This window comes from Tenrec ecaudatus, chromosome 18 (genome assembly GCF_050624435.1).
Source record: "Tenrec ecaudatus isolate mTenEca1 chromosome 18, mTenEca1.hap1, whole genome shotgun sequence".
In the NCBI taxonomy this organism is placed as follows: domain Eukaryota; kingdom Metazoa; phylum Chordata; class Mammalia; order Afrosoricida; family Tenrecidae; genus Tenrec; species Tenrec ecaudatus.
The window spans coordinates 19,571,131-19,640,837 of NC_134547.1; the positions used below are offsets into that span (position 1 = coordinate 19,571,131).

General features: G+C 56.1%; 2 protein-coding genes and 1 pseudogene across 3 annotated transcripts in view; 1 reads left to right on the forward strand and 2 right to left on the reverse strand.

Moving 5' to 3' along the window:
* Positions 1–11,535: 11,535 nt before the first annotated feature.
* Positions 11,536–49,823, reverse strand: PAK4 (p21 (RAC1) activated kinase 4). Of its 2 annotated transcripts, XM_075536375.1 has the most exons (10): positions 49,685–49,823; positions 18,966–19,045; positions 17,865–18,091; positions 15,536–15,967; positions 14,915–15,364; positions 14,218–14,351; positions 14,007–14,133; positions 13,683–13,808; positions 12,689–12,823; positions 11,536–12,374 (listed from the first exon to the last, which is right to left on the reverse strand). In XM_075536375.1, the coding sequence occupies exons 3-10, from the start codon at positions 18,066–18,068 to the stop codon at positions 12,219–12,221; spliced, it is 1,764 nt and encodes a 587-aa protein (XP_075392490.1). In that variant the 5' UTR covers positions 18,069–18,091; positions 18,966–19,045; positions 49,685–49,823; the 3' UTR covers positions 11,536–12,218. The 2 variants fall into 2 exon arrangements, with proteins under 2 accessions (XP_075392490.1, XP_075392491.1); XM_075536376.1 differs by lacking the exon at positions 12,689–12,823.
* On the forward strand, positions 30,928–31,013 carry LOC142432911 (small nucleolar RNA SNORA31; annotated as a pseudogene).
* A 14,970-nt stretch (positions 49,824–64,793) lies between the features above and the next one.
* ACP7 (acid phosphatase 7, tartrate resistant (putative)) overlaps positions 64,794–69,707 on the reverse strand; it is an 18,056-nt gene continuing 13,142 nt past the window's right edge. The window contains exons 11-12 of the mRNA XM_075537705.1: positions 66,872–67,009; positions 64,794–64,859 (exon numbers count right to left, since the gene is read on the reverse strand). Coding sequence (XP_075393820.1) covers positions 64,794–64,859; positions 66,872–67,009 — 204 coding nt within the window. The remainder of the gene's footprint in view (positions 64,860–66,871; positions 67,010–69,707) is intronic.

Sequence of the window (69,707 nt, forward strand, 5' to 3'; positions counted from 1 at the left end):
GGTTAGAGGTCAGCAGGGTCTGGGGAAAAGGAGGCCTGAGGGTATAGTGGTTACACATTGGGTTGCTAGCTGCTAGGTCAGCAGTTTGAAACCCCCAGCTGCTCCATAGGAGAGGGATGAATCTCTATCCCTGTGAAGAGTTACCACCTGGGAACCCTCAGGCGCAATTCTAGCCTGGCCTGTGAGGTCACTGTGAGTTGGAACAGACTTGATGGCAGTGAGTTTGTTTTGTTTTGGTTTTTTAGGGACAGGAGGGAAGTGGGTTAGGGGTTTACTGCTCAAGGGAAATTTGGGAAAATAGCAGCACATTGCATCTGAACTATGTGGATATAATTCGGTGGTTCTCAGCCTTCCTAATGCCACGACCCTTTAATACATGAGGTAGTTAGTTTATTGTGCCAACCTGGCTGATACACACATGTGGGATTAATTGAAAGGCAGAGGGATAAATGGCTCAGAGAACCTCACCTTTCTAGTTCTCAGGTCTCTTGCTTTGTGATGGTCAGACCAGGGTGCAGCTGTCTTAGCCAGTTCCCTGCTTCAGCTGGCAAGGTTCACTTCCTGTGAGACATCCCTGAGGAGAAGCCGCATGGACCTACTCCAAATGCAGCCCTGGGTGCTGGAGCAGCCGTGTGGAGACCCCTGCCAGTGCTGAGAGGCTTACACACTCACTGATTCAGCTTTCCCCCAGCAGTTGGCATCATTGCGTCTGTTTTGTGAGATGGAGGAGGACTTTGTGGATTGGTGTCGAACATATGGGTTAATGTTGGACTTGTGGGCTTGGACAGCACTGGGTTGGGATGTTTTCTTGATGTGCACTTACCCTTTATATAACACTCTCTCTTATACATGAGTTTCTGTGGATTTGTTTCTCTAAAGTCCCCAGTCTAACACAATACAGTTCCTCATGTTGTGGTGACCCCCAACCATCAAATTATTTTCGTTGCTACTTCATCACTGTAATTGCTATTGTTATGAACAGGTGACCCCTCTGAAAGAGCCGTTCCACCCCCAAAGTAGTCATGACCCATAGGTTGAGAACCGCTGGTCTAGTTGATGCCATGGAATCACGCAGCCCCGCAAGGTTACAAGGGCACATTTTGCATGTAGATTTCCACCACCACAGAAGATAGTTGGCTTTTCTTGTGTTTCAATAATCTCAGTAAGAAACGCACCAAACGGAGTGAGCTAGCTCTCTACTCTGAGTCAGCCTTTTGGTCAGCAAGAGAAGCAAACATCATGGAGTGGGCACTCCATGCCCCCACATGATGGAGGGGCAAAGCCAAGTCCAAGTATCGCCCCAATTCCTGCCAGGAAGCCCCAGAAATTGGGCAGGTCTCAGGCCAGAGAGAAAATTGCTGAAAATAATTTTTCCCTTGATCCCTTCCCCCCACCTGTGTGCACCCACACCTGTGTGTACCCGCACCCCCCACTATAGGTTGATAATTGTAAAGAAGGATTCCATGACTACCCATTGCCCGACTTCTGATTCTGTCAACTACTACATGTTAAGTACTGCAGTGTCCAAAGGAGCCCTGATGCCATAGGGGGCTATGCCTGGGACTGTTCACGGCAAGGTCAGCAGTTCAAATCCCCCAGCTGCTCCATGGGAGAAAGAGGAGGCTTTCTGCTCCCGTAAAGAGTTAACAGTGTAGGACACCCATACGGCAGTTCTGTCCTGTCCTGTAGGGTCCGCTCTGAGTCTGAATCAACTCCACCAGGCAGTGGGCCTGGTTTGGGTTTGTGGTGCACTGGGGCCACAGTGGTGAAAGAATGGACTGAGTTCTTGTCCCCATGGGACTGTGACGGGAAGGAGGACATGACAGCAAAGGACAAGAAGAAGCAGGCTCCCCCCTGCTCAGGTTCTCATGCAGCAGGTCCTGAGACCTTCAGGCCCGGCCGACTGCTGGTCCAGGACCCCCCCAGTCAGGATGGCTCTCTGTCAGGATGGCTCTCCCAGCGGCTGCGAGCGTCCTTGGACCTCCTTCTGTCATCCAGCCCGTCTCCCATCTTGCATCTCTCTAACTGTGTGTGTTGCTGGCAGATGCCTCGTCCCGTCAGTTCTGGTGCCTGGAGGTCCCATGGACCACACGGTCAGGTGATCGCCTCCCCACCGTTAAGCTGGGGTTCCGGTTGCAGCATCCGCTGCTCTTCTGCTTTGTCCTGCTGGCCTCCTTCCCAGGGACTGGTCTCTCCGGACGGCAGGTCCAAAGCACGCGGGACAAAGCCTCCCCCTCCCGGAGCACTCGGGCACGCTTCTTTCCCAGACAGCTCGGCCTGTTCTTTGTGCAGCCCGCGGTCACTTTCAGTAGCCGTCGGCCACCCCATTGCTCCACGGCGTCAGCGATCCGTCCTTTCTTCCAGGCCGACTTCCACGTGCCTCGCATGTGATCATCACATGGTCGTGGCTGGGGGAGATGCGCCCGAGTCCTCAGAGTCTCACCTTTGTCCTTGGACAGACGATCAGGGGGCTTCACGACGTTTGGCACATCTGGGTCATAAGCCTGTCACTTGCCCCGAGGGAGAAAGATGAGGCTTCTTGCTCCCGTCGGGATGTACCACTTGGGAAACCGCCCCCCACCCCCCAGGGGCAGTTCTGTTCTTAGGAGCTGGAAGCCACTTGCTGGCGATGTTTTTGGGGAGCGCATTCTTGGTTCATAAGAGGCGACCTGTCTGTCCCACCCGGCGAGGTAGACTGTCCACTTTCTGTTCTTCAGCCCTGGGGGCACCATGGTCAAGCATTCAACTACTCATGGAGAGGGGTCCATGTCGGCCTGGCAAGCCCCCTGCGGGAGGAAGATGTGGCCGCCTCGTTCTATAAAGACAATCCACTTGGAAAGTCCCCTCGCCAGCCTGTCCACTCCTGAAGGGCCGGGGTGAGTCAGAAGTGACTGAGGACACGCAGGCTTAGTCTTGGTTTGGCTTTGTGATTGTCTGTGGCCACATCCTGGTGCTGTCTTGCTCTGAGCCGGCTTTGTGAATATGTATGAACATGCAAATGTGTTCACTGGGCCACCATTCGCCTCACCCCCTGAGAATGCCAGCCGCACACGGGTGGGGCCCTGGGTGGGTTTGTTTGTCATGTCTCTAGCGCCTGCCTGGCACAGGATGGGCCTGGCACAGAGCTCTGCTGGTGGGGAGGGCCAGTCTGGCCCGGGCAGGAGGATGAGGCTTTGTCTAGCAGGGGAGCTGCTTTGGCCCTGACTCTAGCGCTCACCACACCGATTACACCCCACTCCCCTTGGGAAAAAAATCCAGGCAGGGGTGCCACCCTGTTGGGGGGTGGGAGTGGGAGTGGTGGCACCTGGAGGTTGGGGCACAGATCCTGAGGTGTGAGTCCGTCAGAGCTGCGGGAGTTGGGGAGCCCCAGCCTGGCAGGAAGGGGCGGGAGAAAGGTGGGGTGGTTACAAAATGGAGCTGAATGGCAACAAGGGGGTTGGCGCCCAACCGGGCACAATGGTGGGTCAGGACGAGTGACAGCCCTCGATGAGGCGGAATGGGTTTGAGGGGGAACCAGATCGAACTCACTGCCATCGGGTCCATTACGACTCACAGTGACCCTAGAGGACAGGGCCAGACTGCCCCTGTGAGTTTTTGAGAATGTCACTCTTTACAGGGGTGAGAAAGCCTCATCTTTCTCCTGCTGCCCCGCTGCTGGTTTTGAACTGCGGACCCTGAGGTGTGTAGCACAATTCGTAGTCCACGGTGACTCCGGACCACCAACGCTCACGGTTGAGGGAAAGAGCAAGGAGCAGAAGGGGCCGCTCGATAGGCCGGCGTTGGTGCAGCGTCAAGCGCATGGGCGGCCCTACTCCAGGTCATTTCCTGGTGACAGCGCTGTTACCGTCTTTATTCCTCGGTGAAATGGGAGCGCGACACGGCCTCATAGTGTCCCGCTGCCATCAGGTGCATCCCAGCTCAGAATGACCCTGGATCGGGTTTCGGAGGCTGTCGATCTTTATCGCCTCACAGGGTGGGGTGAACCTCTGACCTTGTGGCCAGCAGTCCAATGCTTACCAGGAGGGTAAGGTTAATCCATTAATAGGTTCATTACAAATCATCATAAACTGTGGCTTAAGATGGAACGTTAACTGGGATTCCGGGCGTCTGGACTCCCGAACTGTGGGAACTCAGTTCCCATCCTCAGCCCAGGCTTGGGGCAGCGCCGGGGGCTCCCTGGGAAGGCTCGAGGGGAACCCCAGCCTTCCTCACCTCTTCCAGCTTCTGGGGGCTCCTGGTATTCTTGGACTGTGGCTGCCTCACTCCTCTGCCCCCTTCTTTCTGGCCCCCTGGGTGGCCCTCAATCTCCTGCTACCTCTCTCTGATAAGGACACTTGCCTTATCAGATTTAGGGCCTCCCTTACTCCATGGGGGCCTCGTGGGGTCAGCGCTGGGCTGCTAAACACAAGGCCAGCAATTCAAAACCACCAGCTGCTCCTCCGGAGGAAGGTGAAGCTTTCTTATTCCCACGAAGATTTACGGTCGCGGAAACCGGAAGGGGCAGTTCTGCTCTGTCCTGCAGGCTCGCTGTGAGTCAGACTGATCCATTTTGGTTCGTTTGGTGTATTAGTCCTGGAGTTGTTCGAACAGAAGCCCCGCATGCCCCACACGTTGTGGCTTTGAGGAGCAGATGTTTAGTTGTTCAGGAGGCTGGAAGTGAGAATTCAGGGCTGCAGCTCTGGAGGAAGGCTCGCTCTCTCTGGCCTCTCGAAAGTTAGGCCCTTATTTCTTTTTGGCTTCCACTCCTAGGCTCCGTAGTGATCTTGTGGCTTATAAGTTCCCGCTTTTTGGTGCCTGCTTGCTATTTAAATATCTCTAAAGAAATTAATTTAAGACACACTCTATGTCAATACAGCCTCATTCATGCAACAAACCCAAGCATGAACAGGATGATAACCATAGACATGAGGCTTAGAATTTTTAAAAATCATTTTATTAGGGGCTCATACAACTCTTATCACAATCCATACATCCATCCATCGCATAAAGCACATCTGTACATTGATTGCCCTCATCATTCTCCAAACATTTGCTCTCACTTAAAGAGCTTAGAATTTACAGCACAGTTCAATCTCGACATTCCACCCTTTGGCCAAACCCCATCACACTATTAAATCAGACTGAAATCGACGCCAAGTCCAGGATCTGATTTCAGGCATCATCTTCACTGAACACGAGTGAAAGGTCGGCGGATTCATCGTCTTCATCGATGTACCTGTGGAATCGAGAGTCCCCGTTATGAGGGTCCAGAGCATCACGGGGAGATACTGCAGACGGAGACGTGGCGGGAAAAGGAGGAACGGAACAAATGATATTGATTAGCGCTAAAAATGTTTGGGCCATCTGGGCAAGGGTCTCTTGCCCTCATGACTCTGGGTGTTGGCTCTGCTCACGCCTCTGGTTCTGGGCAGAGGCCCCTAGGCCCTGGCTGGGCTTAGGTCCTATTGTTGTGCCCACCCAAGTCTGGTCCTTGGGCTTCAGATGGCCCGATTCTTCCCACCGGAGAGGCAACCCCACCTCTTCGGCATTAGAAGGGTTCATCCTCTTGGCCATTTGGGTTTCACTCGCTCCGCTTTGAGGGGCTGTGGGCCGCCCTCTCAGCGCATCTGAAGGGCAGCTCCATACTCCAGATCACACGGGAAGGGCTCTGGCTCCAGGAACCCAAGCCCCCACCCTTTGAGACCCAGCAGGTAGTGACCCAGCTCAGCTCCCCTCTCCCTCCCCACAGCTCTGCCGACACTGCGCTGCTCCAGGGGTGGTTGGGTGGTTTTTTTTGTTGTTGGAGGACATGGGCTATTGGTCCTTTGACTTGTCTCCTGCCTGTAAAATTCTGAGTCAGACGTCTCCTTCCCTCTGTCCTGTGTCTGTCCCCTTCCGCCTGAGCTGTTAGGTTTTCTGTCGTGGTAGGTGGGTAGATCCATCAGGCACAGGCTTCATCCCTTGAACAAAAGCTCGGGTCACCCAGTCCTCAGTGAGTTTCAGGGCGTGTGTTCAGTCAACCATCTTTTCTATGTTTTAAAGTTCTGGTTTCATTTTGCACCATTCATTTTTAAGCCCATTTCTTTTCTCTCGAATTTCCTTGTAAAAAAGAGGAGAGGCCACCCAACCCCTTTAAGCTTTTGCTTAGAGACCGCCTCAGCCGGATACCCAGGTTCATCCCTTACGAGTTCTACCTTCCATCCATCCATCATTTGGACATAATTTAAGCAAGCTTTTTTGGCACGGCATAGAATGCGCCACCCCACCTCCACGATCTGATCACACGTTCATCATTTCCATTCACAGCTCTGCCAGAAGCAGTTTGCTGTCCACCGATCTCACGGCGTTCTGCTGAGGGCCCATCTGTCTTCTCTAAGGTGATGGGGACTCCTTTTATGGCTCTTCTCGCTTCTTCCTGAGCTCTCCACAATGGCCTTTATCGACCATAATTCTACCAAATGTCACTTCAAGGCAAGTTAGGTTTTTACTAGCAGGCACCAGAAGACTCTTCCATCCTCCACCTACCCCCGATCCCAGAACCACTTCCTCACTCGAGGTATTTATTAGAGCAGCCCCCCCCCCACTCCTTTGGTACCAATTCGTGTCTTTGGTATCTTGCACCCCTGGACAGAAATTCCACCAGTGGGTGTTTTCTTTCTGTCATTCTTTCTTCTTAGGTTTGAAAGGAACTCATATGTCACTAAAGAATCCAACTCCACCCTCGCTTTACTGTCTGGCTCTTTAAGCCACACGGACCAAGGTTGGGACCCAGGGGTTTGATCCAAGGTTCACACCTAAGATTCAGACCCAAGTCTTAGATTCAAGGTCTAGCCATGGCTTAGATCCAAGGTTGAGACCCAAAAGTTACCATATATACTCGTGTATAAGCTGAGTTTTTCAGCACAAAAAAATGTGCTGAAAAACTGGGGTTCAGCTTATACACAGGTCAGTGGTACCCCAGTGAGGTGTAACATCTTGCGGGTGATTGCCGTTCCTCCACTGTTCATTCAAAGTCCCACTGACACTGCAGGGCCTTGGATGTTTGTTTACTCACATCTAACCAATCAGAGCTGTCCTATGATGTGGACGGCTCCAATTCGCAGAAGCGCCCGTAGTAATTACTTACTTCAGCAGCTGAACTGCTAAGGATGTGTCTGTGGCTGCGCTCCGTCTCTCCCCTCTGGTCTCTGTGTTCATTCACATCCTGCATGTCCCACCCTAGGCTTATACTCGAGTCAATCAGTTTTTCTGGTTTCCCAGGTAATAATTAGGTGCCTCGGCTTATACTCAGGCCGGCTTATATTCGAGTATATACGGTAGGTCCAAGGTTCATTCCCAAGGCTGATCCAAGGTTGAGATCCACAGCTTAGACTCACAGTTGAGATCGGAGGCGTCAGGTGGGTAAGGAATCTGGAGGGTTTTGAGGCTGTGAGCCTTGACTCTCGTTCTTTTATTTTGCTTCTTTCAAAGAAAACTGTATTCCACGTAGTTGCACAACCCACCCAGTGAAACCCGTGATGGGAACCGAGTAACCGTCACTCCCATAAACGTGCTTCTCTTGTCCCACCCTTCCGATCCTTCTTCCGTTACTTCCTGTCTCCCCCACCCCCCTGCATCTCCCTACCTCTGCCCCCTCATAGTCTTTACAGTCTTATCCTTTGATGTGAACTCTACGTGTTTTTCCTTATAATAACGGTGCCATTAAATATTGGTCTCTACGTGTTTGACTACGTTTGCTAAGCAGACTCTTCTCTGGTCTTGTCCACGTCTTGCGGTGTTTCAGTCACCTTTGTCCTTTATTGACGCATCGTACTTCACTGTATGGCCGACTGTACCAGAGTGTGTTACCCGTGCCTTGACCGCCAGAGTTTGGGGGGGTTTCCGTCTTTTTGCTATTAAGGAAGTTGCTGCAATAAACATAGGCGAGCTAGGTCTGTTCGCGTTGTTAGGTGTTATTTCTTTGGAGTGTATTGAAGGATCGTCTGATAACTGTCATTTGTTTAAGGACTTCCACAGCTGTACAATTCTACAGACCCACCAGCAGTGTAGGAGTGTCCCAGTCTCTCTCCACCCTTTCCAGCATTCATTGATTTTTGCTAAGAGTCGGTGTGAAGTGAAAGCTCGTTGTTTGCATTTGTATTTCTTTTACTGCTGATGAATGTGTATATTTTGTCATGGGCTTGTTGGCTGCCTAGATGTCCTCTTTAGTAAATTGCTCATTTTTGTGCCAATTTTTTGATTGGGTTATTTGTATTTTTCTTAAGATCCTTTGTTTTCTATATTTTTGAAATTAGTCCTTTCTTTGATGTATCATTACCGATAATTCCCTACCCCCTCATCTCACCCCATTTTTGTGTTCTAGCTTAACTTTTTCTTTTTTAATCATTTTATTGGGGGCTCGAACAATTCCTACCACAATCCACACATACATCCAGTGTGTACAGCAGTTTAACTCTTGATGAAACCTTTTGATGTGCATAAATGTTGTCTTTTTAGTAGGCCCCAGTCCTTTCTTTTGTCTTCTAGAGTGTAGGTTATTTTTCATTTATGTTTGGTGGCGCGTTTATGCCTTGCCATAGGCCCTGAAGTTTGCTCTTATTTTCATTGATGAGATTTATGGTTCTGGGGATTACATTTTGGTCTTAATCCATTTTGAGTTTGCTTCTGTACCTGGTGGGAGGGATGGGCTTTCATTCTTTTGCAGGTGAAGATTCATTAAAAAGGCAATCTCTTCCCCACTTAATGTGTTTTAATGCTTTCTCTAAAACTAGGTGTTTATAGGCAATTGGTTATATTTCTGGGTTCTCAATTCTAACCCATTGGTCTTTATCTATCATTGTACCAGTACCTAACTATTTGATTACCATGGCTAAATAATAGTTTTTAAAGTCTGGGAGTGAAATGTCTCCTAGTTAAAACATTTTAAATAGAATTTTATTTATCCTGAGTTTCTTTCCTTTCCAAATAAAGTTGATCTTTGAAGAATTGTGCTGGAATTTGGATCGGAATTGCATTGAAGTTGTGAAAGTCGGTGACTTTAATGAACTTTTTTTTTTTTTTTTTCTGTTTAGGAGGCAAGAGGTCCACATTAGGGTCCCCTCTCTAGGGAAAGGCTCTCTGCACTGGGTCTTTCCGGCTTCTACTCTTAGCTTTCTTGGTGATCCCGTGGGTGGTACCTTCCCTTCCCTCTGTGAGCTGTCTTTACTACATCTGAAATGGGAAGTGGGTCCCTGGGTTCATCTGAGGACCTGGTGGGGATGTTTCCAGGAAGCAGGCCAAGGGTCCGAAGTCTCTAGTGACCACCTGTGGGAACAAACTGCTGGGTAGGTCATCTGTGTTGCCCACCCCGGAGGGCTTTCCACAGGGTCACAGAACAAAGCCCCAGCATGGCTGGAAATCCGGGGAGGACCTTTTTGTCTCGCCCCTTCCCCTAGTTTGTTCATCCTTCTCATTTCACCTCCTCCTTTCTTCTTTTAGCTCGGGAGAAAGACGGGGCTTTCTCCTCCGTCTCTGAACTCACAGGGGGCAGTTCTACCCTGTGCCACAGGGTCCCTGTGAGTGGGAACGAACATGACAGTGACTTTGCTTGTTTCGTTTTCCTTTAGCTGCTAACCGCAAGGTCAGCAGTTTAAACCTACCAGCTACTCTGCGGGAGAACGAGGCTTTCGACTCACAGAATGTGCCCATCCCAAAGGGTCGCTGTGAGTGGGCATCACTCGATGGCAGTGAATTTGGAGGGAGGGGGGTTGTGTTTGTTGGGGGATTGTTTATTTCAGATCTCTTTTATGGTCTTTGCAGAAAGAGGGCTGTGGTTTATACTCAGGTGTGATGGCGTTCACACACCTGGCAGGAGTCCTGGTGCTACCACCGCTAAGGGCTCAGCCACTAATGGAATAGGTGGGCGGGACACATGCTACTGGGGCACTGAGCAGCCCGGACACGCTGCGGGCAGGTCTCCCTTCACCCCCGGGGTCAAAATGGCATGGAACCACACACCTTCTAGATCTTACTGACTTTGACTGCTGTCCTCCTCCTAACCCGGCTGGCTCCAGGGTCACAGATCTTGGCGTTGCTTCCTGTCCTGGCACCCCTCCCAGGTGAAGAAGGAAGTCAGTCGGCTCCTGGGAAGCCCGACTCTCCTGGGCCCTGGGTGCGTGCTCGCTGGCCTCAGTGGGTCTTCTGCAGACGCCGGATCGCAGCCTCACACTCATCTCTCCTCCGGTCGGCTTGGTTCCAGAGAGCCTCTCTTGCCACCTTCCCAGGGGATCACGGCGACTTTGATGGGCCTCCGCATCCCTGCACCCTTTTTGCCATAAGGAAGCCATTCTTGTCAGCAGCTAAACGTCTAAGCGCCCCTGACCCCCCTATCCAAAGGCAGAGTGCTCAGAAACCTTGCCCAAGGAAGTGATGAAGGAGATGGTTTACCCCTCTGTGGGGGTTGAAATGAGCAAGTTTTTAGCTCCCACGGTCAAATCCTGCACGAAGCCCCAAACCCCACTAGCACCCGGGGGCGGTCTCGATGAAGCCGTGGAGGCTGGCTGCGGAGGCGGAGGCAGGTCCAGGCAGGCACTGCTTAGGGGAAGCTCACTGCCAAGCAAATGCTGAACGCTGGTACCACTTTGTTTAGGTAAAAGCAAAACTCCCCATGGGATTTTGACTATTAGCAGATAACAGACGGTGATGTCTTTCATAAAAGCCAAGTGGCATAGGGTAAGCTTCCAAAAGTGGGGGAGGCACCGTACCTCAAACCTAGGACCCCAAGGACTAGGAGTCAGATAGGAAATGGGGGGTGGTTTTGAGTCTAGGGCTGGCATTCTGAAGTAATAATTAAAAAGCAAAACACCCCAAAACTCACTGTCATTGAATCTGTTGTGACAGGGCAGAACTGCCCTGGTGGGCTTCCAAGACCGAATCTCTTCATGGGAGTGAGAAGCCGTGTCTTTCAGCCATGAGCAGGTCAGGGAATTCCCACATTTGCAACTTAGTCAGACCTGGCCCTCCAGAGGGCCTCACTGTTCACCTTGCGGAGTCTGAGCTGGCTCCGGATGGTCGGGGTCAGAAAGGCTGCATTGACATCCGAAGTGTTACAAAACCTAATCACATTCAGGCGATTCTGGCTCAAAGGGATCCTTGAAAGGGCAGTGCTCTCAGACAAGACGGCTGAGGCCATACTCTGAGGAGGGCGGAGCAACAAGACGGAAGGAGTCTAGCCCTGGGGACTCGGAAGGCTGAACTACATCACATGAGCGCGATTGTAGATTCAAACAAGAGGGCTGTAAAAATACACGTTTCTGGGCTCCATCAGAGTTTCTGATTCACTCGGGGGGGGTTGGGCTGGGAATCTGGACGTTCCCAGGCACAGGCCCGCACTTTAGAAACCATTCATTTAGAACCCGTTTGCCACAGTTTTGATCTTCACTGAGGGCAGCGCTCCCCTGGGTTTACAATGGCTGATCTTTCTGGGTCCCGATGGCTGACCTTGGGTCACCTGTCTTCTGATGTGCCTCTCGGTGGACCTGACTTCCCAACCCTCCCCCGACACACCCCACACACCCAAACAAGAAAATGCTTTAATTGTAAAACTAACTTGAGGGAGGATGAGGGCAGAGCTGTGTCGAGGGGCCAGGAACCTGATTCTTCAGATAGTGGCCTGCCCCCCACCGCACCCCCCTGCAGGGCAGGGACGTCCATGCCCAGGCTGGGGCTGGGCTCGAGTGTTACAAAACGGTAATATAAATAGATTTCTAGAAAAGAGGTGGCTGTCCAGACCAGTAGTCATCTTCTGCAGAGGCGAGCGCAGAGGGCGGGGCACTTGACCCCAACTGCCACCCACCCCAAGGGGACACAGGGCAAAGGGAAAAGGCCACTCCTTCAGACATTCATGATTGACCCCGTATGGCTCGGGGGTGGACGTATGAGATGCCCACTCGCTGGGCCATCCCTGCACACATGCACACGCTCCTTCCACGGTATTCTCCCTGCCCCCCGCAGCAGGGTTCCAGTGATGGGGGCCAGCCGGCCTTCCTGGGGAGTGGGGGTGCAGCTGAGGGGGAGTTCCGGGCACATGTTCGCTCACTCGCTCACTTGCTCCTGGTTCTCCTGAAAGGTCAGCCGGGAGCTCAGTAGTAGGTCCTGTGTTCTGGAAGGGCATCCCGGAGGCGAGGGCTGGCCCTGACTGGCCTCCCACAGGGCAGCAGGCTGGCCCTCGGGGCTCTTTGGTTCTAGGCCGGGGCTGGGCCTCATCTGGTGCGGTTCTGGCGCATGAGGGGCACGATGCTGGCGGGCGGCCCGGCCTTGGTCAGAAAGGGGTGCTTCAGCAGCTCAGCAGCCGTGGCCCGCTGGCCGGGATCCCGCACCAGCAGGCGGTCCAGAAAGCCCTTGAGAGACGGTGACACCTGTGGGGGGCAGGGGAGAGGCCTGGGGCTGAGTGCCAGCTCCACCCTCACTCACGTGGGCCTCAGTTTTCTGCTGTCAGATGGGCTGTCAGCCAGCACACCTCCTGCCTCGGGAGAGGGCGAGGCCTGGGCTATCTAGAGTTTGGCGGGGGGTGGGATGGGGTGGCGGGGGAAGAAGCTAGATAGGGCTCATTCCTGCCCTCTGGCCTTCAGCATGAAAACCCTAGTCAGCCAGGCTGGCAGAGCCCACCCTGCTAGCCCCTACAGGAACCTCTCCCAGGGACATGCCCGTCCCGCCTGGCTTCAGGGCCCACCTTGTGCAGGTTCTTCAGCCGGGGTGGTAGGTTGTCCCGAATCATCTTCATGGCTTTGAGAGGTGGCTCATTGAAGTAGGGGGGCTCCCCGTCCACCATCTCGATCACCATCACCCCCAGAGACCAGATGTCCACCTGGGGTGGGAGGGGTGGTCCTGGGCTGGGCCTCTCTCAGCTGCCACCTGGTCCCCGCCCCCCAATGCCAGTCCCCTCACCCAAGGAGCCATCAGAGAGCAGCTCTGTGCTTCTGCCCACCGAGTAGCAGCCCTTGCAGTCTGCTGCCCACACCGGCTACCTCTACTGGGACCCGTGTCTCCCTCCTGTCTCCCGCTCTATCCTCCCTGGAGCCTAGGGGTAGAGAGCTTATCAACAGTTGGGGCACATGACCCAAAATGAGCCCCCCAGGACCTTCTCCCAACACACCCAGAAACAGTGGGCTAACTGAGAAGATGCAGAGAGGAGTCTCCGAGTGGCCAGGCAAGCCCACCCCACTGCCACAGTCCTGAGGACCGGCTGGTATGCCTCGTCCATGGCGCTGGGCTTCCTGCCACGGGCAGCCTGTTCTCACGCCAGCCCCTCCCCATGTGGGCTGGGCACTTGGTCAGCAAGGTGGCTGCCTGCTGGGAGAGCCCTCAGAGTCAGACCACAGCTGACAGGCTCAGGGCTGGCGGGTCAGGGGAGGGCAGCAAGGATGGCGGGGGCTCAGTCCACAGGAGGGCCCCGCCCTGTGACAGGGAGCAGCTCAAACGCTGCCACCGGGCATGTCACCTGGCTTCTTCCCAGATAGGACACTCAATTTCCCCCTAAAATGCCTTCACAGCAGCTGCAGGTGACAATCGCTGGAAGCCTGCCAGGCCAGGCCTGCAGCCACTTCAGCCCACGTCTTGTCCCCATAGCCAAGCACCAGGCCGCCTCAGCAGCAGTCCTCCACCCAGAGCGGGGCTGCCTGGCTCCCCGCTCTCTGCCTATGTGTGCAGGCGGAGTCCAGCCTCACCTCAGGCCCGTAGGGGAGGCGGGAGATGAGCTCCGGGGCCATCCAGTACGGCGTGCCCACCAGCGACTTCCTTCTCGGCACCTCCTTGCTGACCTGGGCGCAGAACCCGAAGTCGGACAGCTTCACCTGGGGCGGGGACAGGGGAAGCAGGGTCAGAGGGCTAGAGGAGGTGAGCCAGGGTGTCCCCACAGCACGGCCCAGAGTGGAGCCTGGATCTGCCACGGGGACACAGAGTGGGTGCTGGGCACACCAGAGCCAGCCCCCCACCCCTCCTCCTCCTCCTCAGTGTTCCAGGTGCCGGCCCTGCAGAGAAGCCGCACTCACGCGGCCGTCGTGGGTCAGCAGAATGGAGTCGCTCTTGATGTCTCGGTGGATGACGCCCTGGGCGTGGAGTACAGACAGGGCTTGCAGCACAGCCAGACACACGGTGGCGATCTGCTCCTCGTTCATCCTGCAACAGGGCACGTGGGCCTGCCACACTGCCCAGATGCTGAGAGGGCGCTCCCCTGCCCCCCAGCCCGGGGCGGGCCCCTACCTGGTGTGGGTGACGATGTCGGTGAGGGCGCCCCCCTCCAGGAACTCCATGACCACCCAGAGCTCGTCGCCCACCAGGTAGCTGTTGTACATCTTCACCACGTTCTCGTGCTGGTAGTCGCGCATGATCACCACCTGGGGGCGGCAAGGAGCCGGCTCAGCCACAGCCCACCCCAGGCTGTCCTCTGCTGCTGCTGTCCAGGCACATGGCACCTCACTCCCCTCTGACCAGTCGTGGGAGAGGGAGGTGACAGCATGGGGCTGAGACATGGAGGACAGGCAGCCCCAGGGGAGGGGCCCTGGATGGCCCACCTCAGTGGCAAAGGGCATTCAAGGCCAGGCCGGCACTGCAACCCGAGGGCCCTGGAAGCAGCGTCAGGGTAGAATGTTGGGTGGGTACAGAGCACACAGCCCGACCCCATTTCAGAAGAGGCATCCAAGAGGGCAGCTGGGTGGACAGGATGGGGCTGGTGTAACAGTCAGGGTTCCTGAGATGGGGAACTAGAGGAGAAGTTTAGGGGAGACACTTGGAGATCTACTGGGCCCAGGGGCAGGGATAGGGCAGAACGTGAACGCCCTGAGACGAGGGGCTGAGGCCATAGACTGCGGGCAGAAGAGTGGAGCTGGGGCCTGGGAGAAGAGGGCGGGTGGAGGGAGGCCCCCTGGGGCAGCCAGCAGGGGTGGAGAGGCGGGCGCACCTCGTTGAAGAGCAGCTCTCGCCTCTGCTGCTTGCGCAGGCCCATCTTCTTGACGGCCACCAGCCGGCCGGAGGTGCGCACGGTGGCGATGCACACCACCCCCGTGGAACCCTCGCCAATCTTGATGAAGTTGTCCAGGTAAGTGCGGGGGTCACCCGGGTCCACCACCAGTTGCAGGGCCGCCCGGAACTGCTCGTGGGAAACCCGCTGGGGCTCCCGCTGGGGTGAGCGAGGGCCCGGGGGACCAGAGGCTGGGGGGGCTGCAGGGATGGATGTGGTGGAGGTCTGAAGGGCCAGTTGGGGCTCAGAGGCGTGGGGGCCCAGCACCCCAGGGCTGGTGGTATCTCGAACTTGGGTGGCGGGCCGGGAGGAGGAGGAGGAGGAGGAGGACTGGGGTCCGGCCAGGCCCCCCGCAGATGGCCCATTAGGGGCCCTGCCATGAGGCTCCCCCTGGAAGAGAAGAAGGGGGGGCTGTTAGTGGAGGACACCCAGGGCTGAGCCAGGAGGGCCTGGCAGTGGGACAGACACATGGTGATCAGGATGAGGTGGACGTGGGGGGTGGGGGGGAGCACGGGTCAGAGCGGACATGGGAGGGTAGGGGAGGGGTGGGAGGTCAGTTACCTGGGCACCTCGGGACTGGTGGTCTGTGTCGGCCCTTGGGTACGTGTTAAAAGGCCGGCCAGCTGCCAGCTTCGCCTCGCTGACATCAGGCCCAGAGAGGGGGCGTTTGTCCCGGGAGGGCTCCTGGGGTCCCCCCGAGCCCTCTCTGGAAGACTTGGGCCTCTTCTCCGGCCCCACCCGCCGCCTGTCACCACTGCTGCCCCCTGCCTCGCTTCGCCCGGTGGTCCGGCCACGGCCACCTGCCTTCTCCGGGCCCCCTCTGGCCGTGGCTGCCGGCTCCTCGGCCACCCCGTTCTGCTGGCGGGCACGGGTGGGGGGCGGCGGGCTGTCTCTCCGCAGGGAGTTGGAGCGCGTCACCGACATGTCCTCGAACTCGTCCAGCAGCAGCGTGAGGGCCCCATCCTTGGCGCCTTTGCTGCCCCGCACGATGCTCTGGGGTCCATCCAGGACAGCAGGGTGGGGGGGGGCAGGGGTGGACACACAGGAGGACATGAGGGACAGGACAACACAGCACAGACGGATGGAGACATGCCATGGAGTGATGAGGGTGCCAGGGGAGCGCGAAGGCCCTCCTCAGCAAGAAGCCAGCCAGGGGGAGTGGGGCGGGTGGGAGGAGGGTGAACCCCCTTGGGGCTCCAACACCGCCCCCCCCCCGCTGTGGCTGGAGGAGAGAGGCCAGCCTAGTCTCTAATCAGTGGGGAGCGGTGGAAATTATAGCTGCCGGGGCCCAGGGCAGGGCCTGGCACTTCCTGCAGGCCAGCAGCAAGGACATTTCATCTTCCCTGAAGGTTGGCTCGGGAGAGGCCAGGAGGGGTGGAGACACGGGGAGTCAGAAAGGCCCAGACCCCAAGGAGGGGGCAGAGCAGGAGTGGGGCAAATGCAGGCGCCAACAGGGGTTAGGCAGAGCCCATCCGTCACGCCCTCCAGGCCGTGCCCACCTCTCCCCCAGTACAAGTCTCCAGGACTGTCCTGCACTCCAACCCCTCAACCTCCACCAGCTCCAACCCGGGCTCCAAGCCTGCCACTGCCACCTCTGGGCCTCTGTACTTGCTTCCCGCCCCCACCCCAGTCACTTCAGTAAGGCCTGTAGGCCGCCTGTACCCTGACCTCCTGCACCTGCTTCCTCTCAGAGCTCTGCCTAGTCCATGGCCTGTCCCTCCCCATGGCCAAGGTCACAAGGGGGGGGACCCACTGTGTCTACTTTCTGGCCCTGTGGGGCATCGGGTATAGGTGAGGAGCTCAGAGGGGGCAAGAGGGGGGCAGGCTGGGCACAGGCCGTGGTGAGCGGGGGCCAGGGAGCGGAAAATGGCTCTCACAGCAAGGCCCCTCCAGCCCAGCAGGCCCCAGTGCCAGGTCTCAGGCCAGGTGGACCCGTGATCAGACTGGAGAGTGAGGAGGAGCCTTGGGGAGGGACTGGGGGTCTGGGGTCTGCAAGGACCAGGAAGTTCCAGGCCATGGGCAGCAAACTCAGGTGCCCAGGCAGGGGGATGGGGGTAAGGGGAACGCTAAGTTTAGAGGTGCCTGAATGGGGTATGACTCGCCCACCCTCACTGAGCACCAGGGTCAGAGGGCACCAGGAGGCGGCAGCCACTTCTCCGAAAGCCCACTGTGAGGTCTCCAGCTATTTTTAGCCGTGGTCAAGTAAGGTCAGTCCTCCCACAGGCCCCACAGACTGTGGGGGGAAAGCTACTAACTGGTGTCCCCTCCCTGCTAGGCAGGCCTGGGAGAGGTGAGTCAGCAGCAGGCCCACCCCTGGGCACCAGGCCAGTGCATGGCCACACCCACCTCCACCCACAGAGAGCCAACTTGGCCCAGACCAAAGTCCTTCCTGGTCTGACTGCCCTGGGGGCCAAGACCCTGTTTTCGGGCTGCTAGCTCAGGCTCGGCACCCACCCAACCTCAGGCCACTGGCACACAGAGGCAGGCAGGGGTGGGCCTCAGAAACAAAATCATATCTCTTGTCATTTTGTACAAGGGTGACAAGAAAAAAAATGTAAAATAAAAAAAACTCCTCAAACCCAGGGCTCTTGCCACGCACCCACCACCTCCTCCACTGAGGGTTGCTCCGTGCACCCCACTGCTCCTGACCACACTGCGCCCTGCACAGCCCTGTGTGCCGCCTCTGCAGGTACTGCACTGCCCTGTGGCCAGGACTCCTGTTCAGTCTCAGGATTAGGGGTTGGTGCCAGGGGTCATGGCAGGGTGGAGGCACGGGACACAGCCTGGGGACAGGCGTGGCACTGTGGTAAGGTCTGTGCTGGCTCTGGGGAGCACCCCAGAGAGGGAGGTTGGTTGTGGGTCCGGGGCCACCTGGGGGTCTGCGGCCTACCTTGGGGGCCCCCGGCTGGATGGAGGTGATGCAGGCGGGGTCGATGAGGGGCTTGGGCCGGCGCGCCGACTCCTCGATCAGGCTCTGCCACTGGCGCGGGAGCCCCGTGAACTTCTGCTCGTGCTGGTCGAAGCCCGTGTGCACGCGGTGCTCGAAGTTGGACGGTGCTGAGATCTCCACCCGCTTCTTCTTCTTCCCAAACATGGCTCCTCCCCTCCCTGTGGGGCCTGCGTGGGACCCCGGGGTCAGAAGCTGGCCTCTCCCCGCTCTTTTCTCATCCTGTCCATTCTCACCCCCTCCAGGGCCATGGTGGTTCTGGGTCCCCCATCTGCCCTGCCAGGCCCCAGTCTCACTTGAAACCACTGGTGGCGCCACCTACTGGGTGGAAACCAGAGTCCACCCTCCCGGCCCCGGCTCTACCTCACTGCCCAGGCCCATCCCTGGGAACCCAAGCAGCTCAGCTCCTCTTTCCACAGCCCCAAGACAGACACACTCATAGTGATCCCATGCAGGACCGGAGGGCCTTTCTTCCGGAATGCCTCTAGGTGGACTGGAACCGCCAACCTTCCAGCTATCTCTGGACTCATCTGTGTGGGGTCCTGTCATGCAGGTCAGCTCCACAGGCCTCGCTGCCCCAGCACTTTAAAAGGGTGCACGGCGCACGGTGCTGGTGCTCCTCATGAATCGGAGCGTTGTCTGCAGTCCCACCACACTCCCCTCACAGACGCCAGGCACAGAGCAAACGCTCAGCTAAAGCCAGCACAGGCAGCAGAGAGGCCGCAGGGAGACACGTGTTACAGGGTCTACCACGGGGACATGGCAGCAGGGGAACCATCTGGCCAGAGCACTGAGCCTTCTGCCAGTTACTGTGTGTGACCAGCCGCCACTAAGTGGCTTTGTGGCTCTGGGTCTCCCTCTACCCATCAGTCAAATGAGACCAAGCTGGCTCACACCTCGTGGGTCAATGGGGATGGGGGACTGCCAGGAGCAGACCTGGGCCGGGCACACAGGAAGTGGCAGGTCTCGAGGTTCCTTCTCCTTGTGGTATCTGGGAAGGAAGGGCCCACCCAGCTGGCCCCACGTGGCCTTGGGGTTACTCACGCGGATCTGGTCTGGTGCTGGAGTGGCTAACAGTGTCTTCGGGCAGGTGAGGGCTCCTCTCTGGGCTTCGGCTTACTCATCTGGGAAATGGGAAGCAAAACTCAGTTCACTCCTTCTGTCCTTCCCCCTGGGCCGAGTGATGCTGGGCACACAGCGGTGCCCTCGTGGGGAGCCTCATGCCATGAGAGGGAGGGGCAGACCTGTCCCCAGAGAAAAAGCCCACAGGGGTGGCAGGGGTGGGGAACAGGGAGGTTCCCAGAAGAGGAGCCGTGGAGTGAGAACTCAGCAGAGGTGGCTGCAGGCTGGGCAGGGGTTCATCTGATTCCTGGAACGGCGCTGCTCAGAGCTGCATGGGCCGCAGGAGCCGGCGCTTCACCCGGCAGGACATGGAAGGGCACAGCCAGAGGAACCGGTTTGGTGGCAGAGGCTTGTGGGAGGTGGGCATGGGCACAACAACCAGCCTGTCTAGACTGGTCTGGGTCTCCTGGCCAGCAGGTGACCAGAGACAAGCTGGGCCAGGCAGCTACAGCTGGCCCTGTTTCCTGGCCTGCTTGGAACGGTGGTGCTCAGACCTGGGGCAGGATAATATTGGCCAGGAGGGTCTCCTGTGCTTGTGCCCCCACCCCTACCCTTGTGTGGGGCCAAGTCCGGACCCCTCCAGGCCTCATCTCCATTCCAGACTCCTGGACATGCCCAGCCCCCTCCCAGACCTCCACCCCACTGGACACCCTGTTTCAGTCCTCCGTCTTTTAGTTCCAGGCCTGTCCACATCCCACACCCTACATTCTCCCCTCCTCCATCTTCTAGATGGCTCTCTCAGTGTGACTCCATGCCCCCCAGCCCTGTTCCTCACCTTGACCTCTCTCTCGCTTGGCCACTTGTGGACCTCAGCCCACTGATGCCCGGGGTGGGGGGGGGCGCGAATCGGTCAGTGCCCACAGCCCTGAGGATCTGCGCTATCCCTGGGACCAAGTCCCAGCACTTCCCAAAGCAGGTGCAGTTCTGGGTCAAGATGGGGCGGGCAGGAGGTAGCCAGCCTGTGCCCTCATGGGTCAGAGCCCTGACTAGCTCCAGGCTCCTCCCCATAGCTCTGTGTGCCCCCGCAGGGGAGTGGGCGGGCTCCTCCGGATATTTATGGGGCTCTGCTTCCCTCTAGGCACTGCATGGCTGGCAGGACAAATGGAGGAACTGACCCTGTTTATAATGACCAGGCGGGAGCCCCACCCTGGGCCCTGCAACACCCGTCCCCCAGGCTCCGGCCCTCTCAGGGCACAGCAGGCCAGCACAGCTGGACTCTGGGGAGCTGTGTGAGGCGGCCAGCCTCTCTTCCAGTGGCTCTTCAGTGAAGGCCGAGGTGAGGGACCCTGTGTCCTGGAGCAGAAGAGACCAGGGAGGGCCTGGAGGAGCAGGACTGATGTGCTCAGTGGGTGCTCAGCAAATGCCACTTGGACACTGCAGGCCCTCTTCACCCCCCTCCCCTCCAAACCCTGCTCATCACAAGCCTTTGCTCTGGGCACTGACCCCACCTGGTCCCTCCCTCCTGGGCGCCACACATGGATGTCCCCTCATCCGAAGGTCTGCCTGCATCCAGTCACGCTCGCTGCTCTCTCTGCCAATGCACTTGGTTGTTTGCTGCCACTGAGGGGATTCCCACAGGACTGCGTTCCGCCGGACGGCCCAGCTGTGACCCATGAAGTAGGCCCCTTCTTCTGGGACACTCAGGTTGAACTGCCGATCTTTTAGCTGATGGTCCAGAGATGACCCGTTTGTGCCACCCGGGACTCTGCACATTATCTCTCTTTCTCACGCACCCACTCGCACATGGAGGCTCTAAAACGTTGTAGGAAAATGGAACTAAAGTGGGGTTTTCCCACGGCCTCTGTGAAGCCCCCGATGTTTAGTCCTTTGGTGCTAGCCTCCCTACTAGACAACCAACTAGACAACTCTTCCAGGGCTGTCTGTCCTCTCTGGCCTGCTGTCATCCGGCGGCCCCCAGGGGGCGCTCAGGGACGCTGTCATTGGCACTCCCTACACTAACCCCCTTGCTCAGGGGCCTTTCCTCTGGAGCCCAGGGGCAGGGGGTGGGGCAGAGCGGTGACCCTAGAAGGAGGTAGAGGCCCAGCCCTCGGGCCTAGGTATGCAGACCCATCTCAAGTGTTTAAAGATAATCATATTTTAATTCCTTCACCTGTGGGATGGGCTGTAGGTTTTCGCTGCTCTCTGACGTCCGCCTGCCCACCCCTCTGTCAGGACATCGGCCACAGTACAGAGCACTGTCTGCTCTGAGTATGACAAAACCAGCTGGGGCGTCCCCAGACCCTGCATAAACCTGTCCTGCAGCAAGCGGTGGCCTGGCTGGCCCCAGGGGCCATGGCCTCTGCCCATTCAGGAAAGGAAGTCCTGTCGGAGGGAAATCAACAAGGTCCCAGCTCAACTGCTGTCTCAGTGGCTCCAGGAAGCCCCCTTCTTGCCTCAGTTTACCCCCTCCCTCCTGGGCTGTGACAGAGGAGGGGCTGGCTTACCTTCCCAGCCCATAGCAGGTGCTCCCTAGCGGGACAGCCCCATCACTCCCGCCCCACCTCCCCCCGGCCTCTGCTCAGCTCCAGCAGCTTCCATGCCCTGCACTCCCTGTTCGCCCCCACCCACGTCTGTCTCCCTGCAGGCCTCGTCCTTGGACCCTTTCCTTCCAGAGTCATGACCCTCGACTGGACCAAAGCTTTAGACCAAAACATGTCCAGCCTCCTCCCTGGGAAACAGGCACTCTACCCACAAATGGCCCATTGCATTCATGCTCTCTCCCCCCTTCCTCCATCCACCTATTCATCCACTCATTTACCTACCACCACCCATCTGCCCATTCCTCTGTCCATATACCCACCACCCATCTACCCATTCCTGCCCACATGCCCACCATCCATCCACCATTCCTGTCGACATGCCCACCACCTATCTACCCGTCTACTTACCCACCATCCACCCACCATTCCTGCCCACATGCCCACCATCCATCCACACATCCATCTGCCTACTTACCCACCATTCACCCACCATTCCTGCCCACATGCCCACCATCCATCCACACATCCATCTGCCTACTTACCCACCATTCACCCACCATTCCTGTCCACATGCCCACCACCCATCACCTACCTTGTCATGCATCTGTTTACTCACTCTCACCCATCCATCTATCTATCCACTCATCCATCCATCCATCCATCCACCAACCCACCCAGGTCATCTGTCCCCTCATCCACCCATCAGCTCACCCAATCATCTACCCACTCATCCATCCATCTAGAGGGCAGGCGAGCGTCAGCAACTGAGGCAGATCCAAAGTGCACCCAGCAAGTGAGATGGTGACAAGTGCTGAGAGGAAAAGGCAGCCGAGCCTGGTTGGCACATTGCTTTTTTGTGGCAGCAGCCCCAGGGCCCAATGCCCTGCCCCAGGGACCGCTCCTCTCCCTCTCTGGGTCTTGCTGCATCCTGAGCATGGAGAACAAGGCCAGGCACCAACCAGGCAATAGCATGAACGAAACACTCAGGACAGGCCCAGTGAACACGTGCAGGACGCGTAAGCAACACCGTGGCAGGAATGACTAGCCTAGACCCTGAGGAGGAGCAGAGAGGGTGGTGGCCCCTCAGGGACAGCCTGGAGTGCCGACCGTGGCCCGACACTGAGCTGGCTGAGTCTCCCAAGCCTGGGGTTGACTCCTCAGTGATAACTCGCTGTGTTTGCCTCCCGAGGCAGGCAGCCCGGCACCAGGAGGTCCCCCTGCCATGGGCCTAAGCTAGGGGTGGCATGTAGTAGAGGCGGCTTCAGTTCACCAAGGGAACAGAGTCAAGCTGTGGCCCCCAAGGGGGAAGCCAGCTGGACCCTCACCCATCTTAGCGACAGCTGAATGGCCAATGAAATGAGCCTCAGGGAGTGCGGACAGAGTCGTTACTGCTCCCAGCACCCAGGCCTCTCTGCACGGTGCCTTTAGCTCACTCTGCCACACCCCTGGTCCCCGGCCTTCTCATGGCCTTGGTCCCTGCTCCAGTTTGCATTTACACTTAACACTGTACACGGTCCTGTGATGGATGGACAGAATCAGGTCGCCGCTAGGTCTGTCCTGGTCCCACCATATACCCAGCACTGGTCAGCACATGCTGGGCTCAGGACACAGGCCCAGTGAGCAATGGATGATTAAGAGTCAGGAGGGAAAGAGTCTTGGGGCTGCTGACCCCAAAGCTGGCAGTTCAAACCCACCGGCCACTCCTCAAGAGAAAGCTGGGGCTGTCAGCTAGGGATCGGTTCTGCTCTGGCCTAGAGGGTCCCGGTGAGCCAGAAGTGACTTGACGGCCCTGGCCGCCACTCAGCCTCTGCCTCGGTGTCCTCAGACTAGAGCTGATGACAGACCCAACATCCCAGGGTCTGATGAGCCAGGCAACAGCATGCAGGAAATACCTAGAACAGGTCCCAGCACAAAGGAGGCCTCGCTGCAGGTCTCTAAGGAGCCTGGTAGCATGGTGGTTAAGCACTGGGCTTCCTACCACAAGATTAGCAGTTCGAAACCACGAACTGCTCTGTGGATGACAGATGAGGCTTTCTACTCCCATCAGGAGTTATAGTCTCAGAAACCCACAGGGGGGCAGGTCCGCTCTGTCCTATAGGGTGGTTATGAAGAGCCCGGAGGGAGCAGACCAGCTGGTGGTGTCACTGCTGCCACAGAGCAGATGCACAAAGAAGCCCAAACTGAACTACCTGCAGCCCCACAGGTTCCCGAGGCTGTGACTGATGAATGGGAGCAGAGAACCCAGCTGGTGCACACACACCAAGAAAGGGGACAGACCTCAGGCATGGCCTCATGGCCACACCAACTGTGCTGGCCTTATTTTCTCCGTCGTCAGGGCTCAGGAGGGGTTCAGGGCCTGGCTCCCCTGCATGTCCCGTGGCGTAACAAAGGGTCTGCCCAGGCAGCTGCTCAGGCCTCTGGAGATCCTGAAGGGCCCATCACTGAGCCAGCCAGGGACCCCCGCTGCATGGGACCCCCACCCCAGGGGTGGAGAGAGACAGACACACAGACACAGACACAGACACAGACACGCATGCGTGTTGCTCCCGAGACAAAATACGAAAAGATGCAGAAAGCATCGGAACAAGATGGAATCTGAAATGACTTAAACTACCGCCTAGCTCTCAACTCACGAGGTCGGGCCCTCTGGCCTCTGAGTGACATGCAGATGCCACAAGTAACGGACCTGTCATCTCACGTCCATCGAGCCGGCCCTCAGCAAGGAGCACTCAAACCCACTGCAGCCCACCTCTGCCTCCAAGAGTTCCCAAGGCGGCCAGTCTTTCTCCCCCAGAGCGGCTGGTAGGTCTGACCCACCGACCTTAGAACTAGTACATATACATGAGTCCCCAACACATGCAGCGGTCGCCAGGTGGTGCTGCCAATGAGCTAGACCGGGATGGCTCAAGGGTGCCCTGGAAGAAAGGTCTGGTGATCTACTTCCCAGCCCCTTAAAACCCCACTCCTGCCATCGGTTCACTCCAGCTCACGGCGGTTCTGTGGGGCACTCTTACCGAAGCAGGCAACCTCCTCTTTGCGGAGCGACTAGCCTGTTGGAACTTCAACTCAATGAGTAGCCAGCCCCGTCTCCCTGGAAACCCAGTGGAGCACACGTGGGGTCTGACACATGAGTCAGCTCAACGAGATGGCACTGGACAGGCCCACCGGGAGATGCCCCTGACGCTCGGGCTGACATCCACACACCCAGGCCCAGACTACCACCGGCACACACCACTGCTCTCCTCGTGCCGCTGACCCCACAGAAAACACCCTGCCTTGAGGAGTCACTGGCCGGGGACCCCTTTATCCACATACCTAGAGCTGCAGGGATGCCCGCCAAGACCTGCAGACAAGTACAAAGGTCCCAGGATGCCAGCTGACAGCAGTACAACTTCCACCATCAGCCAGGGATATGTGTGTCCACACCCTACCTTCACAGAAGGCACCATGACTCACCCAGTGAAACACACCCCAGGCAAGCCCCTCATGTACTTCTGACCACCACCCCCCAAGGACACCCCCAGGAGTATAAAGCCGAGTTTGAGACCCTACATCTCTAAACCCAAACTCAGCAGGCCATCAGATTGCCCGCCAGAACCAGGCACTCACTGAGTGGAGCCAAGTGTCACCCGAGAACACTCCAAGTGGCCTGGTGAGGCTCAGCCTGTAGGGTCCACCCCTATCAGCACACTGACACCAGGAAGTCCCACAAACAGACACCTGCCACCCTACACGCGGAGCACAAGGCCACCCTGGGCCAGCCTCCACCCCCACCCGCGCCCAACTTGCCAACTCTCCACCCACCTGCCCCAGGCCAGCTCACCTCCACCCTTTTCTACCCCATTTCCTGGGCCACCTTCCGGTGGACAGAGCCTTCAAGGTGGCAGGGTGGGAATCTGAGGGCTAGCCGCCCCTGACTCAGGCACCCACCACGGAGCTGGCTGGACTCTGTGTCCCAGCTTCCTGGCAGCAGCTGGTGACTCGGCCTGCCCTGGCAGGCACTGGGCCAGGGCCACAGCCCACAGAGGAGGGAAAGGGGGGGAGGCGGGGCCAAGCCTAGAGACAAGTGGGCGGGCTGGTTATGGCCACCCCAGTACGGGCAGGGGAGGACTGGACAAGGAGGGAGGTGGGTGGCCCTAACCGCAGACCTCATCTGCAGTCTCAGTCCTCCAATCATACCCCAAGGTCCCCTCTACTCCTCACCCCCACTCCTCTCTGCTGAGCCCTGAGTGGGTGGCTAGGCAGGGAGCCCACAGGATGGGAGACAGGGTGGAGGCAAGAGACCCCAGGTACAGGACAGAGCTGACCAGCTGGCTGGGAGGCCAGACAAAGGGACTGGGGGGGAGCACTCTCCAAGCCTCAGCACAGCTTCCCCCACTCCCTGCAGTGGGGGCAGCAGGAAGAGCCATTAGGGAGAGTGTGGTGGACCCCACCCAGCCCCCTCAGGTGGGGGGGGCGGCAGGAACAGAGGACAAGCAAGGAGGAGCTGCTGGCTCTCAGCCCACAGGGTGAAGGACGCGAACCTTCAGGAATAACCACGGCAGGCAGAGGGCACGCCCGGTGCCAGGCTGACTCTGAGCTGCATTCAGTCATCTGACCACCATGCTGCCCAGCACAAGGCGGGCAGCTCATCAGGCCCACTTCGTGGGAGGAAACTGAGGTCCAGGTCATCTGCCCTGAGTCTGTAACCTCAGTGAGCCTCCCCCATTGACGCGCCCCCCCCCAGCACCCTCCACCCCTGCCTCCCCAGGGCCTTCAGCTACTGTGGGCTTCTCTGGGGCTTCCTCACCCCAGGGTGGCCAGGCTCCCTGTGCCTAGCAACTCTGTGCACTGCTCCAGGCCTGGGCCCTCCCCAGCAAAGCCTTCCTGGACCATGCAGGCGGGCCGGAGTGCCTGCTCATCTGTTACTTGTAACTCTCTGTCTTTCCCGGGGGCTGACTGGCTCATCCCTGCTTACCCTCCCTGGCACCCCAAGCTCAGTTGGGGGGCCTCCTCTGCGTGCCCTCAACCCCCTGGGGCCTCCTTGTACAGCACTGAGCCCCAACAAGCCCAGGGTTTGGGGTTTGTTTGTTGCTGGGCTTTGACCCTTGAGACTCAGCTGACACCTGCGGGGCTGCCCCCATTGGGAGTACCTGGGAGAGGCCGCCCTGAGTAGCTGCCCAGCCAGGGGTTCCTGGGAAGTATGTGTGCAGCCCCCAAACAGGACAAACCGACGATGAGGAGTACACACACCCCTCTGCCTGGCTGATGCCCACCTGCCGCCACTCAGCCAGAGGCTATACCTAGACAGGGGTGGAGGAGGGGCTGAGCTAGGTGGAGGTGGGGCACCTGTCAGGCAAGCCACCCAGAGGAGCCAGGTGGAGCCAGCTCCCCAAACCTGAAAGGCAGGTTTGAACTCTGCTGGAGAGGCGGTCAGAACTGGATGGCAGGGCCATCTGTAGCGGGGATGCTGGGCCCTGGGGGAAAGGGGGACCAGCAGGAAACAATCCCCTCCTGGGGAGGAGGTCCTCCAGGGCAGGGAGGGAGCTCCAGCCCAGCCTCTCACACAGGTGGAACTTGGCTTGGGTTATTCAGAAACTGCTCACACACAGCTCAAAACAGAGACTGAAACCACCCTTGACAGCCCCATTCCCAAGGCGGTCATTCCCACGAAAGACGGGCGCTGCAGTTGACGCTCATCTGCTTGCTCCTCCTTCCCTCACTGCCTCTCCAGCCTGTCCCTCTCCATGAAACAGATTGCACCGTGCTCGGTCCCAAAGGCCCCAAAGGCCCACCCAGCTCCCTCCTATAGCTAATCCCAGCTGGAGAGCAAGCATGTTTGCGCGTGCGCGCACACACACACACACACACACACACACACACACACACTCAGTTGCTCAGCAGCCTAGGCAGTCAACAGTTACACTTGGAAACCCACCATGCAGTTCCACCCTGTCCTATAGGATCCCTATGAGTGGGTGACCCCGCCATGGGGGAGGGGAGTTTGTTTGTGTTTGGTTTTTCCCTCGGGGCATTCCCCAGCTTTCCAGCGGTTGGCCTCCAAGCAGGCTGTAGCTCCCAGGCCAGGGCCAGCAGCACAGGCAGGGCCTGGCCAGCTTACTGAAAGCGGTGGCAGCCATAGCTTCCAGCACCTGGCTAGCTAAGCCCGAGGCCAGTGGCAGGAGCCAGCCACACAATACCTGCTGGGCTGGGTTTGGGAGTTGCTCCAGAGCAGGCACTGTCAACCTCTGCCGAGTTTATGGAGGTGGATCAAGCCCAATCCATGATCCCGACTCACAGCGACCCTGTGACCAGAGGAGGGCTGCTTCCCAGGGTTTCCAAGACTGGTCATCTTTCTCCCGAGGGACAGCTCTAGGGGGGCGGGGGGGGGGGAGCCTAATGCCTAACCCTGTGCACCACCTTTAGGGATCCACACCCCCAAAAGCAAGCCCTGTGCTGGGTCCATTCTGACTCAGTGACTGCTCTAGAGGGTGCCAGGAGACTGTCAATATTCATGGGAGCAAATAGCCTCAATTTTCTTCCTCGGGGCAGCTGGTGGGTTTGAACCACTCACCTTGCAGTTAGCAGCCCAACACCCAACCCAGGGTGCTATCAGGCTCCACACAGAGGACAGCAAGGCCATGCTCACCTTTGAAGGACACACAGAAGTGGCCTCTGGAAGGAGGGGAGGGTTGAGGTACTGCAACGGGGGTGGGGGGGTGGGGGCGCGCGCGCGCGCGCGCGCGCGTGTGTGTGTGTGTGTGTGTGTGTGTTGGGGGTGAGGGCCTGGCAACTGCTGTTGCCACACCTGGAGGAAGGGGATGCTTCCCCCAGAGGTGGCCTGGGAGTTCAGACTTGCAACGTTCTGACCCGGAGGAAACATTCTCTATGTGTGTCTCTGTCAGCACCGAGACGCCAGAAATTGGCCAAGCTGTCCCCACCGCAAAGAACGAGGTGGGGCAGGACCACCCAAATGGGGTGTGGTGGAGTGTGAGAGTTCGCATACACAAAGCCATCAGGTGCAGCTGCGAGGGCTCCCGTTCGTGCGTGGGTGGATTTATCACAAACAGATGAGGTTAAAACGTGCCCCTGTGCCCTGTGGACGGCTGCAGATAAGTCCTCAGTTACACACTCGCCTCAGTCTCCCGAGAGCGCCTTCCATAAACCGGGGCTGGGAGGGTAGGGGTATTGGACAGGGTTCTCTGGAGACACAAACCAGATTGCTAGTAATTATATATAAATATATTTATAAAGATATATAATACAAGAAATGAACAGTTAAATTATAAAGCAGTGAGACACTAGCAGTCCTTCAAGTTTTGAAAGCTGCGAGGTGCCAGTTCCCTTCTGTAGAGAGAGCTGGGCTATAAGTACCCAGGCAGCAAACAGCAAGGCAGGTCCCCAACTGTCATCAACTGTCAGTCCCCAGCTCCAGAGATGAACATTCCAATTGTGCGGGCTTAAAGGGACCTCAACTTACAGCGACACAGTCCACAGGCTAGGCATCCCACAGGTAGTGTACCCCTTTAAACTGAGGCACAGAACAACCAAGGTGAGGCTCACCGAGCCTTTTATCCCTCTGCCTTTCAGTTAATCCTACTTGTGTTTATCGGCCAGGCTGGCACAATAAACTATAGCAGTAGGGGTACGCTTTGTGCCGAGGGGAAAAGAAACTATTGTGATGTCAGTCAGGGCTCATGACAAAAGTTTTCACAAAGCTCCCACGGACGTCTTCCCAAACCGTGGACATTTTGCAGCACATCCGATCAGCTGGGTCAAGGGCTCTCAGGAAGGAGACGGACTCGTCTGGCACAGGCGCAGAAGTCATCAGTGTCATCTTCTTCAAGATGCCTGCTCAAGCCTCTGCTGGGTCAGCCCACAGAGTGACCGTGTCCCTCTCTGACACATCCAGCACCCCCACCCCCTTCCAGGTCCCAGGCTCTGTTGCCCTCCCAGTCACATTCCCACCCCCATCTCTTCCAGCCGCACAAAACTCTCTCAGCTCAAGGGTTCGCTCAGCACCACCTCATTTAGGCCCCACTGCTGGGAGTCCACAGCCCTGCTGCAGAGGGCAGTGCACATCAGACATGTGACAGGCTGGGTGAGGGCAGGCTGGAAGGGCACAGGCAGGTGCAGGACCTCAAACAAGGCGACTGCAGTGGAACCAGGCCAGGTCAAGTGTGGGGGCAACGGGAGCAAAGGGGGAAGTAATGAGACATAATTGCCTGCCCTGAGTGGGTGTGGGCCAGGGAGGGCTGGTGGATGTTGGGGTGACTGACAAGACATGGAGTGAGAGACCCAGCCTCAAACCTAGTTTTTTCCAACTCAGCGAGCCTATAGGACAGAATGAACCTGTCCCTCAGGGTTTGCAGGGTCAGCCCCGATGGTGGAGTGGGCTCTACGTGGGCCTGCTAACTGTAAGGTCAGCAGTTAGAAGCCACCAGGCACTCTGCAGGGAAAAGTTGAGGTCCTTTACTTCCGCACAGTGAAAGTCTGGGCAACCCAGAGGCCATTGGACCCTGTCCTACAGGGTCTGGACTCGATGGCAGTGAGTTTGGTGGGTTGGCATTCTTTAGGGGGCAGATATCACATCTCTCTCCCGCAGAGCCACCCTGGGCTCCAGCCATCAACCTTTCAGCCAGCAGCTTAGCCACGGTGCCCCGACAGATGTGAGCCATGGGTACCAAGAAAAGCCAACACCCTTGCAGGAGCCAGAGACTGACTCCTGAGGACGAGAGCGCTCACCTGTGGAACACCTGGGAAGCCTGGGTGCCACCTCCCACACAAGAAGGCCCCAGAGGGGCTTCCCAAATGTCGGGCACAGGTCCTCCAGCTCCAGCAAGCTCAGCAAAGACAAAGTAGGAGGGCACACTCTACCTTCAGAGGAGTCTCCAAGTGGCTCATATGGTTAAGCATTCAGCGGCTAAGCGGGAGGTTGGAAGTTCAAGTCCCCCCAGAGGTGCCTCGACAACAGGCCTGGTGATTAACTTATGAAGACCAGCCATCGAACTCTCTGGAACCCAATTCTACTCAGGACCCAACTGAGGCCACCTTCTGACAAAGATGAATAAGCAACTCAACTTCACCCATGGTCTGGGAGCCCCAGGACATCCTGGGGCAGAGAGGAATCTTGACCTGAACTTTACAAGTTCAAGTCAAAACAGTAACTCTGGGGAATCAGAGACTTAACATGAACACATTAAACTGAAAAAACTGAGGGTGGGAAGAGACGACAGGAGGAAATCTTCAGGCCCAGGAGTGTTGAACTAGGCACCTGAAGTCCAATTGGTAAAAGGAGAAATCCAGAAAGAGACCTCACTGAGATGCAGCAGAAGCCCAGGTGAGTCCAGGCAAATAAAGAGCAGCAGGTCAGAGGGGATCTTGGCACAGGGTTCTCAAACCTAACAGTCAAGCAATCAAGCAATCTGCACTGGGATGCGAAAGAATACAAAGTCCCTGCGCTTTCTGTCTGTTTTTGTGGCGGGTCCAGATGGAATGAGGGATTACAGAGAAAAAACAAACAAACAAACAAGCAATCCACTGAGAACGGGGCCAAATCTGGCAAGCGACATTTTACCAGAGGGGCACCTGGATGGCAGCTGAGTTCAGCACCATGCATGACACGCACGTGGACCACATAACGAGTCCTCGCTGGACACCCGTGGAAGGGTGAAAATACAATCTAGCACCACCAGACAAAGCTGGTGAGAAACGGGTTCTCGGGGGCATCGCTGGTGGGAATGCAACGGCACAGGCACTCTGGGAAAAACTGGCCAGTTTCTTTCCAAAGGAAGCACGTGATTGACGACCTGGCCAGACCTCTGATGATGTACATGCCGATTCGGACCCACAGAGCCCTAGAACTGTCTTATGAGACCTTCCCAGGCGGCACATCTTTAGGGAAGTGGCGATACAGCCCTCTCCTTTGGAGCAGCCGGTGAGCTCCATCAGCGGACGGTTCTGTCAGCAGCCACCAGGTGCTTTAGCACCGCGCCACCAGGGCCCCGCTCTCATTACCACACTCACCGCCGTCAAGTGGATTCTGAGGTTTCTACTCCTGCAAGGGGCTACCGTCTCAGAAACGCGCAGCAGCAGTTCCACCTCGTCCTATCGGACCACTTCCATGTGCTCCCTGCCATTGAGTGATGTCGACTGACAGCCACCCTGAAGGCCAGGACAGAGAGAACCGCTCCAGCGCTCTGCCTAAGAGCGGCTGCTGGTTTCAAACTCCTACCCTTGTGGATTGAAGCCTGATAGGGAACCACAATGCCAGCAGGGATCCTGGATCACCACCACAGGGCCCGGTCGTTGTCCTTCCCCTCCGGACAGCCACACAGACCCCTGGATGCACGTGGTCTGCCGCAGCTTTGTTGATGAAGGCGGAAGCAGCTACTGGGTATCAGAGAAGTAAACTCTGGATAAACTCGCAAAGCACATGCCGCTGGGGCGATTCCAACCCAGGGGACCCACGTATGGCGGAGCAGAGCCTTCATGGCTGAGGTTCAGACACATGCACACACACCCAGGCCTTTCTTCCGGCCCTCTCTGAGTGGAACAGATGGCCAACTTTCCGGGCAGTAGCCAAGTACAAACTAAAAAACTCCACAACAAAAAGAAAAGCCCTCTAGACACAGGCCGCGACCAGGATGAATCTGGAATCCTGCAGCATGAAAAGAGCCCGTCTCAAAGGTGACACTGCCTGAGCGCACTCACAGACTGGTCTTGACACGACAACGTCCTAAAAATGGAGAGAAGCCGCGTGACGCTGAGGCGACAGACAGGAAGGGGGAGAGAGAGGAAGAGGGGGAGGTGGGCACCAGGAGGGACCCTGGTGGCGCTGGCAATGTTGTGTCTTGTCTGCACCAGGGACACCAGCCTGGTTGCCACCCTGCACTGGAGTTCTTCAAGCTGTTATTACGATTGGTGATGGGTCCATGGGGCTGCTCTATTACTTACAACTCATGTGAATCTCAAAAAATCCCAAATAAAGAATAAAAATGGGGTTTTCAACGTCAGACAGCCTCCGTGCATGCTGGTCCCTGCGGTTGGAACCTCCCCGCCCCCCAGCAGATGGAGTCTGGTCGTCTCCTAGGGCGTGAGGGGAAGAGGAGCCAGGCTCTCCCACGTCCTCTGGGTCATCACTGTGTCCGTCTCCCTCACAGGATGGGGCCATGGGGGGGACACAGCCCGCACAGGGCAAGGCTTGAAGGAGGTCCAGGGCACACATCTGTAAAACGAGATGGCCTGAGAGCCTCCAGGCCGGCCGGCTGGCTAACATTTTACTCAGATGGGTACTTTGCTCTGGCTGCTGTTGATGCTGACAGACCGTGGCCCATTGCTGTCCCACATGTGCAGAGACATGGGCCCTGGGCTAGTCCTGGAGCGCTGAACCCTGTGTACCACCAGGGACTTAATCCTTACACCACCCCATTTTACAAATGAGGAAACTGAGTCCAACAGAGTCGGGAGGGTGTCACATGCTCAGGAGTACCTGGCTAGTAGGTGCACACGTGGGTGCGGACAAGGGCGGGCCGGGCCTGGAGCCTTCCAGAGTAATGTCCACCCAGAGGGCCACCCCATGTGAGGCAGGTGACAGGACCAGGGGCGGAGGTGGCAGGGCCAGGCTCAGGGCCCTGCCTGGAAGGCTGCTATGACACCAGAGGCACCAGCCTGGGGACAGAGCGTATCAAGTCTCACCTGGGGACCGGAGCAGCCAGCAGTTGCCTCCGGGGAAAGGAAATGACCAGCGATACTCGGAGGCAGTAGTTTTAAAGGGGACTGCCACCAGGGCTACAGGCTCCCTGAGCCTGCCAGGGCAGGCTGCTCCCATCTGGGGCCCCGCCTCTGAGCCCAGCCAAAGGACACCCCTGCATCGGACTTCACTTGTCTGTCGATGGGGAGATGCTGACCACAAGCTATGGCTTGCTGCCTGGGTATATATAGCCCAGCTCTCTCTACAGAAGGGGACTGGCAACTGGCGGCTCTCAAGCCTTAAAGGACTGTTAGTGTCTCACTGCTTTATAATTTAACTGTTAATTTCTTGTATCATCTATCTGTATATAATTTAACAGTTCATTTCTTGTATTATATATCTATCTTTATAAATAGATTTATATATAATTACTAGCAATCTGGTTTGTCTCTCTAGAGAACCTGTCCAACACAGATGACCAGGGTCCACTTATACCGATTGCAAACCTGAGGAACAAGGCTGCAAGTTGATGAGGGAAGCAGCCAAGGGTCGCACTGAGCTCTGGACCCATGCCACCCCGGGGGCCTCAGCCCCCAGAGAGTACCTCTCTTTTAGCTGAATGGAGGCTGGCAGGGTGCATTCTCTAGAGCAGTGGTTCTCAACCTGTGGGTTTCGAACCCTTTGGGGGTCAAATGACCCTTTCACAGGGATCACCTGATTCATAACAGTAGCAAAATGACAGTGAGGAAGTAGCAAAAGTAATTTTCTGGTTAGGGTCCCCACCCCATGAGGAACTGTATCAGAGAGTCGAGGCCTTAGGAAGGTTGAGAACCTCTGCTCTAGAAGGCGTCTGAAGTCTTTCCCAGTGAGCAAAAAACAATAACTCAAGAGGACTGGGTGTATTTGCGAGTACGGGAAGACCGGGAACCGTGGCGCAGAGTGAGCTATGTGCTTACTGCAAAGTTGGTAGCACGAAGCCACCACCCGTTCTGCGGCAAAGACTGGGCTTTCTACTCCCGAGAAGAGGTACAGTCTCCTCTGCAATCACCATGGGCAATCCTTCCCTAGCCTGTAGGGCTGCTCTGAATCACCATTGCCCCCACGGTGGCTTTGGTTGGTGGTTATCAGGAGGAGCACAAAGCAAACACCTAACTCGTGACCATGGTGTCCTTCTGACTCACTGCAACCCTACGGGGTTGGGAAGGCCGCCCAGGGGTTCTGGGCCCCAAGCTCTTTCCCGGAGAGAGAGGCTGCTCGCTCCTTCAGAGCAGCTGGTGTTTTTGAACGGCTTACCTTGAGTGACCCACCACACCACAGGGCTCTGCCACACATAATGGGTCTATTTCATGTGTCCCCCCGGCAGGTACAGTCCCTGGCTGGCATCTCCAGTCCACACGACACGAGGCAGCAAGAAGAGGGCTGCTAATGGCCCCATTTCCCAGAGAGGGAGACCGTCGCACAGGGCAAGGAGGTGCCACCGAGGCTGCACAGCCAGGAGGCCCCGGCAAGGCAGATCCAGTCCAGGCCCCCTCATCCTAACACGTCCCCTCACTCATTCATCCACTCACTGCTCCCTCAATGGTCTATCATCACGTCACACAAACACCGCGGGTGTGCCCGGCACTGTCCGAGATTCTGGAGACACGGGCGAGAGAACACAGCTGTAAGAAGCAGGGGTGGGGACAAAGAGGGCCGCACTGCTCTTTGACAGCTGATGACGGGACAGCAGAGACAGGAGGCACAGGAGGAGGGGCTAGCACAAAGGCCCAGGGAACCGGGGCACGTGTGTGACCGACCGGCAGCTTCCAGGATAGCCAAGGCCAGTTGGCTGGAGGGGACCTGGGTGTGTGTCAGACAGACAAAGCATACCACCCAGGGCTCTGTGTCCATGGAGAGGCCCCGCCCACCATAGCTTCCCACAGGATGTGTGGTTACCATTGGGCTGTGGAGAAGGCAGCAGGCAGACGGGCTGGGATATCCACCTAGGGTGACACAGCTGGCCCAGTAACCGCCAGGCCAGCTGGAAGCTGGCAGTCAGCCCGGGCAGTTCTTAGCTGGGCTCAGAGCCCTGTGGCTGCCACGTTCCCGGAAGGCCCATCCTTTGGTTCCACGACTGCCGCCTCTGGACACCAGCCTTCCATTGGTTGTCCCAGCTACTCACTTCTCTTTTGGGGTCTCTTTAGCAGGTCTCCAAGTTGCCACCACGTGTCTGAGTGCAGCCAAGGGGATGCTGAGCCTCTAGACCCAAGTCCTGACTGACAGGAGGCACAGGGGACGGGGAGCAAGCTAGGCAGCTTCACGGGGCTACACCAGCCAGACTAGGGGCTGGAAATGCCCACACAGGAGTGAAGGGGGAAATCCTACAGCTCAGACTTGAGAGGAGCAAGCATCTTAAGGAAATGCCTGGGTTTCCCCTGACAACGGCATTTGTGGGCAGCAAATGCATTCACATGGCCTGGCAGCCAGGTCTCTGTAAGTCCTACCAACCAGCTGGGCAAGGCCATGCAAATAAGATGGGTGGACCCCTACCTAGGGGCATGGTCCATTGCCCACCCCAGCCAGAGGTACAGCCAGATCTCACGGCACTCAGCAAGAAGAGGCTGGAGTGGTATTTACCCACCTTTTGACCCAGGATCCCTGGGCTCAGAACCTCCTAAGTCTGGAGACAGAGCCGTGACCGCAGATATGGCGAGGGTCTGGAGAAGCCGAGACAAACAGGGGCAGCAGGTGCAGCAGAACGCAGAGATCAGCAGAGACAGAGCAGAGGACTTCAAACTCAATGCCTGTGGGCAGAAGGCACGCTGGCAAAGGGGGCTGCCTCTGGGCACTTGGTGGGGATACTGGCAGAGTTCACGCCTCTGGGCACTTACTTACAAGCAGAGCTGCAAGAGCTTTGGAACATTGGCCCAAGCAGGGCAGAGGGCTGGCGAAGGCTCAGGGCCAGAGAGGCCTGCTGAGAGAGGCTCTCTGGATCAAAGAACTGCACCCTAAGCAGTCTTGAACCTGAACTGTAACCTAGTGTTTCCCTCATAAACCCCATGATCATGAGTTCTGTGTGGCCAATGCAACAGAGGATCGAGCCCAGACAAGAAGCAGAGCTGAGTGCTGTGGGAGGGGCACTGGGGTCAGAACTGGTAAAAAGATGTGGACTTGGGCTAGTTGTAGTGTTCCCCCCTCCCCCCCGTGGAGTTCCGGGAGATCCGATGCACGCCCTGTTTGTTTTGAGCACTGCTTATCTCTTGCAGAAGAAACATCTGCAGTGCTTGGGGCCCAGCACCTATATTTGGGATCTGTTTCCACATAACCAGGAGGCGGGGAGGCTGCGGGAGACGGGAAGCAGGGTTATGAGGTCAGGTCACCCTGAGCGCGCTGGAAATTTTCCAAAATACAAAGGGGTCACCATTTTTCAAATGTGACCTTATCACAAGAGCAAGGGATGCCGGGGCGCTCCCTCGGAGGCGCCGCTCCCCAAGCCTGGTGCTCAGTGTGGCAGTCATGGTGGCCTGATGAGACAACCACGTGCCCCACCCGCTGACTCCCGGGCCCTCTCACCAGCATGGGGACCGAAACCCTCACCCGGGGGCTCAGAGGAGTGGGTCAAACTTGGGGTAAGGGCCAAGACTGAAGGCTGCAGGGAAGGAATCCCTGGGCACCCTGAGGGGAGACCCAGGAACTCAGGGTGTGCAGGCCAGGTCCAGGACTGCCCTCCAGAACCAGGCACCCAGGCCCCTGGATTCCAGGTGTTGAGATTAGCCCGGGAGGCAACGGTGAGGTGACCTCAGCATCCTTCCTGTCCTGGGCCTGCAAAATCCATCTCCCCTCTCAGCCTTGGCCTTGGTGGGACCCTGGCTCCATGCAGGGAAGTGGCCGAGTAATGAGAAGTGGCGGGAGGAGGAGAGCAGGCTCTCAGCCTAGCTTCTCTGAGCCTCAGTTGCCCTGTGGTGGTGGGAGAGTGTTACTTCGTCACCTCGGGTCAGAAGCTGGGGAGTGCAGGCCAGCAACCCCAGCTCAGGACCACAATGGCATCACCAACACAGAAGCCACTGAGACTCAGGCCAACAAGCCAGGAGACCCAGGGGGCCAAGTGACTCCAAGGGCCAGCTAAGGCCAGGGCTGGGAGGAAATGGGGGAAGGGGAGGCTGGCCTCAGTGGGCTGGCCTGAGCTTGGGAGGAGGTAGTGGAGGAAGGCATTCAGAGGCGGCAGGGAGGAAGGGAGCAGCATGGAAGGGCAGGCAGGAAGCAGGCCTTGTATGGGAGGGCCGTGTCCACCAGGAGGCCCTCTCCAGCTGCCCTACCTCCCCAACCTGGGGTCTGGGAGCCTAGAGCCCAGGCCAGCTGAGGAATGCAAGGAATGAGGTGGGACCAGGCACGGCCATCACCTCCCACCCCCACTAGCCCCAGGCCCGGCCTGTCCAGAGGGCCCAAACCCTGCGGCACCAGCCCTCCCCTCCTCCTGAGTCCCCTGCAACTCAAAATACTGAACACAGGGCCTGGTCCACTAGGAGTGAGAGTGGGCCAAGGGCAGGGGGGAGGCGTTAACACAGGGGGAACCAGACTGTAGCCAGCGGCTGACACCTGCTCTGACGGGGGGGGGGGTGCAGTGGGAGGAGGTCCCCAGAAGTGGGCACCTGCAAGCCCATGACGTGAGAGCAGCAGGAGCAGAGACGAGTGGCGGAAGGGGGCCAGGGACGGGGGAGGCCTCTGTGCCCTCTCCCCTGTTCTCCCGGGCAGGGAGTACCTGGAGACCCTGTGGAGGCACCCAGTGTCCTCTGGTCCTCCCACCCCTGCGGGCAGGGCTGGGCACTGGCTTCTTCCTGCCATTGGGTGGGGAGACCCCAACAGAGCCGCTTCCCCAAGCCCTGAGCCTGCTCCCTGATAATTAAACTATAAGCTGATTAGTCCAGGAAAACCCTTAATTAGCCCTTGAAATCCTTGAGGAAAATGACAGGTGTTCTGGAGGAGGGTGGGGCTAGGGTCAAAACAGGGGCCTGGGGCAGTCAGGGCTGTGTCCCCCAGGCCAGACCATGGGGACGAAGGGGAGCACACGTCCGGTGTAGGGCTTCCTACAGGGCAATGGGAGTCTGGTACAGGTGACCTTTCTGGCCCAGGGTTTATAATTCTGTCCAAAAAGGACCACCTGGGGAGGACCTGATGTCAGGGGCTTACGTGGAAAGCAAAAGTTTTGAGAATGATGAGGGCAGTGAATGTACAGGTGTGCTTTACACAATTGATGTATGTATGGATTGTGATAAGAGTTGAATGAGCCCCTAATAAAACAATTAAAAACAAAAACTCCCAGCCAAGAAAAGCATACAACCAGATGCCTTAGCAGGGTAATTCCACACTGCTTTCAAAGAAGAACTCTCACCAATGCTCCATGAACTATTCCAGAATATAGAAAGAAACAGAACACTCACACACTCATGCTATGAAGAAAGTATAATCCTGATACCAAATCAAGGCAAAGATCTCACAAAGACAAAACTGCACACCAATAGCCCACATGAACATGGATGCAAAAATTCTCCACAAAATTCTGGCCAATTGCAAATGTTTTGAGAATGATGATGGCAACAAATGTACTTGATATGATGTATGTATGTATGGATTGTGATAAAAGTTGTATGAGTCCCCAATAAAATGATTAAAAAACAAAAATGACTGCCTGGGTCACAACCTTGCAAAGGATTGGTTTGTCTGATAGAGACCTTGGGGGAGTGAGGTTGACCTTGGCTCACTGGGGGAAATGGCCAGTTTGTGGCCTCCCTGAGGGCCAAGACTTGACACTTACATTCAGCTCCACTGCACGGAGGTTGAGGGAGAGACCTCGCTACCATCATGAAGGGCCTGGAGCTGAGTGCAACCCTGGGGCCCAGGATCCCTGAGCTGAGGACCTCCTAAACCCAGGTGTGCGAGCTGTCAGGCTGGAAACAGCAGGAAACGATGTGAAACTGGCGGGAAAGGGGGAGGCCGGGGCAAGGACCCACTGAGTGAGCGAGCTGAGCATCTTCAACAGAGGTTTGCAGGTGGAGCGGGCAGAGGCTGAGGCTGAGGCTGCGGGAGGCCTGCCTGTAGAGAAACAGAGCTGGCTGGTGGGAAGCTGCCCGCCCCGATTAACAAATAGGACCTGTCTCCTGAGTGGTTTCCTTGGATCCGGCACTGAGCCTGGCATGCCTAAGAAGCCCCGCGATCCTGAGTGAGACCCGTGAGGTCCGTGTGGCTGTGCAAGGTGTTCTCAGCACGGAGGAGCAGAGTGTGCTGGCCCAGGGCCCGTGGCCCGGCTGACGTCAGAGAGGGTGACAGAGTTGGAGAGGCCCTCCGCAAGCATCGGCTTTGTGCCGATCTGGACTCTCTTTCTCCTCCCAGATGTAGACGAGGTCCAACGGTGCCAGATTACACTTCCCCGACCACGCCGTCAAAGTCTCCCAGGGAAACCCAACAAGGACGGCTCTTTGCTGAGGGACACCAAAGAAAACAGACATAAATAACTGAATGGAGAGACACGACACATTCGTGGGCTTAGAGATGTGTGTGTGTGTGTTGACAAGACGCTCGCCGAATATTTAAATGAAATTGCAAAGAAGGGAGACTAGCCAAGCCACAGCTGAAGAACAAGTGGGATGGCGAGCTTGCTCCAAGAGAGAGACCTCTTACAAATGATATCTGTTACAGCTGAGTGGTGGTGGTCGAGGAACAGGTAAGAGAAGGCACAGGAAAGAACCCAGCACCAGCAGCAGACCCGCTTACACAGATAGGTACGTGAGTTATGAAAAAGGGGGCAGGGGAGAAAAGCCAGGCTATTTGTAATACGTGGTGCTTGGAGGGCTGGGTATCCGCGTGGAAAACAAGAGTTGGGAGCCCTACCTCACACCATGCACAGAAACACAAGGGGCAAGGAGGCAGGGAACAGCCGTGAAAAGGCAAACCTCTACAGAAAATGAGTGACAAATCTGACTACTGTTACGGTTGGATTATTCTTTTTCCAAAGATACAGTGATGCTAAGCCCCGGAGTCCCACTGGTCAAGTATGATCGTATGTGGGGGGGCGGCGGCTCTGTCAATGTCAGCTAAGTTCATGGGAGGCCATGCCGGAGTAGGGATGGCCTCATCCAGTATGCCGGTGTCCTTAGAGGAAGAAATGAGACACGGGGAAGGCAGCTTGGTGGATGCAGATTCCAGTTGGGCTGCCACAAGCCAAGAGGTGCCTGGGACGCAGCAAAGACACTGGGAAAGCAGGAAGTGCCAAATCCCGGTTGGGCCTTCTGGCCCTCAGAATTGTGAGCATGCCTTCTGGTTGCTCTAAACCACCCCGTGTGGGTGTTTCATTAGCGCAGGCTCCGATTGCATCTACCTGGAAATGAGGCACTCCGGTTCCTTAAATGCTACAACCGAGAGAGCGTTGTGCAGACTGGGCTAAGGGTAACTGTTAGAGACAAAGGGCTCTTATCCAGAACCTACAAAGAACTCAAAGAAAAAAAACACGCACAAAGGCAGGCTGCCCAGTAGAAAACCAGACGGGCGACTCTGAATTGGGACTGTGCCTCACTGTGGAGAGCCAGAGGTCTCAGGGTCGGGGACACCTGATTAGCCAGCTCAGAAGTGGGAGGGACCATGCCAAGGAGGCTGCGGGATGCACTGAGGACACATCACTGGGGCTAGCCTCATACTCCTCATCTGGGAAATGGGTCAGAGGTCCAGGGAGGATGCAGCAGATGTGAACATGCCAAGCAGGACACCACGGGGCCAGGGCCTAGTCCTCCACCCAGCAAACCCTTAATTACTGTTACCTATTAATCAGCCTCGGGAGGGGCTCCATCCAGAATAGGGATCCCCAGGTCCAAGGTCAAGTTAGGCTTAGGGACCCAGAGACAAGGTGTGTGGATCCACCCTGGTGCCCCAGGAGGCTAGTACATCAGGTGGCTGAGCCAGGTTCACCATGGCCTTTGGTGGACAGAGAGGAAACGACCACATTGGCATCCAGATGCCAGGCACCAGGCTAAGTCCAGGGTAAGCACACGGAGCTTCATTCTGTTGCTGTTAGGTGCCAGGGAGCAGATTCCGATGCAGGGCAGCCCTCTGTACAACAGAACAAAGCACTGCCCCGTCCTGGGCCGTTCTCACCACTGTCCAAAGGCTTGAGCCCATGGATGCAGCCACTGTGTCCATCCATCTCGTTGAGGGCCTAGCTCTTTTTGGCTGCCCCTCAACTCTACCAAGCATGATGCCTTTCTCCAGGGCCTGGTCAATGTGTCCAAGTCTGGCCCTCCTGGCCTCGAAGGAACCCGACAGATGGGTGGGTTCTTTGAGCAGCCCGCGGACTTGCCATTTCCTTAGCCGGCACCATCAGTCAACTGCATTGACCCCTTTTCCGTCTTCCTTCTGTAATGCCCAACTTTCACACTAGCATCCTGGCTTTTCAACACTTTCAAGAAGTCGCAGGAGTCCCAGTGGTGTAGTGCTTACGTGTTGGGCTGCGATCCGCAGCGTTCAGTTTGGAACCACCAGCAGCCCGGAGGGAGGGAGGCTGGCGGTCTCCTCTAGTCTCTAGTAAACACCCACAGCTTGCAGAGCCACGGGCGGGGGGGTTGAGTGAGTCAGCACTGACTGCATGGCAGTGAGGTAGAGTCCTGTGCAGCAGAGGCCCCAGTGCAGCTCGACCTTTGATCTCTGACTGCTGCTCCCAGGAGCATTGATTGTGGGTCCAAGCAGGAGGAAATCCTTGGCAGCGTCCGTCCTTCTCTGCTTACCCTGAGGACGACTGAGGCTTTTGTTTTCTGGAGGATCAAACCGGACTGCCCAGACCTGCGTGTGAGTCTCCCTGCACTTCCTCAAAGGCCCCTGCACTGCCCGGCAGTGGGCATGGCCGCCCTCGGCTGACCCCCGTCTGCTTGACTCAGGAAAGCGCAACGTACCCCGCCCTGGGCGGATGCCCTGCCGTAGACTGTGGTGATAACCTTTGCGGCTCGGTCAGCCAGTCCCCACGCTTCCTGAACAACTCCCACCTGAGACACTCCACAAGCAGACCCACAGGACACGCGCAGTGACGGGCATGTCAAGGAAAACTGAGCAGGGAGAAGCTGGCAGCCCATGCCTCTCCTTCAGGGTACACCGCACCACGCAGGCGCGTCTAGAAATGGACGGGTCTCAGAAACTAGACTGGAGGCCAGGCTCATGGGCACGAGGACCGCCCCACCAAAGCCAGGAGAGCGATCGCCATTCGGGCAGTGGTCCCGGGTCGGGTAAAGGCTTCATTTCAACCCAATTCTCTTTGAAACACAGACAGGTGCTAGTGATTGACGCTTCTGTGCACATAGTAGGTCCGCTGCCCAAGGTGTGCGAAGGCCATAGAGTTAGAACTGCACAGAAACACACACACAGCATCTCTCTCAGTTGGGTAGCCCGGGGCCAGCCTGCTCAGGGAGACTGGGAGGCCACTGGCTGTGGAGCCAGGAGCGGCCAAAGGGGCCTCACCTGGGGGATGAGCAGCCTGCAGTGGCCTACTTTTTCCCTCCCTGTTCCCTGTTCCCAGGGCTGGGTGAGGGGGGATGGGGACAGGGGAGACAAATCTCCTGCTGGGTGGGAGGGGCTGAGAGAGGACTCAGGAGGCCAGACCGAAACCAGCCACACAATGTCCCTTTATGTCAGTTCCAGGGCCAGCCCAACAATGGGAGCTGAGGGAGCAGGCAGGGGGGGCCTCACCTGTCCAGGCACCCCCCTCCAAAACCTTTCCTGGAATGGAAGCACAAGAGAAGGGGGGAGGAGAGCAGAGCCCCTGCTTCCTTAGGTTTCATTTGTCGGGTGCCACAGTGGTTACAGACAGAGCAGCCAGGCCCCCCTGGGGCCAGTGCCCACCAACACCATGCCCATTTTACACGGAGAAAGCTGAGGCACAGAATGATGGAGTGATGTCTCTGAGGCCACACAGCTACCAAATGATGACGCTGGAATGAAGAGCCAGGCCATCTGGTCTCCGGCTGCACCGGGCAGGGTCACACCTTCCAGAATGGCGCCAGGTAGCCTGGGCCCGAGTGTCAGATCTGCCACTCATTCGCTCTGGGGCCCCAGACTCAGGGAACATGAGGCCCTTCACAGCTAGTCGGCTCCCAGAAGAGGGGACCCAATGGCTGCCAATACACACAAGGCTGAGCCCCACTTCCCACCTCAAAATCAGTGATGGGGAGGCCGCTGGGTGCCAGCTGAAGCATGGGAATGGGATGGTGGCCTCAGACCCCACGGGTGAGAGTGTGTGCTGGGCATAGCCCCAGCCCCTCCCGGGCGACCCTTGGGACCTCCAGTCCCATGAAAGCGCAGGGGCCGACGGAACACATGCTGCCTCTGCTGTTTGCTCAGCCCAAACCCAAGCAACCACCCCACGGCGAGGGGGGGAGGGAGATCCACGAGAGCAGGCTGCAGGGCTCGCTCTGGCCGTGGGGCGCGGGCCGGGCGTGGGGGTGCAGCAGCCCTGCTGTGGCACACCCATTAGTGCCATGCGCTTTTCAAAGACTATTCTGGGGAACAGGCAATCCAGGCACGCCAAACAAAAACGTGTCTTCTCAAAATTAAAATGCAGCAAAGAAAAATGAGATTAATAACACCTCCTCCTCAGGGATTCTGGGAAGCAGCCCGTGACGCAGCTGGCAAAGCCGGTACGGGGCGCCGGGAGCTCACAACTTCGATGGCGAGGAGGGGGCCACAGTGGGCAGGCAGGACACGGGGCAGGATCTGCTCCAAGTGCCGTGCCGGTGCTGAACAGCTCGGCTCAGCCATTGCCAGGCATCCCACCAAGCGCTCCAGTGACCCCTCCGACCCCTGCGGCTCGTCCCCACTCAGAGTGCCTTGCCTCTGGGGCCCATGCTGCCGTAAACCCTCCCAGGAGCAGACAGCCTGATCTTGCTCCTGCAGAGCAGCTGGTGGACTTGAACTGCCCGCTCTGTAGTTAGCAGCCCAACGCCTAACCCAGAGTGCCACCAGGGCTCCTTTCAAAGCCTCCCAGGGGCTCTCATTCCAGAGTGAGGCCTACTGAGGGTGTCTCCTTCTCAGCAGCCCCCAGCTGGGAGCCCCAACAAGGAGCAGAGGTCCAGAGTCCAGCTGCAGACAGCGGTGCTTCTGGGGCATCCGCCACAGCTGGCTCCCCTGGGACCTGGGAGAGTTCCCCTTTGGCCCCCCTCTGGCCTCCCACCGCCAAGCTTCCTGTGGGCCAGGGCATCTGGCAGACAATAAGCCCCAGCCCCGGAGAGGTGGGAAGAGTGACATTTCCCAGGCCATACTTGGAAGGAGACTGCATCCTGCTGGTGGCCTCTGAGGCCATCAGGCTCACTGATGGGAGAAGCAGCTGCCGGGGACACCCCTGCCGGGCGTCTGGCCAGGAAGTCTGGCTCGCTGAGAGCCAGCAGGACAGGGAAGGGTGAGCAGAGGCCAAGGGTGGGAGGGAGGGGGCTAGGGAGCCCAAGGGAGGCAAGGACCCAGCACCCAGAAGCCCTGAGGCACCCTGTGTCTGAAGAGGAGCCCGGGCGGCTTGTCTTGTCAAAGCCACCTCCATGTCACTGGAGGGCGGCCACAAAGAGCAGGGACGCTGGCGTCCTACTGGGCAAGCCTACTGGGTCTCAGAGTCCTTGTCCATGAAGTGGGGTGAAGACTCGGAGTTACTGAACAAAGTGAGGTCACCAGGACTCAGAACCTGGGTCAGACTGTCCTTTTACACCGCCCTGCAGGTCCTGTCCACCCTCTTCTGCTTGCCTGTCACAGCAGCCTCCTGCTCAGTTTGGCACCTTGACACCCACTACCTTCTCCCTTTGTCCCCGCCCGTTCCTGGTCTGGTTCACCCTTCTAGAAGGGCCTCCCGGACTCCACAGGTTGGCCAGGCCCCTCTGCTGGGCTCCCAGACACCTGGGCTTCCCCTGTCCAGGCCCTGATCTCAGAGCTGTCAGCTTCTGGGGCCTGAGCCACCCCCTCACTGCACTACGTGCTCCCCAGGAGCAGAGCCAGGGCCGTGTGGGGACTAACGGTCAAGTTCATGGAGAAAGTAGGACAAGGGTTGGCCCAGCCCTTCCCAAGCTTAACCCCCTGTTTCCTGCCTCCTTCTGGAAGGACTCCAAGTCAGCCAGCCTCCCCTGCCGGCTATCAGGTCAGAGCTGGGCTGGCTCACAGCCACGGCCCTCCTCCTGGGTGCTCTAGAGGGCAAAGGGTTTGAGCCCCACTCTGAGCATGGGGCTGGATGGGGGCCAACCCTGGCTGTGCCAATGCAGAGCCATTTTCCTGGCTATGCCTGGCCAGGCTGGAGGTCCCTAAGACCATTCACCTTCTGGCTGGGTAAACCCTTTCAGGGATAAGGGGGCTCTCAAGTGCTATTGTGAGGCTGCTGGCCCTGACACTTAGAGCAGTTTAGCAGCATCCAGGAACTGGAGGAGGAGCCCAGGGGGTTCCACGGCTACTAACTGCAAGGTCAGCAGTTTGAAACCACCAGTCGCTTGGAAGGAGAAAGATGAGGCTATCTGCTCCTGTCAGGATGTGCAAGCTGGGGAACCCTTGGGCACTGGCTTGATGGCAGTGTGTCTGGTCTGAAGACAGTAGGTGAGCACAGGAGCGAGGACGACGCAGGATCAGGCAGTGAGTGGCTCCTTCTGTGGTGTGCAGGGTTGCTCTGGATCAGGACCAACTCAATGTCACTGAACAATGACAGGGGGCAGGGTCCGGCACCCCTCTCTGTGGTCTATGCCCTGGACTCTGCCCACAGGACTCCAGGACACATGTTCTAGAACATTCAAACCAGAGACCACCTAAAAGGCCACCAAGAGATGGATGACCTTCTGCATGGCCCAAACTGGACGCCTATGGGGAAGACACAGGAAAAGGACATGTTGGCCACCACAGTGTTGATGTGAGTGGCCCCAGGGTGGCCATCAACCCTGGCTGCAAAGGGCACTGGTGCCGGGATCCAGCCATGACCAAAGGGATGCCCAGGCACGAGCATTTCCTGGAGTTCTGGGCAATTCCAATGTGCGGGCCAGTGGAGACGGACTCCTGTGCTGAGTGTGGACACCTTACATTCGAGGACAGGCCGAGAACATGGGGGCCACCTGCAGAAGGTGGGCATGACCGAGAGGGTGGCGGTGGGGTAAAGAGCCCCCTGACATCAACAACAGCTACAATGTGCTCATCTCGGGAGGACACTGACGGCATGTGGATGTCCTTATAGTGAAGGCCCAGCGGGCTCCCTTCCCTGAAACTGAACTGCCAAAGAAACCACTGGTCCAAGGTCACGCAGCCGCTAAGTGATGGGCAGGGCTGTGGACACGGGTCTCCAGTGAGTCTAAGCCTTGTTCCTCCTCATCTGGACCAAGCCCTGAGACGCTGAGTGAGCTGGCCGGGAGGTTCCGAGGCTGAGGCAGCCCTGAAGGGCTATCTGGTGACCTGCTGCCTCACCAATCACACCAGTGCCCGTGGACGTGGCACAGCTGTTAGAAGGATGGGGGCAGGCTGAACAAGAGTGCCCTCACCATCTGAGAGATGGCCCCTGGTGGCCCTTTCACACCTGCAGAGCACTCCCTTGTCTCTGCAGTCCTTGGGGCAGCTGTGCACTGACTGGCCGCGTCTGGCTGATGGAAGCCCTGTGTTTGTCAGCCCCTAAAGCCTCCATGCTCAGGGGCTGGTTGCGAGGCCGCTGGAGCAGGGGACCAGAGAGAGTCCCACTGACTCCAGAGAATGCCCCCTGGGGCCTGGATCCAATGCCACCTGACACCATCGCCTGGCAAGACCCTCTGGGCTTGAGCTAGTCCATCCTGGGGGTTCTGACACCAAGACACAGAGAAGCTCTGGTTGAGGCAGCACCCCACACCAGGGCTAAAGCTGGCTTCCCCCAAAGAGCTCCCACCTGACCAGCACTACCATCTCGCTCCCGAGACTGCCTGTCGTCAGACTGTCCCACCAATGAGAAGCAGAGCACAGGGTTAGAGGCAGACACGGTTCCTCATCTCCCCCAATCCAAGAGACAGAGAAAGAAGAGGTGCAATCTGCCCCAAGCAGTGGAGGTGGCAGCAGCAGAGGTGATGGCAACCACTGTGTGCACCAAGGCTGGGCCAAACACTCCAAGGGACAACACCCCCGCCCCCTCCCAGAAGTTCTGGGAGGTAGCTACCAGGTGGCCCCTGTTGTACAGTGAAGACGATGACCCACAGAATGGTCAAGCTGCTTTCCTGCGGACATACAGCCTATGAGGCCAGAGCTGGGATGTAAGCGCAGCCTCCCTGCTCCAGCCTCCTTTCTGAGCAGCTTCCCAAGCCATGACTCATCCTCCCGCCGGCCTCGCCACCCTGCACTGCCCCCAAGGCCCAGCACCCCAGGGGTCCCAACTCAGCCCTACACAGGCTACAACTCTACGCCAGGGTACCTGCACACCTCGAGGCCCTGCGATAAGTACTGGACTGCTCATCACAAGGTTGGCGGTTCAAACCCACCAGTCGCTCTGAGGGAGATGAGGCTGGCTGCTCCCACGGATGTATGGTCTCAGAAACCCCATGTGCTCTGCTCGGAGTCAAAATGGTCTCAATGGCGGCGGGTTCGGGCTCCCTCTGCCTGATGCACCTTCTGCTGGCTCTCCTAGTCTCCTGCAGGGTTTCCCGGGGACTTCCGTCACACACGTGTGCACTGAGGTCAGTGCCTGCTAGTATCATCATCATTTGCGAAGGGAGGGGGTTCGCCTCTTCCTACTAGGAAACTCCTCTGGCCCCTCTTCTGAACGTGCCCTCCTTAGACAGGGCCCTCTTTGGGCTCCCTGAGCTGGCTGGCAAGCTCTGCCAAGCTTGGCACTTGGGTTGTTGGCTGAGGGTCTGGCATGAGTCGATCCGTCCCAGGGGACACTGAGTCTTGTCAGCCACTGTGAGCCTGGCTTGCTGCCACGGGCCACAGAGCATCCTCTGCAGCCAGGCAGTGTATGGGGTGGGGGAATCCCAGGAAGGAATGCGGCTGAGAAGGACCCTCCTGGAGCCCACTCTGACCTCACCGGAGACACAGGAAAGGGCTGGGGCTGTGCAGTGAGTGAGTGAGAGGTGAGAGGGACTGGGAGGGGGAAGGGATTCCTGGCTGAGGGAATGGGAAGGTCAGAGACCTGGAGGTGGGATCAGCCAGGGAGTGGTAGCACCGCCCAGAGGCAGGCAGGGAGGGAGGGAAGGAGGAAGGGCAAGCGAAGGAGGTGGGTGTGTCCACTGGGCGAGCTTGGGGCTTTGGGACCTGAGAACCCCCAGGGACTGGTCTCCCAGGGACTCAGCAGCCCTCTGGGTCTTACCCACCCACCCCACCCCCGGTTTCCAGGCACAGAACTTCAGACCCTCCAATGTCAGTCCTTGGGCCCCAAGTTCGGATCTGCTTTGGGCACTTAGAAGCCCTCTGTCAAACCGGTCTAGCCCAATGGCCCACTGCTTCTTCGGCTGTAGGAGGGATGGAACGAGGCCAGACTCAGGGAAAAACCCAGAGTTGACACTCAACCGGGTAAACTCCAATTCGGTGCCGAGGCTGCAAATCCTTAAGGAAGCAGATGATTGGAACTGGTTCCTACCAGCACTGCAGCTGTCGGTTCTAACCCCCACCCTCCTGTCACCTGGGGTGCCCCTGGACTATGAGTGAGCTCTCACCACCCATGAGCCAACACAATGACCCGGAGTCCGTCGGAATGGCAGGGTCCGGTTCCTTAGTTTTCTGACTAATGAGCGAGGGAGCGAGATGGAGCTTCCGGGGCTTCCATGTGAGAGTTCAAATCCCCACTCCACCAAGATCCCTGCTCGCGGCGACCCCTCCCCACCCCCCCCCCATGGAGCAGAAATTGCTGTACGGGGTTTTCAGAGTGGCCGGTGAGGTTGGGCTGCTGACCTTGTTGTCCCTGGGCTTCACTTCCCTCCGCTGCCCCTCAGTTTCTGCTTCTGGAAGTGGGGACCATCGCTCGCTCTCCCCATCAGGAACGGCCTCTGGCCACTCCCCGGAGGCCCCCTCTCTCCTGCCCGATAGGCCCCACTCGGGGCTGCATTTTTAACTTCTCGGGGTGTCGGTCCGTTCTTCAGATTCTTATCTCGTCCCTTTCCGATCCCAGGACAAGTTCACCCCGCAACCGAAATCGCACGCTCTGCTCCAAGCCGTCCTTCCCGTAGATGTGATTTCGGACCATCGCAGCCGCACCCTCCCTCACCACGCACTTCGACCTTCCTTTAAGACGCCCCGACCCCCCTGGAACGCGCCCCGATTTCAAAAGCCCAACTTTGGCCTCCCCTTCGCCACGCCCCCTCGACTCCAGGTTGACCTCCGACCTCCTTTACACCTCGCTTCGCTTCGAGTTGACCCCCGACCCCTTCACGCGACCCTTCCCTCCAGTAGTGAACCTTGAACCCGGTGGACCCGCCCCCCTACTCTGCTCAACGTTCTCCCACAGTCCAGTCCGGTCCCCCTCGATCCCCGCCCGGACCGTTTCTCCGCCCGACGCGGCCTCGTAGTCGCTCGGGGCCTACCTGCTCGGCCTGGAACCCCGCGCCCTCGCGCTGCCCTCAGCTCTCCGGCGCCGCCGCCACCGCGGCCAGAGCCGCCGCCATGTTGAATGCCCAACGAACATCCGGGGCTTTCCCCCTTCGCCGCCCTACGGTCTCCACAGCAACGGGGCCGGCCCGATAGGGGGCGTGGCCAGAGAGGGGGCGGGGCTGATAACCGGGCAGGGCCCGCTCCGGCTCCTGATTGGTGGCGCTTGTCCAATCGGAGACCCGCAGGCGGAAAATGCCAAGCAGGGATTGGAAAATTTGGAAAGCGTGGCTGGCTCGCGGCCCCGCCTGGCTCTTAAAGGGAGAAGAACTTTCCTCCTCACACCTTTCCGCCTCCCCACCCCCAAGACGAGGAAAGATCAGAATTGCCGGAAGCTGCTCTGGAGCGCTTACCAGGTGGCAGGCGCGAGGCTGAAGGCTGTGCTTGTGTTATTGCTCTGATGCTCACAGCCACCCTATGAGATCAAATCCAAAAGCCATCGAGCCCGGTCCAATCACGGCGACCCCTAGTTAAGAGTTTCTGAAACGAAATCCTTACAAAGGCAGTTAGCCTCGTTTCCCTCCCATGGAAGGCTAGTGGTTTTGAACTGCCCACCTTGTGGTTCACCGGTCTACAGCTATCCCTTCCACGACGCCATAACACCTATTTTGCAGGTAAAAATAGACTGAGGGTCCAACCCACCCAGAGCTGATGGATTCCGACTGGGAACAACCTCGGAAGACAGAGTAGAACTGCCCCATAGGATTCTCAAGCTTGGAAAGCAGGAATGGGGAGCCCCGGTGATGTAGTGGTTACTTGTTGGGCTGTGGGAGAAAGACTGGCCCTTCTACAGGCAGAAGCAGTTAGGGTCTCAGCATGGCAGTGAGGAAGTAGGAATGGTAGAGTTAATGACACTGAGTTGTTTTTCCGTTTTAATCTTTATAGGTGTAGAGTGCAATCTCTTTTTTCCCACTGCTCAGGCTGGTGGTTTCTAACCACCGACCTTCTGCTTAATCACCCCATTACCAGGCCTCCTACACTACAGCTCAGAGGGGCCAATTAAAGGCGAAAGATCACCCGAAGTGTATGGTGCGTTTTGAAAGACTGTTTATCTGAACCAAAGGACCTGAATTGGGAACTAGGCTCAATTTGATCTTCGTGTATTTTTTTTTTTCGCCCAACAGTTTGATTGGCACATCATTTACATATCATATGATATAATTGTTCAATCACATCAAGGAGAAAGGTATGTGTATTTTTAAGAAGTTTTTTTTAATAATGAATTGGTCGATAGAAGAGAAAATACAAAAAATATACAATAACCTCAGGCACCTTTTTTTCCCCACCTAACACTGCAATCCAGTTTCCTTGCTCTGTCTGGGGAATATCAAGCCCTGGAGGAGCCTTGGTGGTATAGTGAGTAGTGGGTTTCATACTGGGCTGCTAACAAGCAAGGTCAGCAGTTCAAAACCACCAGCCGCTCCTTGGGAGAAAGATAGGGCTTTCTACTTAAGTGTTTGTCTCGGAAACCCACAGGGGCAGTTCTCCCCTGTCCTATAGGCTCGCTGTGACTCGGATGGAGTGAGTGGATCCCCATCTCAGAACCTTTACCTTTCCGTTGGCTGTTCCTTCTGCCTGAAGCATGCTGTTCTTCCAGACAGTCCCACAGTGCCCCGGCCCCCTCACCTTTCTCAGAGATTTACATTAACGTCACCTGAGTGAGACGCCCCCTGACCACCCCATCTAAGGTGACAAGCATCCCCATCACTCGCTACCAAGCCCCTGATCTTGTCCACCTTTCCTTGTTTGCTTTGATTGCCTCCTGACATACTGGTTGCCGGGCTAATTGCATTGGTCATAGATTGGTCATCTGTCCTGCTAGACTGTCAGCTCCAGAGTCTCACGGGGGGTTTTGCCTCTTTTGTTCGCTGCTGCATCCCCAGTGCTAAGAACAAAGAGCTAGGAGCCCTGTTGGTGTAGTGGTTTAGGAATCAGACTGCTAACCTCAAGGTCATCAGTTGGAACCCACCAGCCACTCCAAGGAAGAAAAATGAGGCTCTCTACCCCCATAAAGATTTACAGCCTTGGAAACCCACAGGGGCAGTTCTCGTCTGTCCTATAGACTTGCCGTGAGTCAGAAGCCACTGGATGTCAGTGAGCGATCGGCAGGCGGATGCCCAGCAAACATCTGCTGATTGGATGGTTGCCGGAGTTGTGGGCCTGCCCCATCAGCGGTACCCACCAGAAGTGGCATGATAGCCTATCACAGGGATGGCACAGGTTCCTGGAGTTTTTGCTTCCGGTGTGCGTGGGTCACCTTCAGTTGGGGCTGGCCTGATGGCAATGAACTGCAACAGCAGAGATAACTGTATGAGGCACCTCCAAAGCCCCAGTACCATGTAGCCCAGAGAAGCAAAGGAAAACAGGCAACAGGTGACTCTCAACGGGAAGCAGACAACCGAGGTGCCTCTGGGTGGGGTTCAAATCCCCAACCTCTCAGCCAGCAGTCAAGTGGGTAACTGTTTGCCCCACCACGTGGGGCAGTCACACACAGTGGACTTTGAATAGATGAATGGATGGCTGCAGCGGGAGTCGTTTTCTTCACTACCTTCACCAAGGAACTTTGTGTCTTTTAAAACAGCATTGTCAATGTCGCGGGTATCTTTCCAGGCCATTCAATGCCCTTCAAGAACACTGGTTGAAATGGTTGCGTAAGATGCCGTGCCAGCAATAAACTCTAACACACCGAACCCACCACACTCTTCTTCTTCTTCTTCTTTTATTTTATTGGGGGCTCATACAAGTCTTATCACAATCCATACAAACATCAATTGTGTAAAGCACACGTATACATTCGTTGCCCTGATCATTCTCAAAATTCGCCTTCCACTTGGGTTCCTGGAATCAGCTCCTCCACGTTTTCCTTTTTTCCCTCCCCCTCCCTCCCCGCTCCCCCGTCCCCCCTCCCTCATGAACCCTTAATCATTTATAAATTATTATTTTATCTTACCGCTTTTCTTCTTAAGCACCTACGTGCTGCGATAAATATTTGGCTATTGTAAATAGTTCATCCCTGACCCTCCAAAAAACAGACTCCTAGCAGCACTCGGTCCAACAGAATGAAGCGCTGCCTGCACATCCTCACAGTCCTGCTTACGTCCAAATGTCCTCGCCGCAGACACCTTCCCTGGGCATCACGTCTGACGTTGTGGTGTTAGGCGCCGTCCAGCCCGTCCCCACCCATAGCAACCTTATGTACAACAGAACCACATGGTGCCCTGTCCTGCCCGCCATCCTGAAAACCGTTCCTGTGCCCGAGCCCATGGGTGCAGCGGCGTGACAATCCATCGCATTGAGAGCCCTCCCTCTTCCTCGCTGCTCCTCCACGTGACCACGCACGATGTCCTTGTCCAGGGCCTGCTCTCTCCTGACAACGTGTCCCAAGGACGTGAGACGACGTGTCGCCGTCTGAGCTTCAAAGGAGCGTTCGGGCTGTACTCATCCCAAGACAGATTGATTCATTTAGTTTTATAAATCATTTTACTGGGGGCTCTTACAGCTCTTACAACAATCCATGCATCCATTGTATCAAGCACATGTGTACATATGTTGACTACATTTTCAAAACATTTTCTTTCTACCTGAGCCCTTGATATCAGCTACCTGTTTTTCCATTCCCCACCCCCCACCTACCCTAGTGAACTCTTGATAAATTATTATTTTCATATATTTTTTTAAAGATCATTTTATTGGGGGCTCTTACAGGTCATAAAAATCCATACATCACTTCTATCAAACGCATTTGTACAAATGTTGCCATCATCATTTTCTTCACATTTACTTTCTTTTTGAGCCCTTGCTTGGTATCAGCTCCTCTTTTTTCCCTTTACCCCCCACCCTCACAATCCCTTGAAAAATTAGAAATTATTATTGTTTTCATAGTTTATACCATCTGCTGTCTCCCTTCACCACGTTTCTGTTGTTCGTACCCCTTGGGCGGGGCAGTTCTAAATTGATCATTTCCATCAGTTTCCCCTTTCTCCCCCTTCCTTCCCCTCTACCCCCACGGTATGGCTGCTCACATTACTGTGCCTGAGGGGTTTATCTGTTCCAGATTCTGTGTGTTGAGAGCTCTTATCAGTACCTATGTACATGCTCTGATCTCGCTGGATTTGTAAGGTAGAACTGGGGTCATGGTAGTGGGGAGAGAAAGCATTAAATAATTAGCTCAGTGGTTGTCAACCTTCCTAATGCTGCGAACCTTTCATCCAGTTCCTCATATGGTGGTGACCCCCCAACCAGAAAATTATCTTCGCTGCTACTTCATCACTGTCATTTGGCTCCTGCTATGAGTCGGGCGAGCCCTGTGAAAGGCTGAGAACCACTGAACTAGAGGACTGTTTCATTGGTGCACCCTGGCTGACTCTTCCCTTCCCTGAAGACAGATTTATTGATTCTTATGGCAGCCCACGCTGCTTTCAATACTCTCTGCCAGCATGCGATTCAAATGCACCACTTGCCCTTCGGCCCCCCCTTCTTCAGGTTCCAACTTTCACACGCGAAGGAGGTGGTGGGAAACACCATGGCTAGGAGCAGGCGCGCCTGGGACCTCAAGGTGACGTCTGAGCTCCCGAAAACTTTCAAGATGTCTTGAACGGCAGCTTCCTTCGCTCGGTACCTTACGTCGCTGGATTTCTGAGAGATTACCAGAGACAATATTGTGGGGATATCCAGGAGGATGTAGCCGTTTCGCAGACAGGACACCGAGTCTCAGCAGCATGCCCCCTAATACTTACTCCAAGTCAGGGGCGGACAGATGAGCCCCGGGGCGTGGTGGTGGTGCCTCGGCCCACAGCCGCAAGGTAGGCAGGTACCCCCAGACCACTGACTCTACCTGGACCTGCAAGGTGGCAGTGAGGAATGGCTCAGATCATCGATCATCGTCGTCGTGAGCGTCCGCTCGACGCTGCCCCCTCGGGGCCGGGACGCGCGGGACGCGCGTGGTCAGTGGCTCCGCCTGAGAGCGTGCCCGCCTGGTGAGCACGCAGGTGGGGGTCGTAGCCACGCACTCAGCTGCGATCCGCAAGGCAAGGCCGGCGTTCGAGCCCACCAGCTGCTCTGGAAGAGAAAACGGAGGCTGCTGGGTCCCGGAAAGAGTTACGACCTCGGAAACTCACAGGGGCAGATCGACTCAGCCCTGTGCGATGAGTTGGGAGTCTTAATATGTTACAAAATATACATGGAGGAATAAAAAAAAATTTTTAAGCAAGATCAGGAGCTTAGGTGAAGGCGACCGCTCCTTGTTCAGATAACAGCGTCAGGTGGAGAGCTAGGGAAATCCATCTCCTTATAACTTGGCTGGGAATCCCAGGGCAGAGTTCAGACCAGCAGAGTAGTCCTGGTGACAGACCTTGCCCCAAGGACTTCCTCTCGGTTCCCAAAGAGCCCTCCTGGGTGGTGAGAAAGTGGAACCGCTGGAGGGAGAGCGGATCACATAACAGTAGAAACTTCAGTACCTCCAGGAGGTGGAGGGAGGCAAATTTTAATAGGAGGGTGACAAACAAAGTCTTGTCCTTCATCTCCAAAATGCATTAACAAATTTACAAACTAGAAAGATAAACATACAGAAAGAGCACATGAAGAAGGGGGAGTGGGCAGGGGAGCCAACTGGACAAGGAGTAAGAAGGAACGGGAATTGGTGAACAAGAAATGAATTAGGTATTTTTAAAACATAAGAATGTTCTGTTTTTTTTTGTTTGGGCTTTGGTTTCTCAGGGAAATATTGGTAAGTACTCTATTCCATACGATGAGAATGTGAGGGAATTGACTCACTGCCATCAAGTCGATGCCAACAGTAGTGACCCTCCAGGGCAGGGCAGAACTGCCTTCAGTGGGTTTCCAGGAGACTGTGGAAGGCCTCCTTTCTGCTGAGCAGCGGCTGGTGGTTTCAAACTGCTGACGTTGAGGGGCTAGCAGCCTCACACCCAACCACAACGTCACCAGGGCTGCCTGGGTAAGTTACGGTCACTCTCACGTCCCACTGGTGAGGGTTGTGGTCTGGAAGAGCTTTCGACCACAGGCATCAGGTGACCCTAGATAAAACCCAACCAACAGAAGCTCAACGGCTGTCCCTGAGTTGATTCTCACTGGTGAGACGACCCCCACCCCCCACTCCGCCCAGTGGAAGCCATGCTAGGTGTGTGGCCGTTTCCCATCTAGTCAACTCCAGCTCCTCCCGGGGGCTGATCTCCAGGTCTTTTTGATGGGTTGGGAGGGGGGGCGGCGTTGTTGCTGGTGGGGGTCACTCCAACGACCTTGGGTTTCCAAGTCTCATGCTTAAGAGGTGCACCACCAGGCCGCCTTCCTGTTCTGCTCCTAACGCTCTAGAAGTGGCCCCGCTCAGCCCCGTGTTGGACAAAAGCAGGTTGGTGGGAGTGCCCATCTGCCCAAACCCATCCAGGCTTACAGGTTACAAGGGTGTCCTTCCTTGTGTTTAACGGCATCTCATTAAAAAGCCTGTTGCCATCAAATCCATTCTGACTCCAAGTCACCCTGAGCATTATATTAAAAAAAAAAGATTTGGAAAAAAAGGCAGTGGAATAAAGTATAGGCTTCAGCTAATAACAATGTGTCCACATCGGTTCGTGAATTGTAACAAATGTATCGCATTCACGTCAGATGCTAATCGGCACAGAGATGGGACTCCTGGCAGGGCTTGTCCTACTTCCCCCAATTTTCTGTCAATTTGAAACTATTTTAAAAATAGGAGGTTTGTGTTTTGTAATGAGAAAAAAATGGGGGGGGGGAGCAGGGAGCAGTGTGATTTTCGGGCCCTGCTCATTTAAGCCGGAGAGAAAAGCAGGTTACACACCCATTCAGTTCACAGGACAATAGTTTCAGTAATAAAACAAAAGGAAAAGAAGTCGGGGGTGGGGGAGATGGGGGAGAGACTGGAAAAGCTAAAAACCAAAACAACAACAACAACAACAAAACAAATGAAAAACCTTTAGGAATGGAATAGCAGGCAAAGTTTATACTTCATTCTTTTTTACCTGGTTTCAGATTGGTTTTAGTTAATTTTATTTTTTGACAATGAGTGTGTGTATCCCTTTCACACCTGAGATAAAACCAAAGGAGTTTAAGCTTGCGAACTGGCTGAAAAGATGCAGCAAACAGTGGAGGTGTACATTGGGGGAAGTGGGGGGCAGGGACCAAGAGCGGAGAGGCCCCCAGGACCAGAGTCCCCCTAAAGCCCCAGAGAGCATCCTCCCTCTTCATGAGGGACCAGGAGAGAAAGTCACATTGAGGTCCTGAGGGAAATTCCTGAAAGGACCAGGGCCTGCCAAAGCAGCAGCACAGCCCAGGGTGCCCCTGCCCAGCAAAGACGGGGAAACTTCATCTCACGCGCTTTGGACATGCTGCCAGGATGGACCAGTCCCTGGAGAAGGCCCTCAAGCAGAGGCAGTAGGGAGAGGAAGGTGGCCCTGGACAAGAGAGACAGGCACCGTGGCTGTCACCTGGCAACGTTCATGAGGATGTGCAGGGCCAGGCTGTGCCTCCTCATTGTGTTGAGCATTCTGAGGCTGACCCCACTTGGCAGCAGCACCGACCACAGTGGCTGGGGCCGAGGGAAGGGACTAGTGAGGGGATGAGTGGTGGGAGGGGAGGGCGGGGGAGATGGTGGCATATCTGTCTCCTGGGAGTTGGAGAGGGCTCTGCCTTTTCCCCTGAGCTGGAGGGATGTGAGCAGGATGGTGGGGGGGGGGGGGGGGCGGAGGGGCAGGGGGAGGAGGTGATTGGGCAAGGTCTCCCCAGGACCCCTGGCTGTGAGGGGGACAGATTGTGGGCAGGCGTGAGAGCAGGGACACCAGGGAGGGGCCAACATGCCATGACGGTCCAGGCAGAAGGCGAGGGTGGGCAGGACCAGAGGGCAGGCCTGGGAGGCTGGAGAAGTGGGCTCTAGAGCAGTGGTTCTTAACCTTCCTCATGCCGCGACCCTTTCATACAGTTCCTCATGTTGTGGTGACCCCCAACCATAACATTATTTTCGTTGCTACTTCATCACTTTGCTACTGTGATGAATTGTCATGTAAATATCTGATAGGCGGAATGTCTTTTCATTGTTATAGACTGAACATCATGAAAGCATCGTGATGAATCACAAAAACAATATTTCATTCTATATTATGAAATATTTATTTCTAATGACGAATCAGTGAACTATTTTGTCTTGAAGCATGGTTTAGCATGGGTAACAGTCTTCACACCGGGTACTCATAGGTGGGCGTATCTGCATGTGGGCGGACCCACCTGGAGACAGATAAGAGGAGTGGTGTCTCAGTTCCTAAGACCATCGGATATGGGTGTTTCTGCCTGTCTCTTGAGACCCTGGGCAGCACAAATGGTTATGGGGCTCTCTGCTCACGGAGGGGTGGGAGTTCAAATCCACACCGAGGCACGTTGGAAGAGAGATATGGTTCTGAAAAAACAGCCACTGAAAAACCCTGTGGCACATACGTCTACGGATGGGTGGTGTGCGTTCCAGAGCATCCCGCCCTCCCTCGCTCTTGTTCCTGCCCATGTGCAGTGAGTGCCTGGCTGGGACTTCTCCGTCTTGGTCCCTCCCTTGGTGCCATTCCTTCACCGCCCATCACCGGGTTGGGTAACTCACTGGGAGTTTCTGGCTGCCTGTGGACTCCCAGTGGGCACGACAGAGGCTGAGTCATCGCTGTCCCCCATGTCGTCCAGCCGGCGCCTGGCACGTGACAGCTTTCATTAATTAAGGCAACGCATATTTATGAAGCATCTATCTTATGCTGGGTGAGGCTGGGGCAGACCCTGTGTCCGGCCCTGCTGGGTGGACAGAGCGACAGCCCACAGTGAGAAGGGCCGGGCTGGAGGTTGAGGGATGGAGTGGGTGAGGTGTTAATCTGGATAGACTAGAGAAACAAATCCAGGGAGACTCATATGTGTATAAGGAAGAGCAATTGAATATTGAGAAAACATCCGAGCCCAGTCCAGATCAAGTCCATCAGTCCAATTTAGGCCACATGTGCAATACCAATCTATGAAGTTCTCTTCTGACTCACACAGCACATACAATGATGCCAAGTGCAGGAAGATCACAGGCCAGCGGGTTGGAAATCTTGTGGATTCAGTGGCATTATAAGCATCTCAGCACTGGCAGGGGTCTCTACGTGGCTCCCCCAGCTCAGGGCACTAGTGTAGCAACATGTGTCTTGCCGTCTACAATGTTGCCCAGGGAATGAGCCTGTATCCCTCCTCTAACGAGCTATCTATCACCTTAGTGTCTCCAAATGAGGTCATCAAGCTGCGACCTGATTGAGAGGCTAAACTCCACCCCTTCCCTCTTAATCCTCTCAAATTGATACCAGATCAGATAACCACCACAGGTGGGATGTGGGTGGGCTTCATGGAGGAGGTGATGAGCCAGGAGCCACTTTCACAGACTCTTGATGGCAGGGGAGACAGGCAAGGAATGACTTCATTGAGAGCTGACGAAGGCAGAGCGTGCTGCTGTGGGTTAGTGGTACTTCTGGGCGAACGGAAACAGACTAGGAAGAAAGGCCTGGAGATCTATTTCCAAAACCCATCCCAGGCAAACAGGGCAGACCATGAGGATGGCTCGATCCACAACCAGTTGTGGAGACAGCACGGCCTGGGAAGTGGGGTCACCGGAGGTCAGGAGCAGACACAAGGATAGCTTACAACAGCCAGAGCTTCAGAGCCGGGGCGGAGAGGGATGGAGGCCACTGTAGCGGAGTTGGTCAAGGCAGGCCTCTGTGGACCGAGCTCTGGGTTGCGATCTGCGTTGAGATGGGGCAAGTGGCCAGTGCCCAGGTCCTACTGGAGAAGGAGTGTGGCAGCCCGAGATGCTGGCCTGTGTGCCTGGCTGGCGCAGGGCCGTGATGATTTGGCGTGGCGCATCTAGCCATAGTCTCTGTGATGCCCACCTACTGCCCTCCTCCTGCCGGGTCTGAGTAAGAGAAGGCCCAGGGAGGCGCCGACAGGATTCGGTTTTGAGCAATTGTTAACAGGATTCGTCACCCTGCAATTCGAACTCACTGCCACGGAGTCGATTCTGACCGGAGAGAACCGCCCCTGTAGGTTTCTGAGAGATTGTAAGTCTTTACGGGAATAGAAAGCCTCATCTTTCCCCTGCAGAGCAGCTGAGGGATTGTGGGGGAAAGGCCAGCCCCCCACAACTAATCGCGGGTTCGATAGGCGCAATTGTCTGGTTGAGACACATAAAGATTATAATAAAGAATGAGAGAGCATGAGAGATCGAAAAGAGATGAAAATAATGGAGTCTGATACATTTCATGCTCGCATGCTCACCTCAGCCCCGCTTGGTGGTCCGCGTGGAGATGGGAGACCAGAGGGCAGGAGAGAGGGGGAGGGGAAGGAGGACAAGGGAAAAGGGCACAGGGGAACAAGGACAGGAAGAGCCTAGGGGAGAGGAGAGGGAGCCAGGGAAAGCCCCAGGGTGAGAGGGAGATGAGGGAGAGAGAGGAGGGGTAAGGGGAGAGAGTTCTTTATTGCTAACCCAGGCTTATATATATTGGAGGGCATGCAAGCCCCCTAATTACAGGTAAAGATATACATCACAGGAAGGGGATGCACTATAGGTTATACAATAATGAGAGGGGGATGATCTAGGGTATCCAACAATAGGAAGGGGAGGTATTGGAGGTACATATGTGACAAGATGGATGGATCCCAGATTCAGGATGGCAGCCTAACTTTGGATGTCACTGAGCCGGTTTGACCTGTTCTCTGGCTCTCCTTAGAAACCATTATCAGTAGGGTGTAAACCCACCCACAGGGGCCAGACTAATGGTCACAAGCCTTTAGGGAGAAGTAGCCCACTGTCCTTAACAGCAGGGAGCAGGGCCTACCTGTGGTGGGACCAGACAGTGTCTGGCAACTGACTGCCTTCAGGAGGATGTTTCTAAGCATCTGACCTCCCACCATGTGCTGGCAAACAGCCTCCAATGTTTGGCACAACTTTGGGGGAGACAAAGCTGGGGAAAGGTCCCTTTATAATCCCACAGGGGATTTGAACTGCTGACCTTGCAGTTAGCTGATCAACACATAACTGCAATGGCAGGGCTCCTGCTGAGTACAAATCCCTCACCTCATTAGCAGAGTGGAGGGAGACACTTCCACCAAGGTCTAGGAGCAGAGCGGGTCCTCTGGACCCCCAAATCCTCTTGGCTTCAAGAGACCACCATGACACCAGAGCAGCAGCCTCAGACCAGGGGCCAGAGTGCGAACCAGAGTGGTGGACGTCCCAGCCCACAGAGCAAGCCAGGCTGAGTGCTTAGGGGCAGGAGGCTGGCTTGTGGAGTGGGGACCCTCAGAGAGCGGGGTTCTCTGACTCACAGGCCTGAAGCTGAGCGCCTCCAGGTTGAGGCCTACAGTGGAGTGGCAAGACCTTTGTGTGAGTCCGGGTAGACTAGAGAAACAAATTCATGGACATCATATGTGTATAGGAAAGAACTTTAGAGACAAGAGCAGTTGAATATTGAGAAAACATCCCAGCCCAGTCCAGATCAGTCCATCAGTCTGATATTAACCCATATGTCTGATACTAATCTATAAATCCCTCTTCAGACTCACAAAACACATGCAATGACACAGAATGCAGGAAGATCACAGGCCAGTGAGTGGAAAGTCTTGTGGCTCCACTGGTGTTGTAAGCATCTCAGCGCTGGCAGGGGTCTCCACGTGGCTTCTCTGACTGGAGGTCTGGCTCCATCAGCATCTCTCTATGTGTCTTCTCCACAGGGATGTCTCCCAGTGAGGGAGCGTGTGTCCCGCCTCCAAGCGAGCTATTTATCTCCTTAGCGCCTCCAAATGAGGTCATCAAGCTGCGACCTGAGTGACCGGCTGAACTCCACCCCTTCACTCTGAATCCTCAAATGGACACCAGATTACGTAACGGCCACAACCTTTAAGCATTTATGGTTGTTGTTTGGGGCCAGCAAGTCCATTCCGACCCAGAGTGACCCTTTGCTCAACAGGAGGAAACGCTGCCCGGTCCTGCCCCCTCCTCACAGCTGTCCCTGTGTCAGGGCCTTGGCTGCAGCCGCGTGTCAATCATTTTTTCCAGGGTCCTCCTCCTCTTCTTTGCCTTACACACTCCGTGTTCCAATTGCTAACTGACGTTTACAGCCATCTCTGCTCATTTGGGGTCGTGCCCCATCAGCAGATGAAGGTCTGGGCCCTGTCTGCTCCATCGGCCTCATCATGGACCTTTGAGTCGTATCCAGAGGGTTTTTAGTGGCTGACTCCTCCCTGGCGTTGTCCTGGTTATGTGTTGGGCTGAGATCTCAGGGTCAGCAATTCAAAACCACCAGTAGCTCTTTAGGAGACAGGGTGGGTTTTCTCCCGTAAACAGCTGCGTTCTTGGAAACCTGTCGGGCAGGGGGTGGAGGTGAGGGTGAGGGGCGCTATGAGCAAAGGAGAGTTTTAATTCCTTCAAAGCAGAAAGCCGAATGATTCCCTTTTCCTAGTCTGATCTCAGGCTGGCAGCTCCCCTGAAACCTGTTCCCTTTGGGTGGGTGACCCCGCTGGCATTTGAAATGCCAGTGACATCGCTTCCAGCAACGCATAAGCCACCACTGGATGACAAGCTGACAGACGAGTGGTGGAAGCGTTTATCAACAGCGCTGAAAGAACCTGATTGAACCATTGTGTCCTGAGCCTGTGGTCTGTTGACTCCCATAATAAACCCCACGGTCATGAGCATGGTCTATGAGTTCCGTGTGGCCGTGTGATGAGCTACAGGGGCTGAAGAGAGAGGGCTGTGGGAGGCACACAGCTGGGCGGGGGGCTAAGATCAGAAGAGGGTGAGAGAGTCCAGCACAGACCCTGAGCCTGGGACAGAGCCTCCCTCCAGATGCTGCCTCTGAGTCAGAATCCCTCTTCCTCTCCCGGGGTTCCACCATCCTGAAAGCAGAGGACAGAGACCGAGCGGTGGCCCACGAGGTCCGATCCCATCATCTCTCTGACCTTATCACCTCACACTGGCCTCCACACGCAAGTGGCCCTGCCTCAGGACTTTTGCACTGACTCCACCTTCCCCGAGATAGCCGTCTGCATGGCTCCTTCACACCAAATGCCACCCTGGCACCGAGGTCTCCCTGGCCACCTTGATGAAATTGTAACTTAACCCTACCTGCCCCACCTCCCTCCCGTTTTTCTTAGCCTATGTTTACCAAGGTCTAACCTGTTACTTATTTGAGTCATGTATTACTGGAGCCCTGGTGATATACAGGTGGCAGGTTAGGCTGCTAACTTCAGGGTCAGCAGTTCGAAACCACCAGCCGCTCCGTGGGAGAAAGAAGAGGCTTTCTACTCCCATAAAAACTGACGGTCTCAGAAACCCACAGGGACAGTTTACCCTGTCCTAGAGGGTCACCGTGAGCCAGAACTGACTTGGAGGGAGGCAGTTTGGTTTGGTTTGATCTTGTTCATCTTCCATCCATCATCTACCTGGTTAGAACATCAGCTCCATCAGGGCAGCGCCCTGTCTGTCTGGTACAGTAGAACCCGGCACTCGGCCGCATCAGCACACGACATAATTGGATTCCGACACAAAATGTTGAGAAAATGTTGCGTCGGAGCTTGGACAAAACATGGGAATCTGACCCGATGCGGATGATTTTGTAAACAAAGCCAATTTGTGTTTCCATCACTCGGTGTTAGTCGTCATTGTTACTACGTGTTGTTTAAACCTTCTGCGGCCGTGTGTTCCAAGCGTTTTGTAAAATTTTTCTTATTATTTTTGGCTTTCTGTCCTGTTTTTAGATAAAAAACATGGATTCTAAGAAAGATTTTTTTAATAGTATTATCGCGATAAGGATCTGGTTAACCGTATTATCGATATTGTTGATGATAATTTAGTAAGCCCTTTAGAAAACAGTTCAGGAAACAACAGCAGCAGACCACATGAGACAGATTTTTTTTTTTTAAGAGGAAGCCAGCCAGGTCCTGGTGACAAAAAGGCAAAGATGGGGAATAAATCCTGAAAAGCAGCTACCAGTTAACTTTATGGAAGGAGATTCACCTTCCAAACAATGACTCTCTGTCCATCCCTCCTTTCCACATCTGTGTCCTTAGATCCAGATCCTCATCCATCTCAAGGTATGGGCCATAGCGTAGTTGTTTAAAAAACTTTTTTAATGCTGTGTTCCTCATTTAAATCAAATTATTTAAGTCTGATCTTATGTACTGTGAAATTTCTGTGTCATGTTTTGAATGAAAAGGCAAGGTTGGGGTAAGAACTTGGTGGTCGAGGGCAGATTAATCCATTTCCAGTTATCTCTTATGGGAAAAATTGATTCTGAGCATGGCTGCACGGCATCTCGACGCTCCTCCTAGAAGGATTGGCGTCGAGGTTCGGGGTTCACATACTAGGGATGTAGGAAGTAGTGGTTGAATGAAATGAGAAGAAAGAACAGAAGAGTCAAACAGGTCTGTGATGTTGTCAGCTGCCCCGAGGGAGAGGCGGGCGTGCAAATACTGCCCCCACTTCTGGGACAAGGCAGCAGCAGAGAAACTGAGGTCAAAGGGGACACTGGTTGTCCTTGAGCTTGGGATGTTTGCAGCGGGGGCTGACGCAGAACCAGATCTGAGCGGGCAGAGCCACCAGCACCACCTGCTGGCGAGTAGCGTCCTGACAGCCGAGCCCCAGCCAGCTGTCCCAGGGAGCATCTCCCACAGAAGCACAAACTCCGCAAAGCCACAGGTACAAGCCTCTTTATTCCCAAGGCCCTGTGGGGCGCCTTGTCCAGTCCACCATGCAGGGGGCTGAGTCTGTGGCCCACCCCCCTGGGACCCTCCCTGTTTCATTCAGTGCCACCCACCTGCCCACCCTCCACGGGCAGCCAGGACTCTCACCTCTCCAGGAGGTGAGAGCTACCCCAAATCCCCCGGGGCTGTGTCCACCCCACAGGGGGTCTCCAGAAGGCAGGGGAGTCGGGGCCTGCCCGGACTCCTCACCCGGGCCTGGGCAGTGTCTGGCCACACTGGCGGGGTCAGCAAAGCACAGGGTTCCTGAAGACAGTGCCCTCGTCCCTAGAGGTACTTATGCCGGTTCTTCAGGGGTCTCACCATCCAGAAGTCATCCACAATCTTTCCATCCTGTGGGGGACACACAAACAGGAGTGGCCATGGTTCAAATCCCAGTCCTGCCTCTGATGAGCTGTCTCACCTGGCAAGTTGTGAAACCTCTCTGAGCCTCAGGTCTCTCATCTGAAGAGCGGACGGTATCCAGCTCAGAGGCCTGGTCCCAAACCAAACTCGCTGCCATTGAGTCGATTCTGACCCATAGCGACCCGAGAGGACAGGGTGGAACTGCCCCAGTGAGTTTCTGAGACTGTCACTCTTTCCAGGAGTAGAAAGCCTCATCTTTCTCCTGAGGAGCTGCACGGTGGTTTCGAACGCTTGACCTTGTAGTTAGCAGCCCAACAGTAACCACTATGCCCCAAGAGCTCCGCCAGAGGTGTGATAAGATCATTAGAAAAGACTTAAACAAACAAACAAATGGACATCCCAGCACAAAATAAGGACTGAATACCTCAAAGCCAACCCCACTGCCATCAAGTCCATTTGGAGTGACCATGACCCCTACAGGGCTTCTGAGGCTATCAATCTTTAGAGGAACATATAGCCTCTGCCCCTAGGAGCTGCTGGTGGGTTTGAACCTCCAACCTTGCGGCTAGCAGTCCAATGCCTACCCCCACAATGCTGCCAGCACTCTTTAAGGGGCACACTGTGTCGGTCGCTCTGGCTAGAACACAGAGCCTGGTCTCAGACAGACAGACCTTGGTTTACAGCCCAGCACAGCCCCTCCGAACGATGTGGTTTCCAGCTGGTAGCCTGCCTCTCTAAGCCTAACCTCCCCCTTCTACAAAGCAGGGAGAACCATAGACTGACTGGCAGGGGCTCACGGGGAGAACTGAGTAAAGAAATACACACAAGCCCTGATGCCCAACACCAAAACACAAACAACCCCCCCAAACCCTCCAAACTCACTGCCACCGAGTCGATTCTGACTAAGAGTCACCGAACCGGGCAGAATAGAAACGCCCTTGTGGGTCTCTGAGGCTGTAAACATTTACAGGAATGGAAAGCCTCATCCTTCTCCCACACGGCGGCTGATGGATTCAAACTGCTGACCTTGGGTAAGCAGCCCAACGCATAACCAATGGAGCAAGTGTATACTGTGTGTCACAGGAAAGCCAGCGCTGACTTATTCATGATCCCCCGGGGACTGACTGCGGGCTTCCAAACTCAGGGCCATCGAGTCGATGCTGATCCACAGTGACCCTACAGGACAGGGCAGGGCTGCCCGGGGGTTCTGGGGCTGTCACTCTCTAGTGGAGACGAGGGCCATTGAGAGGAGGTGGTGTGTGTGAAGCCCTAATGAGAGTTCTGACACCAGGTAGGTGTGCGTCACACTATGTAAGTTCTTGTCATGTGTCTAAGTTTTTACCTGTGTGTCTTCCCTGGCCCCATCCCCTGTCTTTCCACTAAACCAACAACCAAAAAAAAAGTCCTCACTGCCATTGAGTCAAATCCAACTCACAGCAACCCTCTAGGACCAAGTAGATCGGCCCCTGTGGGTTTCTGAGACTGTAGCTCATTCGGGGAGTAGAAAGCCTCATCTTTCTCCCCAGGAGTGCCTGGTGGATTTGAACTGCTGGCCTTGCAGGTAGCAGCCCAATGCTTAACCCACCATAACACCATGGCTGCTCGAAAACTCATAGACCTCGTGATTTTTAAACTGCAGTGGCAAAGCAACCAAGAGGACAAGTCCATCTAACTCTAAGACTTCCCTATCACACACACATCCTACTGTCTCCCCTCTGCCTGCCCCCCCCCAGGCCTTTTCCCACCCCTGCCTCATGGTGATAAACATCTATAGAATTTATCTGGTTCCAGAGGCTGCTCTAAGCACTCCATATCTCATAAAGCATTCGACTCCCATGCCATCCCACAGGGTAGGAACAGTGACCATCCCCAATTTACAGATGAGAACACTGAGGCTCCTCGGGGTCCAGGAAGTCGCTGGAGCACCTGCGGCAGGGTTTGAACTCGGGCAGGTTGCCCTGGGTTTACCGAGCCTGGCTGGGGCCCCGGCCCTCACTGACCTGGTCATCGGACACCTGCTGGATGTGCACGTGGGTCCCGTTGAGGATATGCAGCCGGGTGTAGCCATACTCCCTCACCCGCAGGGCACTCCAGGGCCCGGGGAAGATGGCAAAAGGCGTCAGTCGCTCCTCGCAGCCCTGCCAGAGAGAGTCCGTCAGGTCCGTGGATTGGGGGACCCTGGGGGAAGAGCCCTAGCCTGCAGGCCAGTGTCCTGGTCCCCCCATCCCACCCCACCCCCAGCCCCCAGGAGGAAAATTCAGCCGGAACTGGATGTGACTTCTGCTCACAACTGAGGAGTTTGACCCGGCCAGGTTGGCCCTGCAGGGACCCTGGGGGCACACTGGGTCACAGCTTGGACTGCTCACCACGAGGTCAGCAGTTTGGGCCCACCAGCCGCTCCCTGGAGATGAGGCTTTCTTCTCCCGTAAAGAATTACAGTCTGGAAAACCCACAGGGGTAGCTCTACTCAGCCCTAGAGGGTCACTCTGAGTTGGAATCACAGTGAGTTTGAGGTCCCCCTGCCCCCTCCCCCCACCCTCTCCTAGAAAAGGCATCTGATGCCATGCTGTGCCGGCTGCAGCGTTCTCTGTACAAGCAGGTGCTGGAGCCCTCACTGGCTCAGGCCCGTGACATCAACAGCAGCATCGCAGTCACAGAGAAGGAGGGCCATATGGAAAGTTCGTCCAGGTGATGGGGACAGGTACCCTGACATCAGTGGGGACACCCTCAGAGAACGCTCTCGGGGAAAGCCTGAAGCTGGGAGGAGAGGAGACAGCCAGGTAGAGCCGGAGAGGGAGGCAGGTGGTAGATCCCCTCTGTGAGGCGCTGAGGCTGGACAGGTCGCCATGGCAACCGCGGATGGAGCCCAGGTTCATCGCTGTCTAGTGTGAAGAGTCACAGATGTTTGCATCCTCCCTCGGGAAAGTATCTTCCCATGGATACTTTGTTCATCACAAAGAGAAATAAGCAACAACAAAAATAAAGAATATCCCCTGTCGGGCAGAGGTCTGCCAGTGATCAGTGTCCATCAGCAATGATGAGACAGACTGCTCTCACGTTTACAGTGACGGGGGGGGGGGGGGGCACAGAACACAGTCACACTGTGTGCATTTCTGCCCCTCTCCCAAAAAGTGTCTAAGCTTCCATCTAAGCACCAGTAGACACCCTTGAAGCTCGTGAAACAGCTCTGATGTGCATCGAGGTGGAGAAAGCTGGAAGGGAGATGCCTGATTAAAGGAGGAAGGACCGACACCACATGGTCTGCCACCGGATCCTGGACCAAAGGCACATTCTGGGCTTTGATTTAAAGGCACCCCACATGAGCCCCAGGGACCTTGTGAGCCGCCCAGCCCAAGTCAGCAGTTTGAACCCCGTAGCAGCCCCATGGGAGAAAGATGAGGCTGTCTGCTCCCATCAAGATGTGCAGCTTCTTCCTCAGCCCCCACCCCCATGACCCCAGTGATGCCTCTCACTTCGGACTAGACCCGAGCATGCGCACAGGCGTAGATAAGAGATAAGAGCTCAAGACACAGGCAAGCCAGGAGCAGGAATGGGAATAGCACTACCAGGAGGGGAGGGGAGGAGGCGGGGAAAAGGGGAGACCAATCATAATGATCGACCCCCCAACCACACCCTGCCCTCCAGGGGGAAGAACAATGGGACCATGGGGGGGAGACAGCGGTTGGTGTGAGATATGAAAATAATAAGAGTTTATAATCTATCAAGGGGTCATGGGGGGAAGGGGAGGGAGAAAAAAAGAGGAGTTGATACCAAGGGCTCAATAGAAAGTAATTGTCTAAAAGAAAAGAGGAAAAAAAAAAGAAAATGATTAGGGCAAAGAATGTACAGATGTGCTTTATACAATTGATGTATGTATATGTATGGAGTGTATGAGCCCCTAATAAAATGTTTTTTTTTAAAAAAAGTAATTGTCTAGAAAAGAATGATGGCAATATATGTACAGATATGCCTGATACAATTGATGTATGGATTGTAATAAGAATTGTAAGAGCCCCCAAAATAGTGATTCCCCCCCCCAAAAAAAAAAGAGGACGCACAGCCTCAGAAACCCAGAGTGGCGATTCCGTCCTGTCCTCCACGGTCACTCCGAATCGGAATCGGATGGACGCTCGTTGTTCTTTGTTTGGGGTCAAGGGCACCGGGTGTTCAAAGCTAACCACCACTGCGAGGCTGGCGCAGGGCCCGGGGTCCCTGTGGGTGGGGAAATCCACCTGAGGGCAGTTCATGATGGCGATAGTCATGCTGCATGTGGCTACCCCGCCAGGCGGCTCATCAGAAGGCTGGAGGATTGAGTCCAGCCAGGGGGCACCTCAGAGGAAAGACCCGGGAGGCTACGCCCAGAAACCAGCCATCCACAAGCCAACGGGGGTGTGGGGGAGGGGGACCGCGTGAGTCTGAATCCCAGGCACCCACCCGGCAGCTGCGGGTCATGACGGGACAAGGGCTCGATTATGAGTAAGGCCTGTAAACGGGCTAATAGTATACTATCAACGTTAACGAATCGAATTTGATAATTATACTGTGGGGATGTAGGCAGATGCCCTGGTATTTTAGGAAATAGAGACAGAAGTAATTTAAGGGGAAGAGGGCATTCTGCCTGCAGTTCTCTCTTCATGGGAAATAGCTATAATGTGGAGAAAGAGAGAGGTGGGGAGATGGAGGGAGATGGGTGGGGGGGGGTGCACCAAGGAGGAGAAAGGAGAGAGACCAGTCTTAAGATGGTCATATTGGAGGAAGCTGGGTGGAGGGGCTGAGTGGATTGTCTGTATCATAAAGATTCCAAGAAAGACAGACAAGTGAATCCCTGGCAGCCGG

What these genes read in the sequence shown, in the direction of transcription:
- PAK4 (XM_075536375.1), bottom strand. Translation starts at nt 18,068, where the DNA reads ATGTTTGGGAAGAAGAAGAAGCGGGTGGAGATCTCAGCACCGTCCAAC. An exon ending in TGCTGACCCACGACGGCCGC is followed by an intron (nt 13,809 to 14,006) that starts GTGAGTGCGGCT and finishes TCCCCGCCCCAG; the next exon opens with GTGAAGCTGTCCGACTTCGG. An exon ending in GCCTCCCCTACGGGCCTGAG is followed by an intron (nt 12,824 to 13,682) that starts GTGAGGCTGGAC and finishes CTCCCACCCCAG; the next exon opens with GTGGACATCTGGTCTCTGGG.